We start from the raw sequence: 58,295 nt of genomic DNA on the forward strand, positions 1-58,295 counted from the left end.
AATTCCTTGTTATCCAGAAAGGAGCCAAATCATCATCTCCCATCACAGAAATGGTCATTTTTAAAGCAATAAATAAGTGGAAGGAGTGTTCTGTGTAACACCCTAAATTTTGTCACTAGTAAAAACATAATACTTATGCTATCAAAAAATCTCGCTGTACAACAGCTTTTCTGTTAAGGAAAGAAGGCCCCTAAAATCTTCTTTTGCTAAAGTAATAACAATCTGATTCAGTGAAACCCAAGTTCAGCTGGTTTCATTCCTTTCATGCACAAATGCAGTATCTGACGCACAATCAACTTGTCTACAATTAAGTACGTTCATTTATACTAACTGAATCAGTTCCTCTTAACCATAAATTATCTATTTACTGCCAGGTCAAGTAATTTTTTCTTAACAACTTGCTGTTCGAGCTAGGGGAGTTGCAGGAACAGAGCAGGATACAAAATTCAACTCCTTTCAGCAGAAAGTAGAAGTCAGGCTAAATGCACACAGCAACTCCAACAGCAGTAATTAAGAAACTTAAAAAAACAATTAGGGGCTAAAAAGATAGACTTAAGAAACAATTAAGAATGATGATTATTCAAATTAATGCATTCATAATATATGAATCATATGAGAGCATAATTTATGCATAAAACCCGATCAGAAGAAAACACTGTAAACCTTTCAATTTCTAAAGCAACAAAAAAGTTTTGTAAGAACAGGTGTGAAGCAAGTAAAAAAAAAATCATATTATTCCAAACACTTTATTGTGAAGGTGTTTTCTGTATTGCCAAGGAAGAGCAATGTCTGAAATTACAGGACTACATTATTCAGAAAACAATTATGATCTTAAGCTCTGTTTGTTATCTACAGTGACTGGGACAACAGTGATTTTAGAGAATTCTGTTTCTCTGTGCCTGAAGTATGCTTCTTGAAGTGATCGATCTTTCTACTGTCTACTTGTTCAGAAACACTTCTGGTTTGTCATCAAAAACTGAAGGCATAGACACAAAAGTAGATAATACCCATATGAAGCTTCATAGTTGCTCAAGATGAATTCAGGTCTACCTATCTGTAACTGATAGACTTAAGTCAATCCTCCTCAAACAGACAAATCCTGATAACCAGAAGTACGCCTCAGTTTCACTTCTTTCTGGAAGTTTCCTGAAAAGAAGGTATCATTAGAGAACAAATTAAAGGTGACGTTACCAGCGTGGAAACAAAATACTGGCCAGAATTTAGCTGCCAAGAGAATAATCAGTTGACAGACTCTGAAAAGGACCAGTGACAGGCAGAGATTTTACTCTGAAGTTTTGTACGTGCGTTTCACCAGAATCTCTGTACAAGAGCTACACTGTGCATTTTGTTCCAGTGTCAGATCTGTTCCACGTTTAAATGTCTGCTTAGCAGAAGCTGAAGGTCTGTACCGCTTTCACTACACATGCATCTTCCCTTCTGCAAAACCTGTACAATAAAATGGCTTTACATTCATGGATGTACTAAAAGTTTCTGATAATGTTGGGGACACTTTGATATCACAGTCTATACCTGTTTGCCAGGATTCTATATATCAAAACGATTTAAGTTGTAGGTAGTTGGATAGCTTTGCCGATTATACTGGAAATGGTCTGTTAAGATATTGGTTCGACCATACTGATAGTCTCCATGTTGTGCAAATGCCGTCAGTCCGTTCTGAGACTTTTCAGGAGCGTTTCGATGCCTGTCTAAATTCACAAGGTCTCCAGTTGTAACTGGAAGTAACTGCTTCTTTGCTTCTTGGTTTGCATCATATTTTGTCTAGGAAAGAAAGAAAGAATATTTTTCTTACGTATCACCTAACACGTTCATATACCTAGAAAAAAGCATACAGTTTTACAATTACACTACTCTCTATGACTGTTAGAGTCTTAAAATATTAGTGACTCCTAATAAAAACTTCCTTCCTCTCATACGCCAAATCAGTAAGCTGCTCTTTTGCTCAAGAGATTTGGTGAGTTACTTCCCAATCTTCATTTTTCAAGAAAATATTAAGATCAAAATGTAAGTTTGTTAGAGACCTAACAGCTGGCCTGACCCAAGCACCCAAGTACTTCGCTTAGCTGACACACGTGCCTCCTCCGCAGAAGTTTTATGCCACGCGTTCTACATTTTTGTTCTGCTGGCTGTTAACTTGTTGTACAAAAAAAAAAAAAAAAAAAAAAAAAAATCATTCAAAGCTACTGGATGTTTCAAGTGAGTTTCCTGAGTAAATAACCAAATAAACCCCTTACCTTGTTATATAAGAAGACCCCTAAGATAGCTGTCATCATTCCAAGGACATTGGTGCTCGTAACCGGATTGCGAAGCATTATAAGGGACACTGTGATGACCATGATTCTTTTTGTGGCATTTGCGACAGAGTAACTTAGTGGGCTGATCAAGTTAAGAATACTGAAGGCAATGACATTCTGGGCAAAATTACAGAATCCACTGATTATAAGCAGCATCAAGGTCCAGGACCAATGAGACATCATGCTCTGTTGTAAAGACAAACATTACAAGAAATAAAAAATTATCTCAGGTTTCAGAGAGAGACAAAGAAACACAAATACAACTTGAGTCACTTCTCACCTGCCTTTGATACGAAGAACATCTGTGACTTAACTCTAACAAGGCACCCAAGTACGTTACATTATGCAACTACCAGCTCTGAGGAAAATATCTCTACATAGTTGTAACACACATTCAGGGTGCATTTGTTCCCATCTCCAGCTACTAATTCCTGAGATTTACGCTGTCACATAAGCTACCTCTCCTAACCCTGACATGAATTCTCACAGTAAACATTATGCTTATTCTTTCAATATTGTTTTGTGAAACAATTTGCAGGTATTTCACAACAATTCCTTCCATGCTGATGAGGAACTACAGTGAAACACTTAAGTGCACTTTTTTGGTACGGGTGGTGACCTTTGCTTGGTTTTTGGTTTTTTTCCTCTTTTCATTCTTAATAGGGAACAGTTTCCCAAATATGACACTTACCAAGTCGTTCTCTACTAAGAAGGAAGAAAGATCTACCAAAACCCACGTTGGGATCATGAAGAACACAGCATGGCACCCGAGTATGTTCAGCAACCGAAGATGATGTATTCGGGAATCTCTTAACACCTGTCAAAAAGACCATTAAACAGACTTTCTTCAGCTATTGCCCACGTTATCAGTGGAGATTCAGGAGCCATGTAACAAATAGCAGCTTTAGGCAACAGATAAAGTATGAAAATAAGTAAATACTGTTATAGTACAGATCTCCTATAAGGAGACCAAAGAAAAACAGATGTCCGCTTCAAAAACAATGGTTCCTTGAGTGGTGACTCTTAGTATTAACAAGACAGTAATGAATTTAAAAAGCTCTACAAACCAGAAATCATTTTGTGACTAAATAGATCCAAGACATATGTTTTAATTTTGTTTCTAAGATTTCAAGGAGTGCCCAGTATTGACACTGACTCACTACAGAGAAAGGATTTAATACAGCAAGATACATTAAAAGCTTTCAGATGAACTGTTAAATTTAAGCACTGTTGAACTGTCAGCAAAAAAAAAAATCCATGCTGAGGAGTAAAGAAAGGGCTTGGGATAAACTCTGGGTTCTGCCCAATTTTCAGTGTAGCAGCTTTGACAAGTAGGAAGAGCTGTAGAGAACAGGCATGCAAAAGAGCCAACCATTACTTTGGGCTCCTTTGGCTATAAAGTCAACTTAAAAAAATATAAATATATGTACCGGAAAATACACACTGTCCTTCTGAAGGATGATGCCACTGACCAATGACATGAACAGCAAAACTATTACCTTCTTTGAAAAGATGTTCTGAAGTGAAAAACACAGAGTAGCAGCAAGTGCGCTGATAAGTCCCCACATATCAAAGGAAAGTTCTGTGACGGTGGCCAACAGGACACCAGTTATTATGGGGATCAGAGACAAGTACACCTGAAAGAGGAAGAGAGAGGAGTAGCTTACACCTTTTAAGAATTTTCATTTCAACTGAGTTTATACATACTGCTGATTTGGGGAGGAAAGGAGAAGGAAGAATAAAGCAACAGAACCAGGAACCAACTTTTATACTATTGTAGTTTAAGGAAATTAGGGACTACAATACACACTGTAACAACTCCAGTGTTATCAGAGAGCGTCACCTTGCTCAATGTTTAGATGTGTTTTCTTTATGTTCATGAAAAAAGGAAAAGGAACTTGTAAAATCTGCATAATCTAATTTTAATCACAAAATTCACCCAGCTAACCAAAGCCTGAGCTTTCCTGACCCCAGTCAGAGCACACCAACGAACACCACCGAGAGAAGAAACCTCAGCAAACCTGTCCGCACCTTCGTTGTCTGCTTTTCCTTCATTATGATCCGCGAAAGAAGAACCACCCATATTGGCATCGTCGCTTTTACTGAGAATGGAAAGAGAACGTTGGTGGGGATGTGAAGCTTGGGCCGACTCCACTAACCACCAGCAGCAGAGGGTGAGCGATCAAGGGCTCAGGTCCCGTCCCACCAAAGCTGTAACCTCAGCCCACGCCGGGTCATCCCTCCTTGTCGCCGTGCTGGGCGCTCGTACAAACACGGGCTGGTTCTTGATTCTTTGGGACGCTGCACCGGGCACCCATAGGGGCACCTGCTGGGCTTCGGGTCACTGCACCAGGCACCAGTACAAGCATGCAGTGGGGACAGGGACACCGCACTGGGCGCCCATGCGACCACACGCTGGGCTTCAGGTCACCCCACTAAGGCAGCAGTGCAAGCGAACACCGGGTGCCAGTACAAGCCAACGCTGGGCCCCAGGACACCCCACCGGGCCCCCATAAGCACACACACTGGGCTTCAGGTCACTGCACCGAGCCCCATACCAGCACAGCCGGCGCTGGGACATCCCACCGGGCACCGACAGGAGCACACCCCGGGCATAAGGACACGCCACCGGGCCTCACCTGTGTGCGCGTAGGAGACCGGGACCCTCCAGAGCGAGACGTGCGCGGAGACGGAGGCGAAGTACTTGCCGAAGGCGAGCGGCAGGATGTACCGGGGGTAAGCGCGGGGCGGCAGCTGGGCCGGGCCGGCGGGCGGCACCCGCCAGGCGCGCAGCAGCGGCGGCAGGAGCCCGCACAGCCCCAGGATGTGGAAGAGCGAAACGGTGACGGGCCGCGGGAAGCCGCCGAGCAGCAGCTTGTTCACCACGTTCCCGCCGGCGCTCAGCCCGTACCAGGCCAGGCACAGCGCCGACACCCGCGCCCCTTCGCGCAGCGCCGGCCCGCGCCCTCCCCTCCCCGCCGCTGCCGCCGCCCCGCCGCCGCCCGCAGCCGCCAGCGGGGCCGCCATGGCTCCCTGCGCCGCCCGGCCGCCGGTGAAACGTCACCGCCGCCAACGCGTCGTTTCCTGGGGCGGGGCCGGCGCGGGGGCTCGCCACCCCCTCCGCGGCTACGGGTGCCGGCAGGAGCCGCCGGCCGCGCCCGCGCGTCACTTCCGCCGCGGCCGTTCCCGCTGCCCTGGCGGGAAGCCGCCCGCCCCGCACTCACCGTTCCGCCGGGCCCGCAGCGCTCCCGGCCCCGCTCCCCCCTCACACCGCCGAGCCCCGGGAGCCGCTCGGTAGGACCGGGAACGAAGAGCCTCGGTGGCGGCCAAGGCCCAGAGCCCGATCGCCCCTCGGTTCAAGGCTGTTTAGACAGGAGCCCTCCGCCGCGCTGGAGGCAGCCTGAGGCACTCAAACGACGCGGGAGGGAGCGGGGTGTACAAGAAACGCACCAAAAAAAAAAAATTTTTTTTTTTAATCTGGTTTTTAACAGCACGAGCGTGCTCCTAAGCGGAAGGCAGGCCTTAATGGCCGCGCGGCCGCTGAAGACTGCCTCAGGACACCAAAGCGGCAGGTTTGAGCAAAGGTCACTAATCAAAGGTAATGAGAGAGTTGTTCCCGACCTTTCACTCAAAGAATACATAATGCCGGCTCTGTTAGGGGAGGGGCGCGTACCTGGCGTGCAGGAGGGGGTTCTAGAGCATATTTCATCCACGGACGTTGTCAAAAGACATTTCTACATCATTAATGTACCTATAAAAACATGCACTTCAGGTAATGGCGATCCCCAAGAGATTTGCAGATGAGCCATTTCCTGTCATCCACTGACAAGAAGAGATGGCAGTATATTAATTTAAGATACTAGGATTAGAAGACTAGATTTTGTAAGGCAGGCAGGAGAAACCAGTAGCAGAGGAACTGAGTTCATGCAAAAATGAGAGTACACAGCAGATACGCACATGGTAAACTTCATTTGAATTTGTTTACAAAATTGACAAAAAAAATATCACCTTGTAAACTTATTCACATTTGTTGGAGCTCACAGAACTGGTTATACTAGCATGCTGAAATAAAGATTGTCAAGCCTCGTCTCGCCCTGGATGACATCCAAGTGAGTTGACCCTTACAGCAGAAACAAACTCCGTATGGAACAAGATTTAAAGCTTGCATTGTGAGTGAATTTCTCTAGCCATTTCGTACCACTAGGAAGGGGCTGGCTCTAATACCTGACGCTCCCTCAAGCAAAGTGTACATCAGCACGGTCGGTTTGTTACCGAGAGCTGGATGTAATCCGAAAGCAGTGATGAAGTCAGGGCATCACCCCACCGAGTGTGGTCCACAAGGGCCATCAACTGCGTCAGAAATGTAAGCAGTGGAGAAAAAGATGGGTTTTATAAAGCGTAATGTAATACTTTGTCATTTCCTGAAATTTGCCCTATATTCAAAGGCCTCAAAAGAGCACGGACCCTGTTCCTAAATAAAGACCATTCTAGGGAAAAAGGGAGAAGGGGTGGGGTGGGATAAGATGCACAATATTTTTTACATCAACAAAACCCAAGCATTTTCCAAAATGACCAGCTTTTTAGCCCTCTACCATCAAATCTACCTTTCTGAACTGCAAGACAGTAGCTTTCCCCAGCTCTAAAACCACACTGCTTGACCTCATCAACTGCAGAAGGACAAAATGGAAGTAAACTGAAAATACACTTGGAAACATTTTTTGGTAACCACTTTTTCTGGTTTCACTCTCAGACCTCAGATTTCAGAAATGGAAGCAAACACACATCAGTTAAGATTTCCGAGACACCCACACATTTCAATACCAGTCAGATCACAAAAGCAGTAGGTTTGAACAAGAATGACTTAAAAATAAACCAAACCTTATCAGTTGTATTCCAGGGAATGAACAAACTTAATGTATACCTGGCGAGGAACACCCTTTTAAAATCATTTAAGAGCTTGACTCTGTTCTCAAAGGCAGCAGAACTCTTGCCAAGGCTCTTCTCCATAGAAGCGAGATCCAGCACAAACGGGTTAACAGAGTTAACATCACTAAACCTAGAAATATTTTTGGTATCATGTTCCCTCCCCTTTTCCCCTGGACAGACGCCCAGCACTGGGGACTGCAGAAAACAACTAGTCCCAAATGTTAAAGCAATTACAGTTAACAGAAATTCTTAGCTTTCTATACTGAACCAGGCTGCTTTAGAAAGCATTTTAACAATCAGAAATAATATATTACAAAGTTACTGAGAAAAAAGATGAACTATGATCTTTTTAGACTTTGAGGTACATTAACAGCAATTGGGTTATCAGTCTCCAGACCCTGGATGCAACCAGAGTTAAAAAAATTCCAACCTGTGCGACTGAATACCACCAACGTACTTGGAAGACATCTTGTATATCCCTAACAGCCAGCTGCTTTCGACAGCGTCGGATGGGATTCAGCTTCACCACACCGCTCCGACGGATTCTCAGTGTCGATGATCACTTAGCTGGTCTGAACTGAGCAAACTTCAAAAAAAAATGAGTTAAGTATAAATAATTCACAAACTGTTTTGTGCAAATTTTTTTTATTTCCACATTTATATCACAATGTGTCCACTTAAAGGACCAAATAGCAAAGTTGCTCCCTTCTGCATCCCAAGAACACAGAAGTCTAGTTACTGTACATTCACTAAGGCTCTTTGTTTTTGCAAATTGCGTTTATGATGGATATCCATAAGGCAAACAATATCTAAAGGAATGGTAACAAGTATATTTCCAGCATACAAACAGGCTTCCTTTTTCCCTCTCACAGTACAGTTACAAACTTGTAGCACCCTCATTACATTTAGATTCTAGAAAAGGTGATTTTTTTTTTTTTTTTTTCTCTCCTAGAAGTTTGCAGGAAGGGAAAAGGAGGAAAAATATTTGGCTGGTGGTGGTGGGATCAAAAATATCATTAAACATCTAGTTTTTGCAGCATTTCTCAGAGACTGGATTTAAACTGAAACCAGACTAAAATATGTGGATGCCTATGGAATGTTGAGCTGAAGCTGGTCTCCCAGCCTGCAGTGCAACACCTGCTGTTTAAAACCCAATCTCCGTACCACATGACTTTAAAAAACGCCATCATGTTCAGAGATGTGATAAAAATAAAACTACAGTTTTTGCACATTGTCTCTCGAATCTCTCACTGCCAAATAAAAACCCAAATCAAGTCAAATAAATAGATGCATATTTTGTTAAGGTAACTTCCACAATTTTCTCTGTACCTGCCTGTAATAAGATTCCGGCATTCAGAAAGTGCTGGAAATCCTCTTCACTTCTTGGGGACTAACACTTTTTTTTAGCTGGCTCGCTATAGAGTTTTGAACTCAATTTATCAACCTTCGTATGCCTTCCTTTGCAATTGTTAGTAAACTGGTAGCAGCATTTCACAAAAGGAGAATTTAAAGGAAAGAGCTGTAAAGAACCAGCTCCCTCACACCCTCTGCTCGTTGGGCCTGTTTGTCCAGCACAGGAGGCTTTCTCCATCTTTAAGTGGCATAGTGTCTGCCATTTTTGCTAACTGCAGATGTAAAAGCATTTTTAGCAAACCTGTACTCAGTCTAGGCAGACGTAAGGCAGGATGTTCAATCTACCATCATCCCCATGTGGATCTAAAGATATGCACTGTGTCCAATCATACCAGTTACCCTGTGTGTCGTAACAACCGTTCACGCCTGGCCAGTTATGTTCACGTATTCTGTTGAGGTCATCACTTGTGACCTCTCTCGTGACCCCAGGCAAGTCTGTAGGTTTGCTGTTAGGAGCTAGAACATGAGTCTTTCTAGCCTCTTTTCTAGTGCTTTCCTCCTGCTTTAAATATTCAGACATGAAGTAGTGAGCTCCTGGAGTCTGTACTCCTGATGAAGACAGCAAGCTACTCTGTCTGTTTAAATATGACTGAATGATTTCGTTTCTGGATAATTCTTTCCAGTTCGTTTGTTCAAAAGGGCTTTGCAGGTTGGGTTTTTGCTCCTGCTTTTCCGTTTCTGTCCTGTGCTGTTCAGTAAGTGCAGGGATTTCTACCTGCAAAGGATCTTTCTGTGTTAAGGGTTTTATCTGTCCTGTCATGGGATCAAAAGTGAGTTTTCTCTCTTTTAATCTCACAGGTTTCACACCCCCTTCTGTCACGTGCCCATCCAAGTTGACTGTATAGTCTCTGGGTCGGTACCTTTTCTTCTTTTTACTATCGGAACCTGAAGCAGCATCATCACTGTCCATTTTTGAAGTGTCCTGTGAAAAGCCCATGTGTGGCGTGAGAGTTTCCCCAGGGTGGGAGCTGGTTTTGCAGCTGGGAGATGTGTGCTGTTGAAGTGTCCCTGCTGTATGCCTGTGCTGGCTTTCAGAAGGTACCTGCTGCTCCTGCCAATGCTGAGATACCTCAGTTACTGATTGCTGAGAGAACTCCAGTCTTTTTGCTGGCATTGGAGGTGTTGATGGTTGCATCAAGGATGGTGGCGGTGATGGCACCTGTGCAGTATCTAAGAACTGAGACCTTTGAGACGGACTAGGCATTGAATCCTTTGGTGAGTACGTAGTATGCTGCCGAGCAAAAGTATCATGCCTAACGTTTCTAGGGCTAAACGAGGAACAGCGAGGACTCTTAGGCTGGTGCGGTCCTGTGGTTTCTTCCGATTTATCATGCTGCTGAAGCACTGCAGTCTTTAATAACGAGGAAGTGCTTGAAGGTTTTACAAGTCCTGGAGAACTGGTGTGAGGTTTTACAGCATTTACCGGGATCTTATTGTGTTTATCATTTTCACTGAGTTCTGTCCTGCTGCTTTCAGGCCCTGCATGTAGATTTACGTCTACAGGACTAGGAAAATTTTCAGGACTACCTCCAATTCCATTTGTTGGAGGGGGTGAAGAGTTTTGTAATACTTCATGACTAGCTTTGGAGACTTTTGGGGGAGGAGGGCCCTGATGCCCGTCCCTGTGTTCACCTTTCCTTTTCCGATTTCCCAATTTCTCTGGTTTTGGAGAATTTAGTTTCTGTATATCATTCCTGTTTTTCAATTCGCTGATCGGCTTTGATCCAGCCACAGCAGGAAGTTGCGCTTCTGGTTTGCAGTTGTGAGCACCACCATTTGCTGATCCAGGTGGATTCGGCAACCCCCTTGGCACTGGTTCATTCTGGGTTACAGGTTCTATCAACTTTTGCCAATTCCGCAACAATTTCTTGGCACGTTTGGCAAGTTCCTCATTGGATGTCTTCTTCCTCACCTCATTGATAAGCCTCCCAAGTCTCGTTTCCTATAAAGAAAGAAAAAGTTGTTTTACAAACAAGTATCATTCTAAACAAAATTCTTAAGGAAAATTTCTGCTTTTTAATGCTTACCCTAAGGAATACCTAGTTAAAAACCACTAAATATTTAACTGCTGAATTAACCTCTGTGGAAAGGATTAGTCCAGTTGATCCAGTGCTCTGCCACACAACACGAAACCTACTGGAGGTTTCAAGTCACCTTGTCTTTATTCCCTGGCTAAAGCACCAGAGCCATTAGCTGTGAAAAACATCAGAAGGGAATTCTTTAATCAGCAAGAATCTTGAGAATAAAGGTGCAAGCTCAGATTCGAGGGGAAATGCAGCACTCAAGGCAGAAAAGGTGCGTGTTTATCACAATGAAAGTGTAAGATCTGCGGAAAAAGGCAAGAGAAAAAATTCCAGAATCTTCACCTGTTACAGTAATACATTGATAATAAAAATCTCCAGTTCACAAACCTGACTAGCCAGGACGTGACTTACGTCCTACCTTCGTCCTCCACCTCTCCTCTCCTCTCACTCCCCAGTATCTTGGAAGGGTATGAAAGACCGATTTAAACAAGCATTTCTAGGGTATCCCAAAGTGGTTTCAGAAGCAGAAGGAGGTGTTTGATTGTTCTCAAAGCACATTTAAAAACAAAGAATTGTTCCACAAGTCAGATTACTTAAGAAAGGCACTTCAAAGGAAAACATACAACAGCCTGTGAAAGAAACAGGCAACCTGTTGTGATACGTGTGTTGAAATATGGCTGGAGTTATAGTTAAGCGATAGTTAAAAGCAAGTAACACCAATAATTTCAATATAAAAATTGAAAAATTTATAATTTAGCCATAAAAATGTCTTTGGGCTCTGTTTCTAAGAGTGGCCAGTGAGACTGCACCTATCCCACCTGATAATACACCTTTCAATACAGCTAATCTCACCAACTAGATCAGGCATTGAAACCTGCTTAACGGAATATAAGATTAATTTTATAGACACAGAGTAACGATATTCCTATTTCAGATTCTTCGGTACTTGGCCACTGAAGATCTGAAAAGCTGACCAGTATTTCAGTAAGCGGAGTGATGTTGCTGAATACAACAGAATTAATCAGTAGCAAGTAATGATTAATTTAGTGCCCTACACAAACAGGAACTGTGCTGCACAGAATACTGATCTGAATCCAGAAAGAACCACTGTGTATGCATTGAGATGTCAGAAACAGCATGAGAGGAACAAAATAATATCTTAATTGTGAATCCTTTGCAATCAATCTATTGTTTCAAGAAAACCTCTTATGGAAATTAGATAGGCAGAGAAAGTCCTTCTATACACACAAAAATCAAGTCATGTTTAGGGGGTGACATACCTCAAGTGCCTCTTTGGTAATGGGATATTTCTCCAGGCTGGAGATCACTTCCAGCACTGCCACCATGTTATGGATCTGCAACAAGGAAGACAAAGTCACTTCATGTTTCATGTACAAGTCTTAGTTTTCAAATGTAATTTAAGACCTTCCACTTTATAATTGCTGGAAGCATTAATCACAAAATTGCTATCACACTGTCTGGCTTTAGGGAGCTGATTGCTCAAAGAATAGGGACAAGGACACTTTACTGACCTACTTGGAAACTGCAGGAGCTGTAACAAACATACTCTTATGTAAAACTAAAGGAAACATTAGCAATAAACCCAGTGTGACTTACTGGCCAAGTTTTGAGACCCTTAGCCGAGGTATTAGTTAATTGTCCTACAGCCTAACTACAAAATAAGTGCCAAGCGGACCAAGAATAGCAACGAGTCCAATCAGAAATCTTGCATTTATTCCTTCAGGTACCGCTTTAGATTTAGACAAGTCACCATTCTGTGATTTTGTTCAAAATATTGATGCTACCCTGTAGCTTTCACCAAGAGTCTAAAAACCCAGGTATAAACTCCTCCTAGTTTAAAAGCAGAGATGAAGCAAATGCTGTGCCCAGTAGGTGTCCTCAGACCATCGCCCAGCACCAGACGGACCAGGACTGGGATAGAGACACCTGAAAAACCCACACTCATGCTGGAATTGTGTTTCCTGCTGTGTAAGGTGGTGAGGAGTAACTGCAGAAATTCACATTACATTAACAAAGCACGTATCAGATTTTTCTGATGGGCTTCACTGCAACATTTCTGTATGCGTGAGTAAGCGCCACATAAAAGCAGTTGCCACAATCTGTAGACGTTAAGCACAAGTGTGATTTTAATAATTTCTGTGAGAAACCCCAGACTACAGAGATTCGTATTTCCATTACCTGATGTTAAAAGTACCAAAACCTGGAATTTCTAATTCACCTTTGTAGATGGATTTAAAAGATAAGCAAAGGAAAACTTGAATCACAGTCTCATTTATTGCTTAATTTCATTTGTGACTCAACTGGACGTGAACTGCATCTGAGAAAAACCTTGCAGCAAGAACCTCTGCAGGGATCCCACATTATCCTAAAGTCTTATCAGGCGCATAATCAGGCAGTCCTACCCTCTCAGCCACACACTCCGCTGCAAGATTCTCCATTTTAAAAAGACACAAGCTTGTAAGAATTAGCTTTTTCAAGTCAATTCTACCCTTCTATTAAGATACAACAGGAGAATCAGGAGCTGAAGTCTCTCCCTTTCAGAAAGCCTCATGCATAGACAATGTTGTTTTCCATCACAGCAGGACTGCTTAATGTTGGAGATACTTGGATAAAGCGTTCCTCAATTAAACACTTTGCCTGGTTTTTAGATTTACTTTTATCAAACTTATTTTTAAAGTCTATACAGGCTTTGAATGATTATAACTCTTACAGGTTGATGGTCTTCTCTTCATTGAACTACAATGCCTCTGCAGATATTTAAAGTGCTACCATTGGGTCAGGTTTGGTAAAACTCTGCTGAAGCTTTAAAGCAGCAATAGTACTTACTTTGACATATTTTACTTCTTACTATTTCACTTCAACGCGCTTTCTTTCATGTTTTGATCCTGGCACTGCCCTCAGTGCCTAGGAAGGATGATTTAGCACCACAGTTTAAGTAATGCGTAATCTTCCCCCCCACCCCCCAATTTCTAGAACCAGAGCACTTAGAATAGCTAATGCTCAATTCTGGGAGTTTCCAGACAAACATTTTTAGACTTGCAAAACATGATACTCTCCTTCCCACCACATATTTTAGACTATGAATTACCAGGGTGCAAAAAGGGTCTGTGTACTGCACACACATATAATTGGTACAATTGTTTTTTTGCAGTTACTGGTAATCCCCAAATATTCATGATCTGAATTACAAACTGATAGCAAAAAAGGATCATTAGTCTATTGAAAGGACAAGATGAGGAAAGTGATACACACCTACAGAAAGATATTGGTCAGGGAATTTCCAGTAACAGCTTTGCCTTTGTTTCAATATAGCCCAATACGCATATATGGATGCCCCTAAATGCTACATCACCTACCAGAGACCAGGTCTACACCGAGACTGATAGACCGTTACTTCACTCCCTCTTTGGAGGGACACATGGTGCCAATTAAGACAGTGAAAGCAGCCTTACACCGCTGAGTCTGTGCTGATCGCTCAACTTCTGGTAAAACACAAAACACCCATTTCAGATTCTTCACACATTTGTAACCAATTGAAAACATGCTGTCACACTGAAGCAATCGCTGCAAGGAGCACGAAGGCTCACACTCAGGATCAACTGCAAGCAGCTCCTCTCATTTTCCCTTCTTTTTGACCTGCAGGGAAGTGTGGTTCTTAAAAAAAAAAAAAGTTCAGGCAGGTTCAACAACTTCTCCACCCTTCCCCAGTAGTTTTGTGTAGTTTTCCTGGCATGCTTCATCCAAACTGCCATAAGAAAAGCTTATAGTAAAAATCATATTCACCTATTTCAAAATAACATAGACTATGACATTTCTTGTGGTATAGTTAAACACTACGATGAAAACAAGGTGACCTCCCCAAAACGCTTGAAGTATCACCTATTCAGTGTGAAGACACCTATTGCGATAACAGCAGTACATCAGTATTGCACATCATTATTACCTTAAACCCTATGTTACTGGCTTAATAAAATTAATATATCACATAACTGACATGAGACTGAAGTTAGAAAGCCTACCAGGGCATCATGCTGCTTTGAGCAGCACCAGAAATGTTAATTTATTAATGCAAGATGGTGTTAAAAATGCTTATTGGCTGCACAGCAGATAGGCAAAGTAACATAAAGCAGCGTGGGACAAGGGAGTTTGGCAATCTTGCTCTCTTCAGGCACTAGTTAAGAGTATAATTGCGTAAGTCAGCGTCTCAGGAACTTGCACATCGTTTTAGTTTTTATGTCCCTTTGTCCACTTACACTGCAACCCGTTACCACTACCCCAAAACAAGAACTTCCATGAAGCAACCCCAGGACCTCACATTTAGGAGCTTGCAGAAAACAGCTAAGAATAATTTATATGGCACTTCAAATTATCCCATGCTATTCCCATGTTGTGAAGATTGACTGGCACACAGACTAATTCACTCGAAAGTTTACTGGGGAACATCTGCTTTGAGTCATCTACAATAATCCTTTCCAGCCAATCCTAATGACAGCCACAGAAAACAAGTCTTCTTTACTCCATGCAAGTCTCCTTAAGTCACCGAGCCATACTCTGGAGCTTACTACTGGTATCTGAGATCTTTTCCAAGTTAAGCACTAAATGTTTTACTACAGCCTCAGACAAAAGCATGGGTTTCTGATGCTCTGGAAAAGATCAAGCAGCTTAATTTCCTTTTTTTAACTGCCATCTTAATCTTATTTTAGCTTTTATAAATCAAGAACAATTCCAGTAACTAACTTCAGGGTAAGTGTTACACAGCAGTTTAAAAGGATAAAAAGTGTGTTCGGGAAGTTTAATGTACGGCTGTTCCCTGCTGCCTCCAATGCCACTGCCTCCTTCCCAGGCAGATTTGAAAATAGCGGCAGACTCTGCATCCACACGTGAGCCGGTATCACCGCTTCCACATGCTGGGGGAGCAGAAGGGGTAGGACCGCCAACCTGCTGGCACATGGTTTATGTTGGACTAGCACACTCAAATGTTATGTTTTGATTCTCTTCATCTACAGACCAGTCCAGATAACAAAACACAAAATAAGCACCAGTGTAACACCCTTCTTTCTTCCTCGGGACTGCCTCGACACACAGGACAACCTGCATCTCGCTCCACTGCTGCCTAAGAAACAAATGTTACAGAAACAATCTATCGCAGTCATTTGAATAAAGCAGTTTTGTTTTGTTTTGTTTTAAATGTTTCACAGGGATGTTTCTGAAGATCTTTGCCTGAATGACTAGACCGTGATAGATGACAAACCAGATCTGAGTTAGCAAGGATGACGTTACTGAGACGGTTATACAGGTCTGCAGCAGGAATTTCCTTGTAACATGAAAACCTGAGAGCTAGGTACACAATTAGAAAGAAATTTGCAGTGAAACTGCTAATACAGATTCCTATCCTACAGGATTCTGGCTAGAAAGGCTCTTTATAAACACTTGCATGAAGTTCTCATAACAGCCCTAAAAGACATCTTTTGACACAGTATCATCATCCATACGGGTCACATGAGCACCTTTAAAAGTTTCTTAAGCGTATTTAAACCTGGCCTAGTACATCTAGAGTCCCTAAGCACTGAAACTTTTCTAAAAACAAAGTGTAATGCTACTATCCTCCTGAAATCACAGGTTATAATAATCAATAATCAGACTCCATTGTAAGCATTCTGAAACAGACTATACAGATATAGCAGAAGACACTGGCTTTGAGAGAATGTATTTGTCATCATACTTCAACTTACTTCCTCAGAATACCCTATAAATACTCAATATTTTGCTAGTTTCAAAGAAACATTTTCCCACCTGTGGTATCAAAGCAATTTTACAAAAGCAAGCAGAGAAATGGACCCACCATGGTAGACTAAACAGATCTTTATCTTCCCTACAGATACAAATCCAGATCTCTATTGCCAAGTTGGTGTTTTCTGTTGGCAATTAATATAAGAAACGCAGCATGGTCTATGCAGAAGTTTACAGGAGCATTTGTCTTCCCCCTGCTCCTAGAGACAGCAGCATTTTATTGCGTAGTCATAAAAACTGTCATGTATCTATGGGCCATGTATATCCTTAGGTAGCGCAGGACAATGTTCAAGAAAATCCTGGGTTCAAGGTCAATACTGCTTGGAAGGCAGAACCGGTTCAAAAGGAGGTAGAGCAACAGCACCACGAGCAATGTCCTCTGCTCACATTTACTTTCTCCAAAGCAGCGTAGTGATTACCTGCATCTAAAGCACCAATTCCTACCCTGGACTGGGGTCTCCGACTAGTATCGGGTCCTGTCCCCGGCACTGCATTTGTATAAAAGCTACTTCATTGCATAATAACCTGAAACATGGAACAAGAAGTAAGAAGAGAAAAGTTGCTATTTATAGTAGGCTTTATTTAAATGCGGCAATGGAAATACAGTAGTATAGTGTTTATTTAGCACTTCATATAGGATGCATTAGAGACCAGCCACTAACAATACATACCATGAACAGTAAACTATAACATCATTTTTTTTTCCAAAGATACAGACCAAACACACAAAGTTAGAATTCAGGTTACAACCTGCTGGTATTTAGTTCAGTTCCCTTGCAACTGATCTATTAACAGTTTCCCCTACCCCCAATGTGACATGATGTTGTCTAAAGATAGGGTACACGAGATACTATTCACAGAAATGACATACCAAGAAGATGACCATGCACTACTTTGTTCATAATTATTGAAAATGTTTGAAAGTCAGTTTGCTAAGTGGAGTTCAAGTATTCACCAGCATACAAAAGATATTCCTAAAAGTAGACGTGAGCTTTCTAATAGTATTTAGTAAAGCAGATCTTTAAACTTGAAGGAATCAATGATTTGGGTTGAAAGTCATCCACTGAGAGTATCTTCTATGACAGAGAAATTCATGTGGAGTCCATGCTTTGAAAACTGATCAGAAATGCGCGCTGCAAAACAACAGGTAGAAGAAATGCTCCTTGACTACCAAGAACAGTCAAAAAAGTGGCTAGACACAGCAAGCACTTATCCTTACCTCTGGATTTAAAATTTCCAGGTCTAATTTAAAGAGTCAAAACAATCTGCATATGTTTTATTTGTACTTAGGCTTTATTTAATTGTGAAGTAACATCATCCATATACCTTCCCATATATACTTTACAAAGCTAGGATCATCAAACAAGAGTGAGATCAGATTCCAACACAATACTCCACTGCGAACAAATCGTCAGGCCTGAAATACTTCACGTGAGTGAGACAACAGTTGAGCCCTCTGTGACCTTTTGGCAGTATGTATGCACATAAGTAAGGTGTAGAGAAACTAGAACAGCCAAGAGACTACAAGGAGTCTGCCAGCAGAAAACACCAGTTGTTCCGGCAGTTACAACAGCCTCGAGACACAAATCCACAGCAGTTGGTAAGTGCTATCAACACTCTAGCTCTTCTCTACATGGTCCACTCCAAAGGAGACATCTAACCCTGTCAGAAGCCCTCGACATAGCAGGAAAACACTCCACACTTCGGCAAGGCGAGAGAAACCACTCAATGAAAGGAGTATCCATAGGTGGAGTCATTTAGAAGGTAAGATATAAGAGGTAGTAAAACACAGATTATGGAGACAAGACACACACCCAGAACACAACCAGTTCACAGAACAGCAGTGGAACATTGAGGGAAGTCCTCCTGCTCTACAGGAAACAGTCTTTAAGGCAAACACAAAACAGTCAACAGTATAACACTTTTCTCCATTCGTATTTATTAGCCGATACTTGGAAGACATTCTTGTTACTATAGAGAGGAATAATTGTCTATCAACTGCAAGATTCACTCAACATTTTGTATAAATTCATAACAATTGTACCTGTAGTGCCTTCCCCTCAGTCGTATGTGCAACATAGAAGACCCATTTCAACACAACCCCCCACGCTTCTTTTTCCACCCCCCACAGAAAACAAAACAAACCACCAGACCATGAAGTAGGGCAAAACCTTTTTGGGGAACAAATTTATTAGCCTGATTTAAAAAGCCCAGCAGTTGAAGTGAAGGTTAGTTACATGAAATACTATTAAACTAGAAAGACATGTGTGGCACAAATTCAAGATAAGGGAACAGAGTAAGAAGAGGAGTAGGTACTGCAGACCACAAAGCCAGGCAGTCATTTTCACAGCAGGGCAGAACACAGTCTCAGTGGTATCTACCACAGCATACTGCAAGCAAAATAATTTTAGCCTTGTTTTTCACTCAACAACATACAGATAAGGATAGTATAGGAATCAAATTCAGCTGGAATTACACATTCATCTCAAGGTTCCACAGTTCAAGAAGAACGTATACAAAGAGGAGTTCAGGGGAGAGCAGTGATAAGAGATTTTAAAAACATGGTTAATAAGAAAAAGTTTAAGTACTCAGTTCACAGTATTGAAAAAAAAGGGAGGAGACACACAAAGCTTGAAATAAGCCTTCCTATGTGTTATTAGTCATAATGAAGAAAATGGTGATCAACTCTTTTCATGCTCACTGGCCTAATTTACAACAAGACAAATACTAATTACATATCAGGAATAACCAGAGAGCTACCAATGCACTCAAATAAGCTCTCAAAGAGCTTCTATAGCCACTACAGAGGTTTAAGAACAGATTAGACAAGTCTGGAAGGAGTTGTTTTATATAGGTGATGCTACTTCAGTGAAGGTGATGGACCATATAGTCGCTTCATGAAATCCCTTCCAGCCACGCACCCCTGTGATTCACATCTGGGGAACAGATACTGAAGAGCAAATAGTAGAAACACATTGAAATATCCATTTCTATCTAGCCTCAGAATAGTAATTCTGAAGTTTCTCCACTCATACAGGTAACTATATGAAACAGTTGGTATTAAAAAGGACTTAGAAAATTCAACACTTCAAAATTCGCTGCCCCTCTGGCCCGTGCTGCCCTGCCACATCGGGCAGGCTCACCATCCCCAGTGCGGTGCCCAGAGTGAACGGGATCCCAGAAGAAATGCCCAAGGCTCTCCCAGCCTCGCAGGCGGCTGATCACCAGTCAGGCTCTGTAGACACTTTATATGGCCCTTTCAGCCACCTCACGCTTACCCCTCTACATCCCAACACCTGAGCACATTTGTAAAACAGCACGTCCTGCCAAAACAAAGCATAATAAAACAAGAATAACCACAAAAAACTATTAGGTTTGACCCAGCCCTAGACATCCAGTGCCTTCTGGTATAAATACTAGCGATCACTCTGCCAGCTGCAAATGTGTTTAACATTTAGTAGAACGACGTAGCACATCTTAGAGAGTGAGACTTGTCAACTGTTGAGCCGCACGACCAAAAAGTACAAAATAATGCAATATGTCCTGCCCCAAGGTGCAGCAACCGCTACAGCTTATTTCAGCACAATAAATAACACCCATAGAACACATCACTAACACACAAGCCCCCAAACCCCAATCGCTACACTGGTCCTAAGAACATCACGGTACAGTTTCATTGCATACATGATAACCATTTCTGCTCCTCTGCCACCTGAACAGAAACTTTAACCAGATTAATCTTGGCAGCTACTATTTATTATAAGCCATGAACTGAAGTCCAGAATTATTGCTTAAAAATTTAGAGCACCATAAAATGAGGTTGCTGTGCAATCAAAGTCACAGGAACAACTGGTCCTACTTCAACAACAGAAAAACAGAGTTTGTTGATTATTCAGGCAGAAATATATGGAATATACAGAAAATTCAGCCTTAAAATGTGCCCCTTTTGACTTATCATGATCTTGGTGCTTTCTATGGTAAGGAGAGATCCACTCATTCAGCCAGAAGTCTGTACTTTGACTGCACTTATTCGGGGAAGCAAAAAGCCAACGCTGAGAGTTAATGCACATCAGGCAGGTGCCGGCACAGCCGGACACTCCCAGCACGGCAGCTCTCCGCTTGAACTCACTGTTATTATCTACCTGCGTTACAGCAAGCGCAAAGTCAGACACCGAACTAGATTATGAGAATGACCCTTAAAGGCATCGCCTGGACAGAACCGTTCTGCAATCACCTGCTTAATCTTAATGCACTCCAGAGAACTAGTGGAGTATTTAAAATTATGCAACACACATTTAAGGACTTGATGAGAATGGCTTCAAAGGCCCAAGAGCTTTCTGAAGTTCTTAGATGTTATGTTACCCATCACATGGAATATCTACCCAGAGCTGTTAACACAGAGCAGTTTATATCTGACTGTAATATAGAAAAGCCCTACTAATGTTACCACAATAAACTCTTCACTCTTTTCTTAAAAGATAAAAACATCTATCACTGTATTGGTGTACTTTTAAACGCAGCAGGTGAACTTTTTTCAAATGCCAGGGAAGCTTCTCAGCTGATTCTTTAAATGATAAAGCAGGCTAAGGTAGGAGCCTGTTGAATACATTGCATTGGGGAATTTATTAATTCATGACATAGAAGTGCAATATGCTTGCATGAGAATTTAAGCATGGCGTATTTGTTCACAAAACCCGAGAAAAATAGTCTTACAAATTGGGGAAGTTTTAAATACCAAGTTTGGAGACAAGTCACTGTATCCTTTCAACAGCAATTACTAATACAGAATTCCCATCAGCACATACCATAAAGTTTTATGGATATGCAAAAAACCCCAAACTAAATCCATTTACCCATCTCCTAGAATTATTGCTCACCAAATTCTACATAAAAATGCTGCTGCCAGTCACCCATTTCCAAATACCTCCATTCTCTGAAGACTGTGCAAGTCCTCGGGAGAATATAACCTGTTGGGGAAAGCGATGACCCCCTGATAATCAGTCGAGAATGTTCGGCCATTCCATTCAGTGGCACAATCATTAGCAGCTACTTAAAACAAAATGAGTTTTCTACCTTTGGCTGGAAGAAAAAAAAAAATCTTCCCCCAGAGAACTGTAAGCACACCCACCACCTTTCATCTCAGAGCTTACAAGCTGGAGGGCTACTTTAAATCCAGCTCCACTCCAGAGCCAATTGCCCAGTGTGATCATGACAGGACAAAAGAACCCAGTACCCCATCAGCATTTTATTTATATTTAAACACAGAACACTCAGGAAGCTGCAACCTGGCGCTAGTTATTTCTAATCTAGTAGCAAAAACCTTCATGATTTCCATTTAAGAATGCTGCACTGACACCTAAGCCCCTTGGCAGCAGGTCTTAAAAAGTCCAGTGAAGAAGATACTACACAAAGTCAAAACCCAATAGCTCATATTTTCATAGACTGAAACTCTTACACAATTGACAATGGAGACCGAGTTTTCATGATGCAGTCAGATTCTTAACTAGTGTGCTTAACCCCGTAAGCACACAAGCTGCAGGCACCCCACCTTTGCAAATACATTTGAAACACCACCGCTTGCATCTTCTTATCTTCCATCTCACTATGCTCAACTCTATCCAAGAATCAACTGTATTTTCTCCAAGGATAAACTATAATACTGAGATATACATTTTTCTGGACCTTCAGCATCATAACTTATATACAGACACAAAAATTCCACGTTCCTTCCCGTGCAATTAATTCACATAGAACCAGCAGTGTTACATACTGACCATGCTACCGAGCTCAGAGAGCTCTGCTCAAGTGACAGCTCGAGTTACAGAAACTCAAAGCTGTTTGTAGATACACTGGAAGTTTGTTCACTGAAGACAAGTTCTGAATGTGCATCACCACCCTGGGAAAAAACCATGTTCCTCCACCTTCAGAAGTTCTACACACTTTAAAAAAAAAAAAAAAAATCAATGTAGACCTGCAGTGTAATTATGATACTCTGCAAGCTGATTCTGCATGAAAACTGTACGTGAGAAAGCAGCTCCACAAAAGTGCTGGCTGTCACTCTTAGACAAGACTTCCACCTCTGCACAATTATCTTCACAGCACAAAGTTTCAAAATACACCCAGTTGAGTATGTTGCAGACAGACTTGGACGTAGGATTCCTCTCCTCCCCAACCGCTATGTTAGAAAACCACTTTGTTCAGTAAAACAGAACTAATTACGTTTTATTTCCAGTGATTCCTCAGTAGACATTTCTACCACCGACTGTTTGGACATGCTGAAAATTGTATACTTTGATATTAACAATCACACTTAAGCATGCACTGCTGCCCCATGAAAGCCATGCCCCAGAAAACACTGACACGCTGTTAACTTTAGCAGATTGCACCTCAAATTAAAGCAATTTGCTAGCAGTTAAATATTGTTCCAAACACTGAAAGCATGAATTACCTGCAGAAAGAATAATTTAGCTGTTAGAATAAGGAATAAACAAACCCACATTTACATTAAACTGAATGGGATGTACTTACCTTTACCTTAAATTTTTCTTTAAAGACCAAGTGCGTAAGTGGGGCCACATCATACCGTACGTTATACGGACTCAAGGGAGTTTATTTGAAATTATCGCCAAGCACAAAAATGGGTGAGACGAGACAGCTCTAAAGCGTTATCAGCCAAAACAGACATGTTTTTTTATTTATAAAAACTGTACTGACATTAATTTTAACTCCAAATCTAATATATCAGAGTAACTATGCCTTAAAAGAAGTGCTTCTTAATGAACATCAAATTTCCCCAGTCGGCAGATCAATTTCTCCTTTCCCTATCCTGAAACTTCTGTGGTTCCTGAAAAAAACCCAACACCCTCTACTTGTCAACTGCAGCAGCTCCTTGCAGAAACTGGGAAAGGATCTCCCCTCACAGGATACTGGGAGAAAAAGCTTCAGCTGCTCTGAAACTACTTTGATCAGGAGCCAAAGGTGCCATAATGACAGGGCTGTTGTGTCATATGGCCATAGCAAAAACCCTGAAGAGAGGCAACAAGCCCCAACTTATGCACTCCTAAACTGGGCTCACCCTCAGCTTACTGTATAAAACCCTAACAAGTGACAAATTGGGAGTTTCTAAACTAGGTCCAAACTTCCAAAATGCAGGCTAAGCTGAAACTGTTCCCATTTTCAAAGACACAGATTAGGTCTCTCCCCACTTAGGAGCTTTTGACAGCAAATATTTTCCCTCCCACTCATGCCAGTGTCAGGCTGCAGTGCCTCGGCAGCAGGAGCTGATCCAGCTGCACCCCATGCCCACACCAGCTCCAGCCATCCCAGGACCCCATGCTCAGCTGCCCCAGCACCCTACTTAATTAACCCAGGAGCTTAATTGTGTGCCAACGTGCACTGAAATGGCTTAACACAGGGTCCCAGGTGCACCAGCAGCCACAGGAACACAGCTGCCCCAAGTCAGAGCAACTTGTGAAAGTGCAGCCTTGGGTTCTTTGCTGTCTGGGAAGTTTGTTTTAGCAACTCTCTCCTGGAAGGATGAGCATCTCACACATCAGCTGTCTCTTCCACGCCATGGTTCGTAGTGACTGTCAGAGATTATTCCTGATGTTTACTCTACCTACAAAAAATTAGTTCTTCCATTCAGTAAACTGTTTCACAGTTACATCAAGAAAAATGTGCCAGATTAGTTATTTCCTTTCCAACACCTCCTCCCTCCAGCCTCTGAGCAAAGTGTTCCTTTCTCACCAAGGGTCCATACTACGGCATGTGCAGACAGGTACTTGCTGCAAGTTTGCCATTTGGATTTAAAAAACCTGATCCCCTTTAATGAAACAACCTGAAAAACTACGGGGTGTCTGGCTGAAGGCTGCTAGAGCTCGTGCCGCTGGAGGCTGCCACCACCTCACCATCACCTCTCCTCACCACACACGCTCCCCCAGCTACCGCTTTGTGCCAAAGTTCCCACCTCCCCAAGCCCATGAGCAGCCAGGGCAGGGAAAGAAGCTCCAGACAAGCCCCCGTTCAGGTAGGGCTTGGCCAGGTGAGCTCCTCAGCTGGCCCAGCACAAGGCAGGGAACAGGAATGTGCAACTGGAGGTGGGGAAGTGGATGGGGACCACAGCAGCTCCCCCACTGGCTGTGGCTCCATTGGCAGTTTCAGCTGGTGTAAAGCATGCGAGTTTAAGCCAAGTCAATTCAATTTTTAATTATTTGGAGGATTAGCTACACAGCCTTTAGTGTAAGGCTCTTACTCTGGAGTTGCAAAGCTCACTACTCAGGAGCCTCCTCCTGGATATCCATGAAGTTTCCCAGCATTGTTCCCAGGAACACATGCCTAGCCCTTGCATTACTGCATCGCAACAAGCATGGGTAATACTCCCAACATCCTTGAAACACACACAAGCAAGAGTGACAATAAAGCCTCTACAAAAGAAACCTGACCATAAGGCATCCACTCTCATCTGAAAACACACAGACAGGTATGGTTAACTTTTACAGGTAACACATACCTCTCTCCTACGAGGTCCCAAGCTAAGGCAGCAGGGAAGCATGAGGAAGCAAACAGCACTCTATTTTTCAGCTTCTGTACTCCTTCAAACATTTTAATACCCAATTCTGCTGCCACACCTGTACCAGTACTATTAGTGATGCACCATAAGTTTTATCAAATAATTGAGCTACATCAAAAACTACCTGGGGAAAAAAAAAAAATCTTTTTAAAATCCTGATCAATTCCGCAGTTCAGTTCACCACACGATCCTGCAAATAGTTGCACCGGCACACATCAAATGGGTGTGTGTAGCAGGAATAAGAAGTGGGTGTTATTTAAATCGTCACTGCTGCTGAAACAAACACTCAAATTACAGCTTAAGAGCAAATGACTACTGCCACCATCACTGCAACCTGTGGAGTTTCAAGGAATTAACAATAGAAAGGCAATTTGGCATTCCCCTTGCTTTGACCCCGCAACCCAAACTCCCAGCTACTTTTGTTTGCTCAGATTTTGTCTTAGTGTTAATCTTTACAATGGTCTCACTACTGCAAGGAGTACTGTGCAAATTAGAAGTTTTTAACACTCCCTCAAAAAAACCTCTCAAAAAGTAATCGGCTGTATTACCACCAATAACAAATTGTCCAGGACTATCCAGGCAGCTAACCAGACAAGTGCTAACTTGGGACTAGTTAAACTCTAAGCATCACAGGCACTGTTGAAATACACTTCCACCAAGCAAAAAGAACTTTTTTGGAAAGAGATGGACAGGAAAGCTGCAAAGCAAGGCCAAGAAATCAACTATACCACTACCCTTAAACAGGTGAATTCAAGTGTATCCAGCTGTTTACAAGATGGAGCATCAAAAAAAGCAGTCATCCTCATTTAAGGTTATTTAAAATTATGAAGAAACTGAAAACAATGGGACTTACTGCAACAGGCCCAAACCTTTATCTGGAGCACAGGACTGATACAATAACAAGACTTCAGACCCTACACATTAAGAAATGCCATACCCACCCACACGTTTCACCACACACCTGAAACACAACCTGCTGCCTTGATGCACAAAATTCAATACTACTTGAAACAAGATGAGCTACAATAAGGAAATAAACATAAAAGGTGAGAGGTACGACAGGTTCCTGCCTCTTTGTACACTGCAGCCTCCTCAAAACTGATAAGCTTATTAAGGCCTTGCAGAAAAGGATAAAGCTAAAGCAAAAGCCATGCCTACTCTACTTTCGCCCACACGTAATGCTTCCCTGCATCCAAAGAAATCACCAAGACCCTCCCACAGTGAACCACTGTCCTCCTCCACTCTCTGCATTTATATTATTACAGCAATGTCTGGCACCTTCTCCCTCCCCTTTTTGAAGTCAATTCTAGAAAGCGTATTTATCACTGATGATAGAGGCTTTTGTTTCCAGGACTTTGGTAAAGCAATCAATACAGAAAACAGGCATGGAAGCATCTTTAACTATGCAACTCGTGCGTCAACTGGAAGATCAACCCCAGGCCAATGCACAACTTAGCCTATTACAACACACAGACCAATTTATTAATAATAATTCAGATCACGGACCTCTCCTGAAGGTCTGAGCAGCAAGGCCAACTGAGATACTGTATGAATGGCAGCCTGATTGACAATCAACTCCAACCACACAGTGAGCTATATGCTAGGCAAAACCAAAGCTAGGTTTGCATCACAGAGAGGTATTAATGGCAACAAATTAAATCATTGTCTAATATTTAAGATCAGGAAAAGACAGCTACATATTCAGGATGAGGAACCATTTAATTGCAAGCACAATTCTAACAGCCAGTTGGAAATGACAGGCTTTCCCACAGAGCAAAAACTAACAGATCTCATTATTTCTAACATCGGGTAATAAATTCCCTGAAGAACACAATTTAACAAAGCAAAGGTGTTCTGCTCAGTGGAAGAGGTGGTTTCTCGGCACGCTAAGCCCAAAGGGAAAAGCATTGCTTCTACCAGAAGCAAGGAATATCTCCCCTGTAAGACCTAACAAAACTGCTACAATAAGGTTTTGGATACTCTTCTCCAGTTTCTACATGGTTCTTCCAGGAAAAGGATTTTCTTGCAGGAAAATCATACCGCCCATCGTTGAGGGTGATACCACTAAACTCATGCTCTCCTCCAACATGAGTCTTGGTACGTTCTCACACACAAGCTTTGGAAGGAAATTGATGTTGATACTTAGTGCTTAAGTCATGTAGCAGAAGTAGTCTGCCCATATGGTTTTTTTGAGAGGAAAAGGCTGAATAAATGAAGACATAATACCAGACATCCCGGGTGGCTTCCAAGATGATGTAATTTTTTAAAAATAGCTTATTTCTTATCGGTCTCCTTTGAAATAGAGGTTACCCATGTAAATTCTGAACTACGTGTGAAACTAAGTTATAAATATATTCTCCAGCAATTACTAGAAGTCTCAAGTGCTAAATGCATGTGTACAATTAAAACATTGCTCCTGAGTCAGCACAGCTTTATGTAGCAGTTAAAGATGAAGAACTGGCACAGAAAATGGTTTCTCAAAGCAAGCAGGTTCTGAAAACTTGGGGAAAAGATTCTTGTGACCAGTTCAACTCAACAAGGGTAGGGAAACCTTTTTTTATTTAAGGCAGGACCTCAGAGTTAACCAAGATTTGTTTATACCACAAAGACCTTTACAGCTACACTGGAATGTATATCTCCAATGGAAAAACCGCTTGTATTAGAGAACGTATCAGTGAAGCTTAAATTTACAGCACCCCACAGTAAAGCACTATAAAGAACCATATGCACCTCCTCAACCTCACAAAACTGGACTGCTTTTTGCACACCTGACAATATTAGTGCAATTTTCACCCTCTCCAGAAACATGCACATACAAATACCAACGATTATATTGAAAAGCCTGAATGAAATCCAGGCCTCAGAGCTTGCCTTTCTTGGTAAAGAAGGAAGTCAATCACAATACTGAATACTCTAAGTTTGAATGCAACTACTTTTAGGAGAAGGTTCTAAAAGCCAGAAGAAAGTTAGCCAGAGTTTTCCATGAGTATCAGCAAGCACTTGCAGCTTGTAGCTGCTTTGACTTCTTCCTGTGGGAAAACATCAGAATGGTTTCTTATACATTTATGCTGGTGCCCAAGTGCGATTAAATCCAAAATCCGTTTTTAAGCATGTTCAAAGTTTAAATTCTTCCTCCCTTTGTGAAAACGGCATGACATGTAGTTTCATCGATTGTTTACCATGTATTCTATGTGCTTTGGAGAAAAAAAGTCTCAGATCTAAGCCTGCACAATGAATCTCCACTACACCACCTCTGCTCTCATTCAAAGAAAAGGTTAAAATGGAAGACAGCCCCCTGCCTACAGGCATTTCTAAACAATGGGCTGATTTTTCTGCCACCAATTATTGCCCTGGATAAGTATCAAGTATGTAGAATTATAATTTAACATACATTACTCCTCAGCTTATAGGGCTACTGACCTGTTGGAAGCTCAGCAGAGTTATCGGCTGATGCTCTAACTTCCCCTTGCAGACAGCTGCCTGGTTATTTCTGGTCCCCCTCATCACAACCAAACTGCACCCACGTTTGAGGCACAATGTAACATTAATGTATGGAGAAAGAGAAAAGTATCCATCACAAAATATACTTCCTAAATGCTTAATTCCACACAGCCACAGTGCTTTAGAAAGTAACACCAGAAGTAAACCAGTGCTGCCAACAGTTCTGAAGTTAAAAGAAACTAGATATCTGTTAGGATTTTATTAAACTAGGTTGACGCTCAGTCTAATGTCAAGTGAAAAATTGCAGCCACGAAAAGAGAACTCAGAGCAAAGAAAATTCATGAAGTGTACTAACTGACATTTCAGCAAGATCCATGTTAAACTACTGCAAACTCAAACTTTTGACATTTAAAAGCCCACAACCACCATTATAATTCATTACTGTTACTTGAACATGTAATATTGCAGCTCGTGACAAACGCACACCACAGGGGATTACTAGAGAAGCTACAAGGTCAGGGTGATTTTTCTTCAGTTTTCATGTCACATGCAGGCCACTCCAGAACGTTTCCAAATGGCAATAACTTTATTAGCTACTGCAAGACTTGAATACAGGTCTATTACAAAAAAACAAACAACCACGTGTTCAGACAGAAGCAGGTATGACTTTAATAGAACCAAAATACCATTTACACATACCCAGCCTCCTGGAATAACACACAGACACACGCGTTCAGCCTGACGCACCCGTAGCTGCCCCCACAAGCTGCAGATGGCCAAGACAAGCCCACCATTGCATCCTGCTGTGGTGACTGTTGATCTAAGATTAAAAAATCTGACAGATTGCGGGCTCTGCAGTCCTCTCACAATAATAAACACTTAAGTGGAGAACTGCTTTAACGCACACCTCCCCCCCCCTTAAAAGGAGTAAATGATACTTCAGATAACCGCCGCTTAAACATAAAGGCCACTCACAGGTAAAATATACGCCGACTTCTGTGCTTACACGACATCCCCGAAGGAGCGGATAAGCTCATTAGCACGCTGCAGGAAGGGATAACAGCGGAGACCGAGGCTGCTCGCTGCTGGAGCGGCTCCAGAGCCCCGAAGCCACCGTCGAGGCCCTCTCGGTGTCCCCGGAGCCCGGGGTACCCCGCGGCCCCAGCTGGAGGCGGCCGCAGGGGCCGAGGAACAGGTGGGCGCCCCGGAAGGTCCCGGCAAGCAGCGGCGGAGCCCGGCCCAGAGCCCCCTGCAGGCCGCGCCCGAGCCGCGGCCTGGCGTCGGGAGGCCGCCGGGCCGCACGCCGCATGGCCGGGCAGCCGCCGGCCGGGCCCCAGGGGGTACCCTGGGGCGGTGGGAGGCGGTGCGGCGGCGGACGGACGCGGCCCCCTGGGAGGAGGGGAGACGCCTCCGGTGCCACCGCCGGGGCAGCCCCGCCGTCCCGGGTAAGGGGAGCGGGCAGCCAGGTGCTGCTGGCAGCGGGACCCCGGGCGGGCAAGGGCGCTGGGGAGCTCCCCGCTACCGCCCGCAGCGGAGGCTTCCGGTGCCCGGGGAGGAGCCCAGCCGCAGCCGCGGTCCCGGCGGGAGGCGGCGGACGCGCGGCCCCAGCGCGCCCTCGGACAGCGGCGGGGGACGGCGGGGCGGCAGCCCCAGGCAGGCTGCGCGGCGCCGCGGCGGCCCACGGCCGGCGTCCCCGCACCGCCGGCACGGGAGCCCCGGGGCCCGGCGGGCCGTACTCACGTTGCTCTGCGGGTCGATGGCCTGCAGCAGCCGGTCCCTGATCTGCTGCGGGGAGGGGGCCGGAGCCGCTGTCATTGCCTGGGCGAAACGGGGCGGCTGCGGCCGGGGCGGGCGGGCGGCGGGGCCAGGCCGGGCCGGGGCGGCGGCTCCTCACTCGCCGGCGGCGGCCTCCTCGGGGAGCCGGAGTCGCATGTTCGCTCCCCGCGAGGCGGGGGCAGCGGCGCTCGGAGCGGGGCGCGGGGGGGACCGCGGCGGCGCGACCGAGGCCGGGCCCGACTGTTCCGCTCAGGGCCAAACTCAACTGTGGGCAGGAGCCAGCCCCGCGCAGGGCACCCTGGGACACGCCCGACGCCGTAACGTACGGCGCGCCCCTGACGCCCCGCCGCACGCACCGGCGGGCACGGAGGGCGCCTGCGCCGTGGGGCTTCGCGGGGGGCGCGCCTGCGCAGTGGGCGGGAGCGGTGTGCGCCTGCGCAGTGCGAGGGCGGCCGGACGTGCGCGGCGGAGCATGGCGGCGGCGGGAGCTCAGAACGCGGCGTCCGCTCCGGGGCCCGGCCCGGCGGGGAGAGGAGAGGAGAGGGGCGAGCCCTGCGTCCCCGCCGAGAGCCAGACCCCCGCCCGTACCGACCCTCAGCGCTTCCGCGGGCCGCCGCCGGCGGGAGGCGGCGCCGGATGCCTGATGGGACTAAACCTCGTGGGGAGAGAGCGTTTGAGGGAATAAATATCGGAACTAAGCTATCGCTGCTCGGCTGTTACGGACCTGATGCACTGGTACGTGCCTTATTTCAGGCTCGCAGGAAGGTAATGTGGTCCTTTTAGTTGTGAAAAGTCCAAGACGCTCTGGAAAAAAAATATGACTTAAAGTTTTTGCCAAGCAGCAGAACTTCGTATTGTCATTATTTTCAAAAATAATGGGCGAGGTAACAATTACAAACTTACAGCCATTACCTGGAAAGACTTAACCTTACACAAACTGAACAAACAGTTCTTTATACAGATGTATTTACCTTCCCATTTGTATCCTTGATTCAGAGGAAACCACAAATAAAAAGCAAGTCAAGCTTTGAGAAGTTTATCATACAAAAATGGACTTGGTACAAAAGCAGCTGTACAACAAAAAATTTAGAGTGAAAGGCATCCTGCACCACACTGGGTAAGCGATCAGCCCAGCATTTAAACTTTCCAAAGCATCTAAAAGCTGCTCAAAACTAACTAGTAATTTTTAAAGCACCTGCTTAGGAGCTGAATGACAACTTTTATTCCTTTGAACAACTGAAATCTTGAGGCAACAGCACACTATTAAACCACAATCTATATTTAGAGCAGTAAGATCATCTGCATTGCTTTACCAGTAGAGCTTGATCATCTTCAATTTCTTTTTTTCACCATATTCAAAGTGTTGCTCAGAAAGCAGAATGTCAGTTCTGCACAGGATCAACCATTTTTCTGGGTAAGAATTAAAATCCTCTAGCCCAAAACCGAGCACTGTGGGGCCGAATCCAGGGCTCTCTAGCAGGTTATGCACAGACAGTGACGGCTGCTCCCACCCCTCCCCTTTACATTTCAGGGGAAGACTTGGTTTAATGAATACTACAGAGAAAATGTTTTCCAAGAACTACATAAAGCACTTGATTTTGTTTGGATACCACGACAAAACACACTTGAAGAATCCTTTTTCCACGGTCATTACAGCAAAGCATCTTCCCGTAAACTATCTTTCCCCAAAAGAAAACAAAAACTTCAGGTAATGCAAAAGAGGGTGAATCGAGTAAATTGCTGTGAGTGTCCAAAACTCGGGTCTGACTACCCGACTGCATCCAGGTAAAATTCAAGATATTCTCTAAAACCTGAGCCTCAGAGTCATGTAGATGAGGCCTCTCTCCTTCTCAACTGTCAGAGAGCTAAAGAATCTGAGGCCAAGGAAGGTCCGCTAATAGTTTACAGTTTGATTTAAAATATACCCAGCACTGCATTCTCTCTTAAATTATCTTGGTGATACTGGGGAAAAGTTGGTGGTCAAAGAGGCTAACTTATCGTGAATAAAAGTAACACAAGAATCCAGACACGATTACAAGACTAGTTAAAATTTCTTAAAACACACTGAATTGATTTCTCCAGTAACAGAATGAACACTGCATCAAATACATATTTTAACCTTAAATAGAACAAGTTTATTCAACCAAATCCAAGATTATTCCAAAACTATTCCTTAGGATTGGCTTATAGAATTATTCTTGCTATTTTTCCTATTCAAAATTCCTTACACATTGCTTAGGAAAAAAAAGTCTTATCTTTGAAATTTTAATTTTAAAAGCATTTTGTTGGAAAAACAGTGAGAAGGTAAGAAACCCTTATTTTTAATCCTCCTTTTCTATTTCTCCAACAAAACTAAATGGAATAGTGAAAAGTTACACCAATACTTTGCTCAACTTTATAAAATGAGAATCAAGAAGTGCAACTTTCAAGTAACCTAGACAATGGTGACATCAGCAGACACATCACAAGCTGGGAATGACTAACAATGCAGAGTTTTAAGACTATGGTCTTCAGTCATGCTACAATTCTACCCTGCATACCAGGCACCGCACTCTAGGCCTAGCAAAACAATTTAAAGTTCTTTTTATTTCAGTAAAGTTGAAATTATTTTACTTTGAAGATTTTGGTTCAGGGGTCTAAAGGCTCAATCCCCTCGGCAGCAAGCGAACCAGCATGCACCGTATTATTACACGCCAGCTGAAGAGGATGAATGTGTCCTGTTCCTTGAGCGTGTTAGGAGTTTGTACCGAAGAACGGGCCACAATCCCAGGGCTGTATTTTGAAAGCATTATAATCTTTTACTTTATAGAAAAGTTACGTTTCCAGCCAAAAGTCTCTTCCAAGTTAACAGACATGTTTGTGGATGACTTTCAAGATCCAAATAACCTAGTGGATGCAACAGAAAAAAAGTAGATGAGAACCGGGTACAACTGTGAACAGTCATGCCAATGCCCTTCCGACTCACAGCGCCAGTGCACAGCTGGCCAGCGGTTCTGCTCCCCTGTACATCAGGCCATATAGCGACATAAGCGAAAGGAAAGCAGCCTGCTGGCCTGCCTATCAGAACTAAAACCTGTTGTTTCCAGAGAGTATTTTCAAGGCTGATTCCATTCTATTACTTGGTGGGTTTTTTCCCCCCACCCCTAAAACGAAAAACATCCCAAAAGTTAAACTGAAATGGTGACCCAAATGATGTTTTATCTAAGCAACCCACAACAATGAACACTTTATCCAAGGCTAAATGGCTCACACGCTGGCAAAGAAGGTTTTAATGCACTACAGGTGCCCACATTGGCAAAGAACTGTGAGGTCGACTAATGTCTCTTTGAAGACTGAAATAAGTGAAATGAAAAGGAATTACAGAACAAGAGAGTGGGAGAGAAAGAGATCAAAAAAGAAGTATATGTGGAAGAAAAATCCCAACATGTACAACTTCCTATAAACAAATGACAAGAGGCTGCACGGCGTTACTTACACAATCATGCAGAACATCATGAAGACATTCCACAAGGCAATGAAGATTCGAAAATACCTGAGACTCAGCAAGAACTCTCTGATATTATCACCTAAAATCAAGAGAAGAAGCCCTTGATGTCAAAAATACCTAATACACTGACAAGTCACGTTTTCAACACTGCCTGAAAAATGTAAGAAAGTCTGACAGGAAAAAAAACAAACAAACCAAGGTCAGACAACAAAAAAATTAACATTGATGTTTAGGTAAATGATCCATCCTATGTTCAGTGCATCCCTACAAAGGGCATATGGCAAAACAATGATAAAAAGGGGTCATGCTATTAAAAAGGGAAGGACAGCCCTCTGTTGAAGTTTACAGCCTTCCTGTGTCTTTCCACCAGCAAGCAGAGATATGAAGGAGTAATACAGGTGCATACACACCTAAATGGAAATGAGGTTGTAAGCAGAGCACTACCTCTGTAGCACAGGCACCTACATTCAAAAATGCAGAAAGAAACGTGTGTTTCTGTATTTCTTCTCACGTTACCAATTTGGGATGAACAGTTAGGTTTGTCATGTCTGTATGTAAACATCATGGAGGAAAATTGTAGGTTGCAGTTTAGTAAATCAGTTATTTCAGCCACAGAGGAATTAACATCCAAATAAAAATGGGCTTAAACTTGTACTTTGGCGCCTTGAAAATGCTTTAGCCACAAATTTCCTTCAGAAAACGCCCATTCCCGTGTATATTTAGGCAGCCCTGAGCAGAGGCACTCGCAGGCTGGCCGTGCCCAGACCCCGCTCCGAGGCTCCCGGGTCCCGCCCGTTACCGGTCGTGGGTTCCCTCGACTCCTCGCCGAAGCCCTCCGTGTCTCTCTTCCTCCTGCGGGACAGCGAGGCGGGGGGCCGTGTCAGGCAGGGTGAAGACCCCTCCCGCCCCAAAACCGGCGCCTCCCTCACCCCCCCCTTCCCGCCCGCTCACAGCCTGAAGTTGAGCACAGCGCCGGCGTTCATCAGCAGCGTCCTAAGGCAGAGACAGAGAGAGGGCGTCAGGCACGGCCGGGCTGGGCCGCCCCCGCCGCCCCGGGCCCCGTCCCCCCTACCCGCAAAGCAGCAGGTCCCCGATCATGGCGGCGGCTCCGGCGGCGGAAACGGATAGGGCGGGCGCTGCTCGGACCGGGGCGGCGCCTGCGCTCCCCCGGGGCGGCTCCGGGACCGGGGCGAGGGGTTGGGCGGAGCAGGGGGAGGCTCGCCCTCCGGATAGCGTCCCGCCACGGCAGCGAGAGAACGAACCGCCCCCGCCGTTCACGCCTCCTGCCGCCGCCACAAGCCCCGTTAGAGGCGAGGCCGCGCCCCGGGGCGTCCCGCTGGAGGCGGGGCCGGGGCCGGGGCCGGGGCGGGCCGAGCGGCGCTGCCCGCTGCCGCGGCGCCATGGAGCTGGCGGGAGCCCTGCAGCTCGGGGAGCTGGCGGCCGCCTTCGCCGCCCTGCCCGTCTTCCCGCTCTTCGACACGGCCTACTTCATCGTCTCCGTCCTCTACCTCAAGTACGAGCCAGGTGAGTGCGGCCCCGCGCCCTTGGCCGCCCGGCCCGGCCCGGCCCGTGAGGCGGGGAGCCGGCCGCCGCCTCAGAGGGAGCCCCGTCAGTCAGGACCGGGGGCGGGCGGGGCTGGGGGGAAAACCCGCGTGTTAGGGAAGGGCAGCAACGCTCGCGTCATGTTTTCTGAGGCGTAAACCTGGCGGGTTTTGTGCACGAGCAGGTAATCCTGCCCGCCTGTGCTGTACTTGCCGGTTTTCGCTGTAAGCAGCGAAAAGGATTCCGGGCTCAGAGCCTTGCTGCATTGCCTTTTCAGAGGTTCTGACCCATGTGTCTAAATACAAAGCAGAAAAAACCACGCACTAGTGACGCTGACTTTCAAAAATAATCTCGCGTTTTATTTAAGATTGGATTCCAACCACAATGAAGTATTGAAGTTCAGGTACTTCTTTGCTGCTATCCCAGGACTTAGCATTACATTTCTGTCCAGTTGCTTGGCTCTTCTATTTTTGTGGCACTGCCCTCTCCTATTTATATGTAAAAAGGCTTCAAGCAAAACCTTGTTTTTTCCCCACCTTCTAGACCAAGCCATAATCTGTTCTCAGGCACCCTAACTGACCTTGTTTTGTTTTTTCTCCTGGGCTTATCTTGTAAAGATCAATACATCTGCATCTTACCTTTCACTTTCTGCACTGTTGCAGTCTGACTGTGCCTTGTTTTTTTCCAAATGCCATCTTCTCTATTTTTTTTGATAGTGCACGCGCTCTTCATGCTCCGTTTTGAACAGTTTCAGTGTAACTGCCCCGATGACTGAGAGGAAAACAAAAATCCACTTTGGTATGATTTTGAAATCCTCCAGTTGTGAGATCTCTGTGCTGTACAACCTACATACTGTTCTATTTAAACTACATGTAAACAGAAGTGCTGGGGTTTCAAGGCCCAGTCGCCTACAGCTGTCTTCCAGCATTAAGTCCTGAACACAATAGTTAACAGGCAACCCTTATGAAAATAGCTTTTAAAAATATGTAAGCTCAGTAATCCACTTGGACTGGATAAGTCTGGGGTGTACTTTTCACTAGATTCCTACCCTGCTTCATCCCCGAGCTCCTATGCTGAAGATCGGTGTCAGGACAGTAATGTCCTGCTTGCTCCTTGGAGACAGCATGGCTTCATGGAGCCAAAGAAAAACAGATGTTACTAAATTTAAGCCTCAAGCTAAACGTCAGGTTCATACAGAACCAGCTCTGTATCATGACTGTTGCAGCTGCCTCGCTTCCACTGTATTTTCAGCTGGTTCAAATGTCTTTGAGGATGGAAGAGTCTGAGCAGTCATAGTTTTAGCATATGCTGATTCACTTACTGCTATTTAAGGTAGGCCACTGTTAGTAATGTTGACATAACATTTTAGCATTCTCTTTTGATGGCCTAGTACTGGCTTACTGAACAGAGCTGAAACGCTGCACAAAGGACTCTGGAGCAGTTTAAGGTGATGAAACAATCTCATAGAATTGATGTTCTTGAGAGACTTCCTTGAAGAAGTACTGAGGTGGATGAAAATGGCTAGAGGAATAAAAAAAATGCAATAGAAGGTTGTGAGAGGAGACCATAATGCATTACCAAATAGTAACACTGTTTTAATATCTAGTTGTAATTTCAGAGGCCATTTCCAAACTAGTACAGGAGCAGGAGAGAATCCTCAAATCCTCTTCTTTCTAATAAAGATTAAGAATTACTGTTCTATTTTTACAGGTTATCTTATGAATGAAAGAGCTGAACAGATTGTTCATGAATTCTAGAGGGCACCTAGGTTGAAGCAATGGAGAGAATGGTACTAGTATGCATTTTATTTTTAGACTATAAAGACATTGATTTCAAGGGAAAAATTGTTCTTCCTGATTGCAGTAAGTAGCAGCAAATAAAAGAGATAAACTCTTCGCCAATTCATAAACTTCTAATGACTCAGTTCATTTGAACCCTTATGGGGAGCCTGCAAGCTATGATCATACATACCATTTCCTGACAATATCTGGTACTTGTTCAGGCTTCACAGAATACACTTTTGTATTTTGTTTTACAAGCACTTTTCTTTGACTTATTTTGTTGGAGAACATGCATTATAAGCCTCTTTCTTAGAGGGTCTTGAAGTTTCTGCTTATTTGCCAAATCCATCTTCTCATTTAGAATTTGCTTCACAGGAGCCGTGGAGATGTCTCGTAAGAGCCCTTTTGCCTCCTGGCTTTGTGCTATGCTCCACTGCTTTGGAAGTTACATACTTGCTGATCTATTACTTGGAGAATCACCTATTGATTACTTCAGTAATAACTCCAGTGTCATCCTGGCCACAGCAGTCTGGTGAGTCTTTTGCACTTCACCTAGTTTATTAAGCACGAGATGCCGCTGGCTGCGTACAGAACCATCTGGTGTGAAGGGAGGTATTCTATTTGTGTGACACACATGTATTATCTTGCTTGGATTAACTGGGGAAAGAAGAGGTGGGGTGAGGTAGTCTTTGAGTCTTTTGTTATTCCTAGATCTAGTTTCCAGTTTCTCTGACCAGCTGTCTAATGCTTTGACTATACGGGTTGGGTTCAGTCCAATCGCCGAGCGTTTCTATTCATAGCTGCTGCAGCTGAACTGCGGCCAAGCCGCCAAAGCAGCATGCACTGCACTGATATCACATGTAGTAGAGGAGTGGCACACACTGAAGATTTGGGGGCATTTTACTCATTGTCTTAGTGAAATGTGCACCAATTAACCACAGTTATTCCACGTTTTATTTTCTTGTTGCGTATGGGTTGCGTGACAGAACCAGCATTTCCTTCTCCCTGACATAGTTCAGGCTAACACCTGAAGTACTCTTAATCAATTCTCTCTATACGTCCCAGATCAGGACAAACAAAGGGGTCCTTAAACTTTGTGGTTTTGTTCCAGGTATTTGATATTCTTCTGTCCCATGAACCTCTTCTACAAGTGTGTTAGCTTTCTGCCTATGAAGCTCATCTTTGTGGCAATGAAGGAAGTGGTCAGAGTTCGCAAAATTGCAGCTGGGGTCCACCACGCTCATCACCGTTACCACCACGGCTGGTTCATTATGATGGCTACTGGATGGGTCAAAGGTGAAACATGAGTTACCTGTAACGCAGCAGGGAGGCACCCAGCCCTGTGGGGAGGGACGGGAGAACATGTGAGCAAAGCTTAAGGTGATCACATCATTCAGTGCTGACCAGCAGGCTGGTTAGTGGATGTGGTCAGCTGGCTTCAATCATTCAAGTTCCCTAGAACACAGGTATTTATTCATACTTGCAGAATGGTTGTCAGTTGAGTCATCATCTGACTTTAATGGAGGCATGAAGAACTGGAGTCACTATGAAATACAGGTGTAGAATTCTGGAATTCTTTATTCTTTCTCTTGTGTTCTACTGTCTCTGGCCTTGACTGTACCTTTTCTGGAGGGTTCTACCAGTGTTGAAACAGCCCAGTCAGTTTATCTTTAGCTTTTGTTTGGAGCAAGCATTTGAGCATCAGTAAATGGAGCAGAGGCAAATGCCCTTTCCCTGCATCAGGAAACACTTTATGGAAAGTCTAGACAGTGTTTGCTCTGCTCTGTTGTTTTAGTCTAACTTTGAAATTTGGGAAGAATGTCATGAACCTTTTGTTCCCCTTAGGTTATCCTTATCCCTTGGGGATCTAGGAAAGACAGCAGAGCTCTCTTCTGGTGTGGCGGTTCTAGCTGTTCACTTTTACCGTTTCACAGGTTCTGGTGTTGCCTTGATGTCTAACTTTGAGCAACTGCTGCGTGGGGTCTGGAAGCCAGAAACCAACGAAATTCTTCATATGTCCTTGTAAGTAGGTAGCTTGTAAATTCTCTGTCAGACCAAAAATGGTGTTTAAAGAACCATTCAGGACTGGATGCAAATTATGCAAACCTCCTAGAAAACTTCTTTATTTCTCTTCTAGCCCTACAAAGGCTAGTCTGTATGGCACAATCCTCTTCACTCTGCAACAAACTCGCTGGCTCCCTGTCTCTGAAGCCAACCTCATCTTCTTTTTCACCATGTTCATGATAGTTTGCAAGGTAAGTTTACAGCAGGTTTGCTGCTAACAAATCTACAGAACCAGAGAAAGGGTACAGGCTTAAACTGGGGGTGTTCACCTTCCTAAGCCACTAGTGAAGGCATTGACTGTACATACCAGGAAAGATCTGCTTAGGAAATTATAGGCTAAAGCCTCCATCATATTGTTAGTATGGTAGAAGATCTTTGTGATATAGCCTTGAGTAATGTAGCAATAGGAACTTTTATCTGGGGTAAGTGGAATGCTCCTTACTAGTTAGCATTTCATAGCTGGTGTGTGTGATCTTTAAGTATTCGCTGTTGCACGGCAGGTTTTCATGACGGCAACTCACTCTCACGCCTCACCTTTTGCTCCAGTGGAAAGCTTCATCTGCCCAGTTTTCTTTGGCTCTGTTTCCAGTGGACACACTAGTCATCATCATGATCAGCATGGGGCCTCCCATGAGGTTTCCCATCCTCCACCTCCTCCTGCAAAGTCAAAAGAGGAGCTAAATGAAGGCACAAGAAAAAGGAAAGCAAAAAAAGCTGAATAAAAAACCAACTGCACAGCAAATAGGCCAAGAAAATTCCTCCAGAGCTGAGTCTCAAAGCCACCTGTGACCTCCTTTATCCTCCAGTCCTTCTCTCTCAGACTTGTGGAAGCCAGGACACTGCCAGGCGGGTCCCTGAATTTCATTTGTGCTCTCTGTGCTGCTGCTTGCTTCTTGATCTCTGTCTCTCTATTCTGATCATATTTTCAGGGATTTGTAGATTTGTGCCAGGATGATAAGTGGGTGCCAGTTCCCAAGCTGTCAGCAATTACGATGCAGCATTTTCAACTGATGTAAAATCTTTCACTGTGCTTATTTATGAATGGAGGTAGTGGTTTGTGCTTCTGCAATTTAAGTTCCTTTGAGTTTTCATTGACCTTTTTGATGTCTACCAAAACAACAAACTGTTTTGACACAATCAATGTGGAAATTTGATTTCATACTCAAGGAAATTAAATGGTCTCATATGAGCCTGATCTAATTTTTCCTAGCTCTCGCATCTGCCATATCTCCAATTAATGTGACATTTTATAGACAATAAGGACGTCGACTGGTGTCCTGGCCAAACTCCATTTTCTCTCTCTTAAGTTCCCTCTGATTCTTAATGGATAGAACATTGTCACTTTCTTAACTAAGTCTGTGTTTGCAAGAGCTTTGAAGCTGTGAAATGCTCCGAGTGCTATATATTGGTACTCTTATTATTCTAAACTGTTGTGTAGCGTTGCTGCACGTTGTTAATAATAGTGTGTCCCACCTCAAACCTGATCTTATTTAACTAGGGAAGAAGCATGGTTCTGGTTTGTTTGTAATCCTGTGGGATACAAGAAGGGTGTGTGAGTGTAAATAAGTATTTATTACTATTTATTTATAATTGCCAGGACACCTAATTCATGGACCTGGAACTGGCTTTTTTTAAAATGTTACATCTTTATGTAGAGAATTGGATACTTCTAAGTATGGTCCTAAGCCCACAGCTACATGCTGGTTTGTGCTTGAAGCAGTGATTTTGGCGTGCTGAAGGACAGCCTGAACGCTCTCACTGGATGCAGGAAAGAACACTTCCTATATTCTTAAATTAAGATAAAAAGGCTGAAGAAGTGCATTTCACACCAGCTGATTAAAACTACTTTAAAGGACTGATAAAAGCACACCAGCTGAAGATACCGATTATCCTTTGTAGGTCCCTTTCGGCCAAACTACTAGTCCGTGAAAGAGCTTGTGCCCGAAGAGTGAAGAATATGAAATGCCTTGCATGGCTTAGGGAGGAGTCTGTCAGTTTGTTCATGTTCTGCTTAGTCAATACTGACATGTAGACTAATTTTAAGCTGTTCTTACAACTCATTTTGTTCTTAAAAACGTCATCTTAAGCATTGCACCCAAAAGACCAGAACCTGTTCTGAGGATTTTTTAATCGCCAAGGGCTGGGATCACTGTGGTGAAAATGGCATGCATGGGGATGTAGCACTGGGCTTTCAGTTAAGCAGCATCTTGCCATCCCTAGCAAGAAGGTTTGCTGCTGTCATCTTGCAACTGGGAATATAAATAGGAGGATTTAAGACAAGCATTTTTATTTTTTTTTAGTGTGTCCCTGTTCAAAATTGAAATTGGTGGTTAATTAAAAAAAAAAAAAAATCAAAAGAATCTCGTATACAGCCAGATGAAAGCCAGTACAAAAGGTCAAATGATTTGTGGGCTTGGGTTTTGACAGTGCCTTAATTTTGTGAGTTTCCCTCCCCTTCAGTAGAAAACAGGAATTCTACCTGACAACTCAACTGTCTGGTTTTGCAGATACTGGTCTACTGAAACCTGATGTATCACTAGCATGCACAAGACCATAAATGTTTTATGAGATGTCTGATTCAAGGGGAATTTTGTTTTATAAAAGCCGTCAATAAATAAAAGTTGTGAAGTGACTCTGATTGTCCTCTGGCACTTGAAGGAAATATGTGTGTTTCTTTTATACTTGCCAGTCTCAGAAGCCACACACTCCTTGATCTACTTAAAGTTTTCTTGGCCCGATGACAAAATGATTTTAACTGGAGAGATCAAACTTTGATATGTCCTACAAGTATGCCTGAGCATGTTATAAATGGAAGTAACATGGTAAAAGGTCTGTTGCTGTGTTGTATTTGTAGCATAGTCATCCAAGCAGACTTTCTGAGATTTCAAGGAAGGGAAATATGGAAACTAATTCCCTTTGGCGTTTATACCAGTTGACTCTGTCTTTCCTTTTGTCACTGTAAGAGGAAAGAGGACATGCACCAGGGACAGGTAAATATACGCATGATAGAACCACACACACAAAATTCTAGCATATTTATATGGAGTTTCAGTATTTAAAACAGCAAAAAATCAAAATGCTTTGAACGAGTGTGAATATTTATTTAGTATGGTACTGTTAGCTGCCACTCTGCTTTCTAAGTGCCCAGAGGCCTTGCTCTTCAAAGTCTTTCGGACTGAGTCGAATCATAGCTGCTAACCAAGAAGAGCAATATTCCAAGAGATGTTAAAATTAAAGCTCTATACACCTTCAAAGTACCTTATCTATCTGGAATGGGATTAGTATGGAGAAGACAACTGCCAAAAAGAAGAGTCAAAAGTTTCATTTAGTGAAGCCTTTGACAGTGAGAGGTATGGAACCTTTCTTGAATTGCCATGGCTCAGCACTGGTAGTCTTTGGTACAATTCCAGACAAGTGCCCTTCATCTCAAGAAGCAAAGATGGATCTTTCAAAAAGCACTGTATTTTTAACCATTGCTGCAGGGGCACAGGGTTCTACCGAGCTGCTTCTACACTTCTGGGAAGCCCTAGTCTACCTGTACATGGGCTTCTTCCTTAAAACTCTGGTCCAACTGGAATGAAAATGGTAGCTGGGCATTCCCTAGAGGGATGAAGTAACTTGCTTCCATGGCACAGAGATGGGAGCGATGAGGAAAACATGACACAGTCAATCTACCTGGCTCACTAAATGAGGACCTGCAAAGGGCTACTTATTTTCTGCAGGGTTTTGCTTGTCTCCCCCCCCAGATCTTTTAAAATGTTTATTAATGCTCCTTCATTTATCAGAGCAGTTGAGAAAATAAGTTGCATTGGAGTGTGGGATTTAAAGTCTCTGTATGACCCAATCAATGGGAACAAGGGTCAGTGCAAGCCTTATGCATATTTTAAAAAACTCCAGAAAAAAAGCACTAGAATGTTTCATGTGGTTTAACTGTTCTCTCCTGTGACATCCATTTCAGTGTTCTTCAACAAATTTTGCTCAGGACCTGGACGGAACAAGAGCAGGCTGATGAGAGTAGGTATTTCAAGTGCTTTGAAAAATCCTACCATGTCTCAAGAGTCCCATGCTGTGCTGGCTGTGCAGAATGTTCCCGGCTCCAAACTTTGCTGCAGCACAGGGTAGGAGAGAAGCATGCCAGGGCTTAGACTTCCACGGGACAGACGTCATTCCCTCCAAAGATGTTCTGATCTGATAACTCCTGATACTAACTCTAGTGAGATGCAGCTAAATTTAGCAATAGGTTTAATCCTCAAAGAGGCCCTGGTTGCCTGATGGAAAAAGCAAAGTGTTTCACTTGCTGCTCTCAGCATTTCTTGTTGATTGACAGGTTTCCCTTTTCTGTTACATAGAGCGAGCCAAACCCAGTGTGTACAGCTTTTTCATCGTTGCAGATCAGCTTCACAGATAGGGAAAGCTCCACGGCCCTTACAGTGTTTGTAGAAAAAACCAAACCCATAGGATAATTTTACAGAAAACACTAGTAATGCTTCACAGTAAATGTACTGAAGTAAAAAAATGGGAGGCCAAAGGAAAGAATTTCTATACTGAAGAGCTTATGTGGGAAAGGGCAAAGCCAATACAATAGAGCGCCAAGCTAGGGCAACCACTGTTCTTGTTTTCCCATTTTCCTTGTATTATTAATGGCAGTACGTACATTCTCCCACATTTTGTCCAAAGAGTAACAAAATTATATAATCCAGTTTAGCAGAAAGACTCAGAAGATAAAGATGGATGTTACCTTGGCCATCTCCTGAGCAACAGAGTTGTTCCTTTTACACTTGCCAGGTGATTAGCTGCCAAATGCTTGCTTTTTCCTGCAGCCTATTTCACGGCTGTATGGTGCTTTAAAGATGTAAAGCACTAGATCAGTGCTGAAAGCGTCAGTCCAAATAGCACAGAGGACACATAGAAGCATTAAAAATTACAGTTTCATGCATTTCACAGTACCATATCTTTATTAGCAACTGTGCTATAGCTGAGGGCCCTTAGCTATAACTGTCTACTTTACGGTTCTTGTGTTATTCTTTAAAGGACCAAACTGGCTGCTGTAAGACACAAGACGGAGGATTATATAGAAGGTAAGACTGGTATAGCATGGCATTTCCTACAACCTTAGATACCCAGCTTTTTGCTGCAGCAAACATTTTTCTTTCAAGGTGATTTAGTTCTTTGCCATAATAATGAGAATCAGAACATACATCTATAAAAGATTTTCTAGAAAGCTCACAAAGATAGCCTGGATTTAGTATGAGCTTCTTCCATCTCTACTAGGAAGACAGGACACCAACAGGCAAACTACTAGCAATGGAGAAAATACGCTGTTGATATCAAAGCTGAGACAGTCACTTTGCATACAGAAGGTTGGTATTTGCCTTTAGGATGCTCTTACTATTGCCCCAAGGGGATCTGGTTTGTCCTGTGCACCCATCCACTGTAAGGAAAGGCCAATTAAAGGGGTTTGGATTTTATTAGACACCAACAGTGTGGTTCTTACTTGGTAAGCACCCACAGAATTACCTCCCAGCTAAGAATTTAGTCCTGCTCTCGTGTGGTCTGTGAGCAAGCTGTTGGGGGATGATGGCTCATGGAACAGACAGACAGTGAGAAAACAAGTTCCCTATGATGCCAGAGCCCACACTTGCCATCGTGACTCACAGTTGCTACTCGCTTCACCTCTGTGATGACATTTCTGACAAAAAAGAGATGTTGATAGCGCTAAGATCAACATTCATGACTATCTTTTGAGTCTCTCTTTTCACTTGTGCATTTGCATCTTTCACACATTATATCCCTACAAAAGTACCATTTGTAATATTTTCCATCATGACACTTACCTGTTTCCTTTACATTCCAAAACAGAATTTGGGAAGGGAATTTTTTAAAGAGCTTGCAAATGTAACCTTTTAGGAAGAATCAGTGTGAGATAGGGATTTCATCTTAGCTTTAGGGTACAGGTAGGCTATAGCCGTGGAATGCAGGAAAACAGGTTTGATATGTTCAGCGGCTTGAACATTTTTATAGCCTGAGGAAATCCACAGTGTCCCTGGAAAAGATTTGGTTGGTTGATTTTGTTTGGTTTTGATTTGCAAATTACAGAAAGCTCACCAGAAACCTTAAGGCACACACACGCTGCATTCCTGCAGAAAGCAAGCTGCTGCTATTCCAATTATCCCAGCCCCTGATGCCTCTCGATGGAGCTGGCAGATCCAGACTTTCCAAAAAAAGATCTGCTAGTTGGGGGCTTCTGGTCCCACTGCAGCCAACTGCTTGAACCAGTGAGTGAGCTAATTTGTTAGTGGCAAGAACTGGTGCAATCAATAATAATGACAGGTATATGCAGCGTGAGATGCATATAGCACGTCACAGATTGCAGTGGCTTGAAGAAGAGTCTAAAAATTCATGACGTTACACTCCTAAAGTTGGCTTAAATTAGATTTAGAATAATGTAGGCTAAACCCTAATGTAGGCTCTCTGTAATGTTTGTCTCAAGGCAAGATGCTTTGTCTCCCTGCCTGTTTGATTTACAATAGATTAGGATGTTGGTTAATCTCTTCTTATTTGGCTAGATGACTGTGGAGATTAATCAGGTATTGTCTGCAAAAGGAGCCCATAAATACAGATTACTAATTTTTGTTTAATTATTCCTCTGTATGCCAGAGGGATGCAGAGGGGGTACAGACAAGAGTAGACACCAGCCTCTTAAATCTCATTTCTTAAGAGGAACAGAAAACACAGCAGCTGCTCTGGCTGATACTGGTTTTCTCTGACATGCTCAGTTCAGTTTCCTGGAAAAGGCAAAAAGCCACAGAAATAGTAGATTATGGTCTCCTGTGAGAAAACAGGGAAGCAGAAAGTGGTTCCAAGTGAGTGAATCTGCTTGGCTGGTATAGCACCATCTCTGTTTCCACAGGACAGGGAGAAAGCAGCATTTCTTACAGGAAAAGCTATACTGAACAAAGACAGAAACACGTATTGAAACAAACTGAAATAGCAGTGTGCTGTGAGTATTGGAAAACAGAGCAGCATGGAAGAAAGACATTGAAAAGCATGTTCTTCGAACGTGAGGTGGAAACATCTATCCTGTTAGGGCCTCTGCTGAGATGTTTGCACCAGATACCTTCTTCCCCTGTGCATTCCAAGGACATTTGAGCAAAGATGTTTTTCTTCTACTTGTTCTGCGTCGACAGCTGCAGCTCTCTGCCTTTGAGCTCAACAACTGACACTACGGGTGAGCACTGCAGCAGCACACACCGATCCCCTCGGTGTGGGGATTAGCAGGTGGGTCATGGATGTTGTCCTGCACTATATAACTCAAAACTAGGAGCAACAGCCAAACAGCTTCTGTCACTGGAGTTCTGCTGTTAGCTGTAGTATGCCTCGGGAAGTCTTTTTTCTTCTCTTTCTGATTTCTACCTACTTGCTGTTTTTTTGTACGTTATTAAGTTTTTCGATTTTTTCCCATGTCCTGCTCTTTTGGGGATGGTACCCCAGTCCATAAAGTAGTAAGTGTTTATTGTGCACAGTTTAAATGCTTTTTAGTAAATGAACTCTTGCACAGTGTTGTGGTTTAACTCCAGCCAGCAACTAAGCATCCCACAGCCGCTCACTCACTCCCTCCACCAGTGGGATGGGGGAAAGAATCAGAAGAGTGAAAGTGAGAAAACTCATCGGTTGAGATAAAGACAGTTTAAGAGGGAAAGCAAAAGCTGCACACACAGGCAAGCAGAGCCAAACAAGTAATTCATTCACTACTCCCCATGGGCAGGCAGGTGTTCAGCCACCTCCAGGGAAGCAGAGCTCCATCACGCGTAATGGTTACTTGGCAAGACAGACGCCGTAACTCCAAACGTCCCTCTCTTCCTTCTTCTTCCCCCCAGCTTTGTATACTGAGCATGATGTCGTATAGTATGGAATATCCCTTTAGCCAGCCTGGGTCAGCTGTCCCAGCTGTGTCCCCTCCAGCTTCCTCGCTGGCAGGCCAGCATGAGAAGCTGGACAGTCTTTGACTGCTTAACAACAACTCAAAACAGCAGCATGTTATCAACGTTATTTTCATCCCAAACCCAAAACATAGCCTCCTACTAGCTTCTATGAAGAAAATTAACTCTATCTCAGCTGAAACCAGGACACATAGCTTGAAAGAAGGCAAATAGTGACAGGGCAGAGACATACTCCCTGGGTATTAAGAAACCTGCTTCAAAGGGCTGAGAGTGCTGGAACCATAAATGATACTAGTACTGGCAGGCTCCTGTGATACTAACATACAGAGACAAAAATAGTCAAGGGTAGTGAACAAAGGGACCTCAGGTGTACAGCACCTGATAGGGAGCACATTTAGTGCCTTAGAAAGAGACCTTGGGGATTCTGCCCAAGTGACAAACACTGGTTGCTATAGATATCTATCCTCTTCAAATACAGACGGATCACTCCAGGATGCAGGGAAGTTCCACTGCATCTCAGTGCAAACAGACAACCATTTCCACTGGTTCCTGTCAAAGTAGCTGAAATTTTCCTAGGCTTTCCTTTAAAAAAAGGAGCAAGCCAGCTTTCTGGAGAGAGGCACCACAGACTGGTGTTCATTGCCACTAGTCATCTCCCCTCTAACAAGCAGTGTCTGCTAAGGAGAGCTCAGGGGGTCCAGACAGCAGCATGAGCAGTCCAGATACACACTGGGATCTTCTCTGTGGGAAGATGGTTCCTCTTCCTTCCCAGCCCTCCAGCCTGGTCCGAATTTTCATCAGCTCAGTTTTTTCAGGTAAATAAGCTGAAAAGTCCTGAAGCTGCTGAATGGATCAGGCACTCTCTCTGCTAGAGTCTGCAAAGTGTTACAACAGGGTGAGACTACTGTGCTTAGCAGAGAAGCTGTAAGCTTGCAGCTTCATTTGAAAGTGAAGATGCCTATATCTGCTGCATTTTATATACAGCTTTATTCTGCCACACCCAATTTGCACTTAGAACGTGTCAGAGGTGGCAGAATTCTGCCTTAGTTCAGGAACCAATGGCATTTGCAGTGAAGCCAAATTCAGCCCTAGGCACTACTGTTCAATAATAGCTCCGTGCAGCGCAATGCCTGTCTTGCACCCAAGATGGCAAAGTTTGCAGCCTTTCTCGAAACCCTGGGCAACACACATTTGATTCCCATTCACCACCGCTGTAACAGTAAGAAATATTTGTGAATAACTTCTCTTCTTGGACAATATCCAAATATTTCCCACTTCCTCTGACTACTGGGACACAGTTGCCAGACTGAGCTCCTAAAGTGGTAACTGGCAGTGGGTAGCAATGACTCACATTTTCAGGAATTACAAAACTCAGATTCCCCGTCTGAAAATCATTCACTTTGTCTCCATTTTTATACAAGAAAACATAGGTTTAGATAGGCTCGAGTCCACAAAAAGTGCCTTCCAAAGAAAGAAAACACTGCAGCATCTCCTCCAGTAGGCGATAACATGATGAATATGCTGTTTGGACAGTGAGGTGTTTCCAGCCAAAGCAGATAGGTCAGCAATTACAGAAACAGTTACAGCTGCAGTTTCTGGAAGGAATGTATGAGAACTGCAGACAATCTGAAATTACTGGGAATATAAGGACACAGCTAGTGTTAAGATTTTACCTACACCACCTGTCCAAGTTGTGGTAGACCTCATGTATTTTCAGGAACAGTTTTGGGATGAAGGATGTGATATGTGATTCGATTTTCACCAAAAGACAGGGTTTTACACTAAACCCACTCTCTCACTGTAAAGCTTGGAATTCATGTGGGCTAGAGTGTAAAGTGATACAAGGATTTTCCATAACTACTGCAACTTTGGTGAGAGCTAATGAATTATTCCAGGAGTGTTACGCTGAGAATGCTTGCTCCCTGTTGGACAGCAGTGCAGACATGATAATTCCTAACCCGAGGGAGCCCGCTCCTCATCTGATGCTGGCACAGATTTCATTAGTGATCATACTTCACTTAGAACAGTCCCAAGGAAAGCTGCAGATACAACCATTCCCCATTCTAATTTTAGCATCCCCTCTTGTACTACTATCAGATGATTATGTAGTGCCATGAATGTTTACATAATTTCAGGGAGAGACTATTCTGGTTCTGAAGAAATTAGAAACTTGTACAAGGAAACATATGTAAGGAGAATAATGTCCTTTACATTCTACTTGTCTTTTCATTATGCAGGTGTGAAAAGAATCCACGAATAGAAGACCCATCTATCAGTGAAAGGAGAGGGTGCATGCATGTGGGGTGCTGAGTGAGCATATATGTGCTTACTTTTCTTCCTATTTGCTTTGCCTTCCTAGTTTATCTTAAATTTACCTAGTTTGTTGTTTGATTTATTTCAGTGGGTATGTCACTTAAAAGGTGTCACAAAGATTTTTCTAGAAAGTGGTAATCTCTCTTGCAAAAAGCACAGCAGAGGAAGCGACCATAAAAATTTCACAGACTTGACTCTGTATGAAGAGATTCCCTGTGGGTAGAATTGCCTTTTATTGTGGCTATTTATCACCGCTGAGATGGCAAACAGTGTGGCTGAGTGGTCTTAAAATAGGATGGAGGATTTGCCGCAGTAAGATGTAAGAAATGTATTTTTCTGGATCAATGCTGCTGTATTGTATTCTATAAATATGCGATCCAAAATTTCCAGATCCAGAGTTTTCATATTAGCAAATAAAAGCTCAGTGTGACAAGCCAGTATAGAACGTTGAAAATACACATGGGCACACGCCTGCACACATCTGGAAACCAGTTTTACAAGACTCAACCACAACGTCATCTATATGAAACTCAACACAGATTAGAGATGATAGCCACACAAACTGCATTTCCAGTGCAAGGTCTAGAACGATAAGTAGACAACTTATCTCCAAATTCCTAACTTCTGTTGTGCTACACAAATCCTTCCATGCAGACATGGCTACAGAAAGAGAGACTCTCCCGCAGAAAGCACACCCAGAAGCGCAGGCCTTCTGTCAGAAGCATGGCCTAATGCTTGAGGTAAATCACTTCTCCCCTGTCTATCCTGTCCAAAGGCCACCAAAATATGTGGGATGGAAGAAAAAAAACCCAACATGCTTATAGATTTTCCATCTCCTCAGAAGCCTTCTAGGAGTCAAACACTGCTGTATCAATTTACTAGAACTTTTGGATAAAAATATTTCTACACTTGAGTTGTATGGATTTCAGCGAAGAGTTAGATGGCTAACCATATTCAGGCACCTAGACATGAGGATTTACATCATCCTTTTGTTTCTATATTCAATTGGAAAAACGTTCCATGTATAAATGCCACTGGATATACTTCAGGAGTAGTTGAACTAGTCCTAATTACACTACTTTGCACAGAACTTCTAGCATAAAAGGGGCTACTGAAATGTGGGGGATCCCTTATCATAGAAGATAGGCTTGAAATAGTGCAGCAAATAACCTACAGTCTTGAGGTTCCTTGTCCTGAAAATCTAAGTTGCTTACTTGGTCATCCATGGTCCAAATCCCTAAGCCTTTCACAGGAGAAATCCCGACTGAGAGACTTTTAATATCTCAGTCTCTCTTGTAGAGTTCCAGTAATTAAAGTTACATACTACTAATGTTCAGACTAAAAATTAAATGTGATAGAATGACTTAGTTTTCCCATGTCACTGTTTTTATGACAGTTTCGACTAGTCTAAGAATCTTGAAAAATATATTTTTGTGCAGGTAATTGACTTGAGATGGGGTATTTCTGAGCTTGTAGACCCTGACCACAGAAATACATAACTCTGGAAGAAATTGAAGTCTGTCAGAAACTGTCAGCTGGTCCCACCTTCATTGTAAGTGCTAGCACTGCAGTGCATACTCAATCCCTATGGCTGAAGTGAGACATACAGAGTAGGCCACACACACTCAGAAGGTCTACTGAACAACTAAGGTGGTTTTCAAAAGTAATTAGGCTGCCTGAGCAGCTTCTCAAATCAGCTAGCTGATGGGGCTGAGATGGTAATAATTGCCAATAGTCCCTAAAAGACAAAAGGAGCCCTGACAGGCACATACATATAATCCAGCCCTGAACACAGAGTCTCTTCAGAGCAGAAGATAACAGGCGTTGTGTGTATTAACTAGAAGATGTGAAAGGCAGATGGAGATGCACATAAGGCGAGAAGCTCTTGCTCTAAGCTTGCTTCCTGCCCAATACCTCAATATTGAGGAGGTTTTCTTGGTAAGTAAGGAATAAATACAAATTCCCCATGCAATGAACCAGAAATGAAAATGCTATAGCAACCATCAGCGACAGAGCGGGGTGTCACACTGCAAGCTGATACCTGTTCCATGCTTCTGCCCTACTCAAATCCCTCTGATCACTCCTAATCACTGAAAGCTCCCCACAGCAGCAGCTCATCTCAGCTTCCTTGAAGCACTTTGGTGACAGCCCCAAACAAAAACCCACACCCAGAACTTTTAAGCCTAGCAGAAGGGGAGAAAAGGCTGAGACACGTGTAGAAGTGCCAGGTTGCTTCCTCAGGTTGTTTTGGTTTTAGAAAGGGAGAAGGACAGTTTTGCTGAATGAAGAGAATAAATACACAGTCCCAGGGGGCATAATTGAAGCCACAAGTAAATAAATAAGCAATTAAGTATTTGTGCAAGTTGTGCCTGATTTCCCCTGAGCCACTTCTACCAGAGGCCAGCAACGGAGAGGCAGAGACCATGAGAGCCTCACCACAGCGTTACTGCACCCATGAGCTCATGTTGCTGAGCTCCCTGCAGGTCACACCTCTGTCAGCAGTGCCATATCGCGTATGCCGGTGGCACTAGTAGGCACTCAGGCAGTGTCTTCCTCAGATGGGTTCTCAGTGCGTACCTGGAATTCTCAGCAGAGCCAGCCACGGAGGTTCAACTACTCCCTCTCCACCTTACACACACTAGAAGAGCACCGCTCAAGGATTGCACTGTGGGTTTGCGCTCTGAGCTCATTCTGGCTGTTTCCAAACTGCACAAATACGGGATGCTCACCCTTTTCAGGATCTCCCTCTTCCCCAGCCAAGCCTTCAGTCCTAATCAAAAGTCCCCAGGCTCAGTTCTGTTCCCTTAGTTCTTCTCCACCCCAAAGCCAATCTTACAGCACCATTGGCCAAAGTCCCCAAACAGATTCTGCTCTGTGCTTCCACTCCCCACCTAGACGCACTGTAAAGGCCTGAGGAGCAGCTCCTGTAAAGCCCCTTCTCCCTGACCAGGGGGCAGGCTGGGGCTCTGCCTGGCTGTTCCCATCCACCATGGAAGCCACAAGGGTGCTGTGGTTACCAGCAAGTTTTCTGAGCAGCCCTCCCTGGCAATCCTAGGTGCTAAGGCAAGCAGCCAGTCTACATCCCAGCTGTCACTGCAGAAGCAGTGCCTGAATGCCAGACCTTTTTTGCCTGTTGCAGGGACTCCTGGGGGACCACTATGGGCACCAGACTATGCCTCGGCTCATTGCAGAGAAGGAATTTGAGGTCCTAACTCTGCAGCTGTCAGGGGACTCTGCCCAGCTCCTGACACAGTGGTACTGGCAGGATGAGAACGCGCTGCCCACCTGCTACGTGCTGCAGCCAGCTGACGGGCAGGCCTGGCATTGCCTGGAGAGACGCCTGGCCCCGGCGCTGCATATGGCAGCTCAGAAGGCAGAGAGGCATGGGCTGCTGGGCCCAGAGCAGAGGCACTGCTACCACACATCAGGTGTGTTCCGGCAGAGCTCTAACATCCTTCCAACGAGAGCTGTCAGGGACGGCAGCTGTTTGTTTCAAGATAACATCAGACTGTATCCAATAGGAAAAAGGCAGGGAAGAAAGAGACTTGCTAACTATCTGCCATATCCTGAATCCCGAGGATGTAGGTAGGTGTTGACTAGCAAACAGCAATACACCAGATAGAAACTTTTCTTCTTTTTCCTCCTATCTCCCTGACCACATCCAGGAGGATGCCTTGCTCAGGGCACATGGGGAATGCTGACCTGCTAGCATCATGTGAAATACAGGACCAAGGGCTGTCACAGTAACATCGATGGATGGTTTTTCCTGTGTTCTGTTCTGAAACCAAGTGCTCACATCTCCCCCCCCGTTTTTTTTTCTTCGTAGCAGTTGAATGGGAGATTGAACAGGGTCTCCTCAATACCCAGGAGAGCAACCCGGTGGCTTTCATATTCCTCAGAGAGGTTGAGGATTCTAACAGACAAATTGGGCACGGGACAAACAGTGAGGTCTTAGAAAAAGAGGACAATCTGGACAGTGAAGCGAAACAGCTGCTCATCAACCTTAAAGCAAAAATCGCAAGCCATTATCCCAAACACCTCAAAGTGCACACACTGGCACAAGGAAAGACCCTGAGAACCCTCAACACAAGGAGAATAATAAATACCTGAAACAACTTTCTGAGCAGTTCACTGCTGTCACTAATCACCAGGTTTTAGGGAATCTTCGATACTGAGAACAGATCAGCGAGGAGCCAGGGCGACTTCTACAGGAGCTGGGCCACCACACAGCCCTGTGCCTGAAGAACTGCAGATTTTTCTGTGGGAGACAGAATTTATTGGATTGGATTTATTGGATTCACCATATTAGGCAGAACAACTATAAAACCCACACAACCCTTATCCTTTATGGGCCACCAGGCTGTGGAAAAAACAGCTGTGATGTGCAAACTATCTGAGAGGGTACAAGCTGTTTTAGGGCAAGACACCATAGTTGTGATTCGTTTGCTGGGGACATCCCAGCTCAGTTCTGTCATTCACAGCCTGCTGAGAGACATTTGTCTCCAAATGTGTTTAGTGTTTGATTTGCCACGACCCCCAAACCAGATCAAACAGGCCAGCACTGATTTAGTCTTGCTCCTCCATAAACTCCTCCGCACTGTCTCCCATTGTGGCACACAGACACTGGTGTTGTTCCTGGCCTCTGTGGACAGATTACTTCTGGTAACGGTGCTCACAGATTCTGCTGGCTCCCTACAGATTGCCCTCCAAAGGTCCACATCATCATTTCCATTTCCACAGCAGAGCCTGATACTCTGAAAGCTCTCCAACACACTGTGCCTGAAGCTGAAGCGTACTTGGAAGTAGAACCTTTATCCTGTGAGGAAGGTGAGGAGATGCTAGAGATGCTCTTAGCATCCGACAGATGAAAACTAAGCCCAGCTCAACAGACCTATTTCCATCAGAGCTTCCCTAGTGGTGAGCAAGCCCTGCTCTTCAAGCTGGCCTTCCATGAGGCCAGAAAATGAGCATCTTACACTTCACCTTCAGAACCAGTGATTGCTAGCACAGCCCAGGACGCTGTGCATTGTCCGTGCGAGAGACTGGAAAAGTCACACGGCACAGTCCTTGTGGCTCATGTGCTTGGCTATATTGCTACCTCACGGTGGAATACCCCTGTATCCTGATGGAACAAGCCCATATTTCCTGCTCTTCATAGGGAATCTGTCTAAACACAGCCAAAGCCTGTCAAAACTCTCAATTCTTTGAGCCTGTGAATGTGTTCATACATATATTTAGCAAGCATAACGTTCCTCCCATAGCTGGCAGCCTACCTAAGATATTGTCTTGAAAGGAGATGTTCTGGGATTACTTGAAAAAGGAAATCGATCTCCATGGCTTATCCAGGGTCTAAGCTCTTAGCTGAGACTGCCACATGTGCATGTGAGCTAGCAAGATTTTTGGTGACTAGTACTTTTGAATTGTCAGAGAAACCACTCACTCTCCCACTATGTATATCGGTGTAAACAGTAAGGAGGAGGATATATAATTTCCTTTCATATATCACCCTTCATTGCAGAAATGGACTGTCAGTCATGGAACTGAAGGACATTTTACCCCTTGATGAATTTCTCTCAGAGATTCACCGCTGCCACCTTCCTTCAAGTAAAACTATCCCGTCCCTTCCTCCTCTCCACTGGGCACAGCTACGTAGTGACATGGGAGAGTTCCTAGCAGAACGGAAGGCAGATGGCTCCACCCTTCTTTGCTTTGCACACAGGTACTCTTAGAAGGCAGAGAACGAGAAGCCAAAGCTCTCAGTATGGGATATTCACATCCTGGGCTTTCAGGCACCCTGCCTAGACTCCTCTCCGTTCCTAAACTCTATCAGTGCTGAAGCTCACAGGAAAAAACAAGCTCTAGCTCCCTGTTCCAGTACATCTATTACTTTTTCCCTTCCCAGGCAATTTGTTGAAATAGTGCAGAATTGTTATCTACCAAAACAAGACCAAGTCAAGAGGCATTATCTCCCGGCAGGTTTCTTCAAAGGGACTTGGAGCTGGGGAATGAAGAAACCCCTTACATCGCTGCACTTCAGCAAGCCTTTGAATGCTGACAGGAAGGTGAGGAACATCAGCAGGCATTTCCGTACCTGTAAGCTCTGGGCCAGGGCTCTGTGTCTCCAGATTGCTGCGCAGGGTCTGAAATCAGAAGACAATGGAAATAATAGTAAATGATACTACTCAATGCTTTCAATGACAACAAAGACGTGTATATATATTTTTAAACAGATATCTCCAAGCAAGGAGATCTACAGTCATTTTACAAACTTTGTCATGCAGTCTGCATATACGTAAAAGGCTACTGCAACAAGGAAGGAAGCAGCTTATTATTCACATCTGCAGAAAGGTGGCCTGCCTTAGATTGTAGCAAGAGAAATTTAGAGTAATGAAAAACATTTCCTACTAATAGGAAAACAATAAAAGTCCTGGAAGTGCTGTCTGGCATACCATGACATAGCATCAAGCACTGAAGTTGTGAAAGCAAACAGATTGAGCCACAAAGCATGTCTCAAATCTGCTGTTCGTTACTCCTAGGTAGCCCCTCAGCCACTCTGGTTCTCTGATACTGTTGCAAATCTGAGGAAGTTGAGTGAATTGCCATTTCATTTACTTAACCTGGGATGAACTGAGGAGCTAAAACAGGATGTGCTGGGTAAGGACTGGGCAAGAGGGTGTATAGAATGCTCTATAGAGGCATGCTTCATGCCTGCAGCCACAGGTAAAGATTACAACCTTTCTGCACAGCATCAACAATTGCTGTGAGAAGGAAGCTTGAAAAAGAGAAATAAGCTAACTTTTACAAACTGCTATCCTAGAATTATCACCACACTCCTTTAGTAGCTGAAAGAAACAATCTAGATCCTCCAAACACTGAGAAGAAAACATATAAAAAACCCCTACCAAATTAAAAAAAAAATAATACATAGAGCATTTAAGGGGCTAAAGAAGGAACTGTGACAATGGGAACTCTCCACTTCCTCAGCAAATGAGTCCTAGTTCCACTGCTAGTGTCTGTTAATCCTTCTATTCCCTTCCTCCCCAAAAAAGCATTTTTTATGTCAGTTTTTTCAGGATAACTGTACATTCTTAGGGCTGCTCCACTCTGCTCTAACAGTATTTCTTTCTGCAGGGAATATGAACTGGATCAGCTGTAAAACAATTGCCTCTGGAATAGAGAGTGTTGTTGATGACTTTGCCATGTGTACTAAATGCATCAGCTGTCCAGAGCTATACCTTGTGCAGGACACACTTCTCCTTTTGAAGCCAGCAGTCAGCAGTATATACAGCCCTGAAGGTAACAGCTATGTCAGAATGACAGAGCGTGACGCAAATGCTTAGCAGAGGGAAGAACTGGAATTCAATTCCAAGTGAAAGTACTTTTCTGAGGACTTACAACCAGTGACAAAATTCTCTCTTCTGGATCCATCAAGAGACTCATGAATGCCTTGTTCTGGTAGGGCCTCTGTATGGGAAGCCAAGGTTTCTCCTTGCCAACCGGCATTTTGTCTATTTGATTAGAGCAGTTTACTACAACCAAAGTGCCTGTTGCCCCACATCTAGTAGAAGCACCTGTCAGCAACATGGATTTTCTTGCAGCTTTAAAGCTAACTAGAGGAGAGGGTACACAGTGCTGCTCCTCTGTCTTCTCCTCAGAATACCCCCTCCTCCCTCAGGAAAAATACTGCCACACCACTACTTCTGCCCATGTTTTACACTCTAGCCTTCCCTATATAATTCAAGTTCCTGGCCGGATAAGGCCAGCTCAGTTCATTACATACTGTACATCACATATAATACAACTATAGTAGCTCTCACAGGCCTACCACAGTCATGTTCTAAAATGCTTTTTTGTTTCTGCCCTCTTAGGAGTGAGTATAATATACCAGAAGTGTCGGCCAGGCTTCTTTTTTTTGTGCCTTCTTACCCGGAGGTAATGGGGAAGCTGTGCCAGCAGTGTCTTGGCTGGTGCAGTGTCCATCCCTATCCTGTTCTCGTTCCACTGTGCGGGTTTCTCCAGACACCTGGCAGGCCCCTACACACAACACTCACCGGATTCCTCAAAGGTAGGATTAGTCCTGGGGACAGATACAGCCCAAGAATATATCTAATCATTCATCTGTTGTGAATGAGATAGGAGAAACATAATAAACAAACAGAGCAAGAAGGAGAGAACATCTATTTCTGTAGAAATACAGTTTTTTGCCTGTGAGCTTACACAAAGGCAGGATAAAGGTCCATTTGCCTTTGTGCTCAGTCATGCGCCAGTCCCATTCGCAATTGCTTCAACAAATGAGGAGAAAGTGGGTCATTTTGTCGTCAGGACAACAAAAGCACACACTGACCTAGATATGTCTGAGGGAACCTAATCTTGCTCTTGGCACAGACTACGGGGTTCAGACGGTATAGGGAGGGTTCCAGTTGGGGAAACACAGCCTATTAACAAGCTCAAAATGTGTCTTTTCTGTCTGTGGCATCAAGAATAGCCTCTCCTCTTTGTGTATCATGGCAGGGGTCACAGTGATGGCACTTAGTTCTGATTACCGGCTGCTCGTGGCAGGTTCCCAGGATGGCTCAATGCTTGTCTGGAATACTGAAGTTTTTGAGATGTTGCACGCTCTTCCTGGGCACTCTGGTGAGCCTTTTCCACTTTTTGTGGTTGGAAAGTTTTTTCTTATCTGAAAAGAGCTCTGACAGCTTGGTCATCCTTGAGCTGTAGGCACACAGACACCTCCTAGCTGCTAGCATTCTCCCAATTGCTGAAAGCACTGAGAATCCCACATTTTGCAAATCCTCCTTACTTTATAGCTGAGGTGAGGTGTGTGAAAATGTTGGGAAAAGGAACCCGTGCTGTTTCAGCTGCCATGGATCACAGTCTGCACATCTGGAATTTGATT

General features: G+C 43.9%; 4 protein-coding genes across 4 annotated transcripts; 1 reads left to right on the forward strand and 3 right to left on the reverse strand.

Annotated features, from left to right (window-relative positions):
• Window positions 1–1,545: 1,545 nt before the first annotated feature.
• Window positions 1,546–5,339, reverse strand: SLC35E1 (solute carrier family 35 member E1; the record flags this gene model as incomplete). Its single annotated transcript, XM_082010847.1, has 6 exons — window positions 1,546–1,779; window positions 2,253–2,498; window positions 3,004–3,129; window positions 3,812–3,949; window positions 4,344–4,414; window positions 4,952–5,339. 6 exons carry the CDS (start codon window positions 5,337–5,339, stop codon window positions 1,546–1,548), a joined length of 1,203 nt encoding a protein of 400 aa, XP_081866973.1.
• A 3,559-nt stretch (window positions 5,340–8,898) lies between these two features.
• Window positions 8,899–30,311, reverse strand: MED26 (mediator complex subunit 26; the record flags this gene model as incomplete). Its single annotated transcript, XM_082011082.1, has 3 exons — window positions 8,899–10,593; window positions 11,956–12,030; window positions 30,237–30,311. 3 exons carry the CDS (start codon window positions 30,309–30,311, stop codon window positions 8,899–8,901), a joined length of 1,845 nt encoding a protein of 614 aa, XP_081867208.1.
• Window positions 30,312–33,743: 3,432 nt separating this feature from the next.
• SMIM7 (small integral membrane protein 7) lies at window positions 33,744–34,857 on the reverse strand (the record flags this gene model as incomplete). The annotated part of the gene is made up of 4 exons (XM_082011130.1): window positions 33,744–33,838; window positions 34,559–34,611; window positions 34,711–34,752; window positions 34,832–34,857. 4 exons carry the CDS (start codon window positions 34,855–34,857, stop codon window positions 33,744–33,746), a joined length of 216 nt encoding a protein of 71 aa, XP_081867256.1.
• A 302-nt stretch (window positions 34,858–35,159) lies between these two features.
• On the forward strand, window positions 35,160–39,868 carry TMEM38A (transmembrane protein 38A; the record flags this gene model as incomplete). The annotated part of the gene is made up of 6 exons (XM_082010819.1): window positions 35,160–35,283; window positions 37,458–37,614; window positions 38,194–38,378; window positions 39,017–39,104; window positions 39,220–39,337; window positions 39,647–39,868. The coding sequence occupies 6 exons, from the start codon at window positions 35,160–35,162 to the stop codon at window positions 39,866–39,868; spliced, it is 894 nt and encodes a 297-aa protein (XP_081866945.1).
• Between the last annotated feature and the right edge of the window lie 18,427 nt (window positions 39,869–58,295).

Source organism: Phaethon aethereus, assembly GCF_964289735.1.
Source record: "Phaethon aethereus genome assembly, chromosome: 26".
NCBI classification, from domain to species: Eukaryota; Metazoa; Chordata; class Aves; order Phaethontiformes; family Phaethontidae; genus Phaethon; species Phaethon aethereus.